This window comes from Phaethon aethereus (assembly GCF_964289735.1).
Source record: "Phaethon aethereus genome assembly, chromosome: Z".
Lineage (NCBI taxonomy): Eukaryota > Metazoa > Chordata > Aves > Phaethontiformes > Phaethontidae > Phaethon > Phaethon aethereus.
Window position 1 is genome coordinate 54,045,659 of NC_138577.1, and position 65,845 is coordinate 54,111,503.

Genomic DNA, 65,845 nt, shown 5'->3' on the forward strand with positions numbered 1-65,845 from the left:
GCGTACTTGGCGCGTCAGAGTCGTGCCAACTGCCAAGGTGGACTTGGACCCCACGCTTGGCACAACCACTTCCATTTATCTCATCTGCAGGAGCATTTTACTAACATCGGACAAAATCCTTTCTAGGAGGTGTCGGTATTTCTGCTGCAGCTACCTGTGGTCACCTATGTATGGAGCTGTGGAGTCTTTGGGCATTCTGGATATCGAACTGACCCCGAGGTCAAAGCACCCATGCGTTGCCCATATGTCAGCTAATTAGCTTACAGCTGTGTTGATGCTGTATGTTCGAATGATGGACAGGTTTTTGCAGCAGTATGGATGGAAATAGGCGTGACTGGCAAAGACCTCCTGGAATTTCCTGGAAGAATAAAGCACTCTTCACCTGGTCCGTTTTCCTTCCTTGCAAGGTTTGGAAATGAGTTAATGCTGATAATGTTTTTAGCTTTACTTCTAATGTCATCTGCCCATGTCGCCCCTTTTATCAAGAATTATCAGACTACTTTATTTCTTTATTTTTAAGATAGCCCACTACATAATGACACGTCAAAGTAAAAAGCACGTTATTGGACAAATCTCTGTCCACCATCTGATTTTGCAGCTTGATAGGTGTTTTAAACCTCCACTTTAAATCAATTCAATACCATGTCACTCAAGCTGTATTTTGACATCATAAATTCCTTTCATTTATAGCAGCAGTTGGAACAGGATAGTAAAATGTGACAATAGTAATCATATTGATAAAGTATATAAAGATAAAAGATAAAACAAAAAAAAATAAAGAGCTTACTCACTGAATAATCATATTATTGTTTTCACTGTGATATGTGAAAATAAAATATCTTAGATCTTTTTTCAGATGTGGTAGCCCTCACATTTCGACCAATATGAATAATCACACCCTTCTTCATTAGTGGCATTAAATGTGTTATGGTAATTCTGTTAAAGCACATTCTTAATGATCTGATTTTTACCTTTGGCTGAATCAAAAAGCACAGCAGACAAAGTTGTCAACACTTAGCAATTATTTCTTCAAGATCAAGTATTCCTGCCACATCTTTTCAGGATACACAATTACGTGGAATTATACCAGCTGTTGGTCCAAAATTTCAGTTAAGTTTCCTTTTGAGACAGGTTTATTGGCTTTTTTTTTTTTTTATATTAATGTAAATGTACAAACATATGCTTTGCCAGTCAGACACAATCTCACCAAATAGGAGAGGACTTTTTTCATCCCTTGGCTTCAAGCTGGCTAATGACAGTCGTAGAGATGTTAAGTCATACCTGATAGAATCCATTTTGTTGACTAAAGGTTGATGAACCTGAAAACTTACAGCATTTCCTTTATGATATAATTGACCTGTATCTCATTCTTCCATCATCTTTATGTGCATTAGGTTTTGCAGGTTATTGAAAGTTTCTACTTAATTTTTCCTTTGAATCAATAACGTTTGATCACATGGGATACCAGTTGCTATAGTGAAGATAGTTTTGAGTGTTTTTTGTACTGTGCCTTTTGCTTGACCCACAGTTTATTTTTACATCTTTGATGACTTGCACGTTTTCAGATCAAATAAGCTACTCTTGAAAGAATTCTCTATGTGAGTCTTTCTTTGGATTGTGTAGTTTCTCTCCGGTGTGGCAGAACGCTTCTAGTTCCTGTAATCCTGTTGTATATTCAGAAGTCACTTCATTTGTTTTTTTTTTTTAATTTTTGTTTGTAAGGCAGAAATGTTTTATACACAGTTGCTTTTGGGGGATCTGTAGCATTTCCATAATTTCAAAAAAACTTTTGCACTCTTACTTGGATGAGTTTGTACACTACCAAGCAGGCAATATCTTATAATGTAGTCACATGTCTAAAGTGGCACCCTTTTGTTTTCATTCATGCTGTTAGAAGTTATCAACCTTTCCAGTTTGTCTAACTGGTTGGACAAAGATCTAGGGAGCTATCAGATAAGTTTAGGTTCATCATGTAACCAGGTTTTTCAAAGTTTGAACATTTTTCCTTCATCAGATGAGCTGTTTATTCACAAATGAGTGGCTTCCAGTTCAGCTTGCTTCCCAGTTTTGTTGCCATCTCTACCGATATACTCTGCTTCGTTGACTTCATGTTTTGGCATCCAGTCTCTCTCCCAGCTATCGTGGCTTTTGCATTTTTGCACAACAGTTGTAATAAATATATACGTGTGTTCATGTTACTAATATATAATAGTACATACTTAATATAGTATTTTATATATATAGCCGCTGATTATAGCTGTAGTAGGATGGGCAAGATTTTTTGGGCAGTCGTTTGTGTACAATGTGTGAGCCACGAGTGTATGGAAGTTCACCCATAACTTGCAGGGGTGCTAAAGCATCACCCTGGAGGAAGGGCTTCCCCTGGCAGGAGGAAGGATTGCAGAGAAAGCAGGTCACACTTAGGGGTGGGTGAGAAGAGTTATGGTGAGATGCCTGGTTCCTTGCAGAAGGACTGGCCTTTCCCCATGAGTACCCCGGGGTAGCCTTTTGCACATGGGAAGATGTAGATTGTGCTCAAGGACTTTTAGTATGATGTGACACTTGTTCCACAAATGGGAGTAGTTCAGTTTTTTGAACTGTGCTTTCTGGTTGGTTCTTTGTAACTGATGTGCATGGAATCACAAATGCTATTAATTTTCTCAGACAATTACTATTTTATTATGTTAAGACCTACTTTGCTTCTAATTGTAAGCTGTATGACCTTTTTGTAATAGCTAAAGCAGTAGTTTACATTTACTGACAAAAAAGGGAAGCATTTGATGCATTTTAATAGTCAGGACAATGAAACATTTCTTCAGCTATCAGAGTTGAAATCATCCATGTTGTCACATTCTGAGAATGGAACAGAGCTTGCAATAACCTTTTGTTATCGGACACAATAATGTCCTTTTTCTCTCTGGTTTACATAGTTCTTAAATTCAACCAATGACAATATTTAAATTAAAAGAAGCCTGAAGGAAGAGTAACTAATGATGTTTTTCTTAATGCATCTGTCCTTATGGGCTGCAAAACCCCCTGAGCTGTCTGTTTCAGGATCCCAGAAATAACTGGATGCGTGCGAAGGCTTTGCTCTGTACAAGTGTCCTATGCCACCAGGGAAATACTGCCCGGGAGCTGGGGGTGGCACCAAGCCAGCCGGAGGCAACGCTTTCGCCGTCAAGGACACACGGTCCTGCAGCAGTCGGACGAGAAGAGCCGAGCAGTTCAGGAGCAGCCAAATCTCCAGGGACGAGGCAGACACCGCGGCCAAGCCCGGGGAACGTTAGGACAGCAAGGCGGGGTTAGGGTCAGCGCGGTGCCTGTCTGGGCTCGGTGGTAGCCGAAACGTAGCTCAAAGGCCTGAGGTTAGAAGCGGCTCTTCCCCCGCAGCCTGGCGCAAGCCGCGGTGGCTGCAGCGTGCCAGGCCCGGCCACCAGCGCCGGCGGCCAGACCCCGGCGGGGACAGCTTGCAGAGCCGGTTGGCGCACGCAGGGTTTTCAGCACGGGGTCTGCTGTTGCCTTGCACGAAGTATGAAGCCTGGCTTCGGCAGAGGTATTGTCGGGTGAACAAGTTAGCCTTCAACCTTTGGGAATACAAATATAGACTGTTCAGCGCTAAACTCTGTCCTGCTAATTTAACTACAGCCGGATTCTTGCCTCCTCTGCTCCTTTCCGCGTGTGAAGAGCTACCCGAATCAGCAAGGTGCTTTTATTGCATTTTCCCTTTGCGTTTTCTTGCGACATGCTTTCCTCTTTTTGTCAGGCGCTCTGGCCTAGGTTGGAAAGCGTAGTTCCACTCTTACCAGGTGTATCCGCAAACAGTAACGCAGAGGAAACTTGGAGATTTTTAAAGAGAAAAGAAGTATCTTCTGTCTGCTCTTTCCCTGTCAGCACTCATCTCCATTGTATCTATTGTTAAATCAATCACCCCAGTCCTCTGTTTCCCAGTTCTAAATATTTTATTTTGAGGATGTAATTTACTAACTCAAGAGCTCTTTCAAAAGCTTTCTACTTGATTACTGTCATTTGGAACATCTGCCTGACAAACTTCTGCATTAGCAGCTACTGAATGAAATGTGGTTTTCGTTCTCCAGGAGATTCGTAGCTTTAATTCCAGGAATCCTTAATCCATGAGTGATTTTGCATTAACTAAAGAATTATCCCTTGCCTCCCGTTTCCTTAAAATTAACAACTTTTTTTTTTTTTTTAATGGAATAACAGAACATGGGAGAAAGAACAGGTCCAGAGCACAGATATTTTTAGCTAGAATCTATTGTCAGTATCTTTGAGAGTCCAGAATGAATAGCCTCATCATCGCTCCAGGTCTGGCGACACCTACGCAATTAATAGATTATAACAACAGCAAAGCTGAGCGGCAATTGACCCACTTTGCAAACAAATACATAAGTGTGTCTGAGACATTTAGTAGTTACAAAATGGTTTCTTTAGTCAGGCTTTAGTGCTGTAACATCCAAAGAAAAGCAGAAGATGAAAAAAAGCTGAAGCAAACAAAAAAAAAAAGGTGCTTTTTCTTTTCTGTAAAGTTCTTTGTCTTTTGGGGGTTTTCTACTACTAGGAGGAGGGTTTGTGTGACTATTTTACAACGTGTTGTAAAATGAATAGTTGTTGAAAGCTAGGGCTAAAAAAAATCAGTAATTTGAATAAGGTTTTATTAGTAAAGAATGATGCAATGGAATATGCAGGGACAAAATTATTCCCTGTGTTTTTGCAGTGGGTTCAACCAAATGGCATTGGCGGTGTTACTAAGATTTTCAATAGGTGAAATCCTTTCTCTTTTTCCTAATAATCCTAGGGGGTTACTTCAAAGTGGAATGACCACATGCATTATTTGGGGTTTAGAAAAGGAAAAGGAAAGCAGAACTCCAGTGCCAACTGCAGGATTATGGCTTTGAGCCGTACGTGTTGCTACGTGCGACGCCCTATCCTCTGTAAGGATTTTCAGTGAGAGAACCTCCGCGATGACCTGCCAGATGTGTGACTTATCAGTTGTAATGAAAATTCTAATTTTCAGAAAAACTTGTAGTAAGATTAAAGAAATCTGAAGTTTTGGAAACTGGACATAGATTTTTCAAGTAACTGCCTCTGGCTGACTCCCAGTCTTAATATATATTATATTAATACGTAATTCTCTTGCAGCTCAAGAAACATCTTGTAGAACTATTTTTTTAACAGAATGACATCAAAATGGAGTCGTACATTTGTGTTTTAATATTTTATTAAATGCAGCAGGCCCTATGCTATCTAGAGTATTGCTTCAGTTGATTTCACTGTACGGTTTCAAGGTTCTGCTGGCTCCTGGACTGATAATGTGTAACAGCTTTATTTATTAAACAGAGACAGGGTGGTGGTGACAGAAGGCAAGACACTGTGATTTATGGGATGTGGAAAGAATGATTTCCATTTAAATTCTGCATATCCTTGAATATACAGGTTCTGAATGTAATTGTGGGATTCGCCAACACAACAGGTGCAGTGCAGCTAACACGAGGGTAATTGTCATCCACTGCCTGGCTGTGTAAATAAAGACGCACCTGAAAAAGCTACTGGTAATTCACTGATGGTCCTCATTCAGTCCTGGAAACTGTTTTTCTCTAGGAACAGTTATTAGAAACTCCTTTTCTAACACTGGTCTTTGTCTACCAAAGTAAGACAGAGATTATTTCAACTAGGGTCACGTAGAATAGTTTGGGTTGGAAGGGACCTTTAAAGGTCATCTAGTCCAACCTCCCTGCAGTGAGCAGGAACATCTTCAACTAGATCAGGTTGCTCAGAACCTTGTCCAACCCAACCTTGAATGTTTCCAGGGATGGGGCATCTACCACCTCTCTGGGCAACCTGTGCCAGTGTTTCACCAACCTCATTGTGAAAAATTTCTTCTTCATATCTAGTCTAAATCTGCCTTCTGTTAGTTTAAAACCATTACCCCTCATCCTATCGCAACAGGCCCTGCTAAAAAGTCTGTCCCCATCTTTCCTATAGGCCCCCTTTAAGTACTGGAAGGCTGCAATAAGGTCTCCCCAGAGCCTCCTCCTCTCCAGGCTGAACAACCCCAAGTCTCTCAGCCTGCCCTCACAGCAGAGCTGTTCCAGCCCTCTCAGAATTTTTGTGGCCCGCCTCTGGAACCACTCCAACCCACCCGCGGTCCATGTCTTTCCTGTGATTACATGTTGAGTAAGAAGAACAATACTTGTACTGAACATCAAATAGAGAGGTTTAAGGAAAGTACAGACTATAGGATCAACATTTTAGTTAGTGAGGGCTTTTTTTCATTTAACATTGTGAGCTAGCTGAACAAAGCGAGTGATCTGAATATGTTTGACAAAATTTTGCTTTCTTGTATGCCACATTTCTCTAAAGAAATTTAGTTTTAGTATGGTACAGAGGGAAGCCAAAAGGTCCTTAAAAATAACCTGTACATCTGGAGAAAACTTACTTCCTCAAGCTAGTTCAGAATATACCTGACAAGTGGCACAGGGACTCCTCACTGCAGCAAAGATACGCCAATATAGAAACGGAGAAAGGTGATGGTGAGTCATACTTATTGTTGCTTTGAACTACTAATTTCCCAACAAAACCAGTTTGTTAATGGCAGATTACAGGCATTTGGGTAGATGTAAGCTTCTTTCCACAAAAACTGTATTTTTGTGGCCAGCAAAATGTAAATGGAGTCATATTTCTTATGCTCCAAAAGAGGTTTTCCTGATTTTATGACAGAGCATAGCTTTGTTGCTGCAGTGATATACAGTGCTTTCACATGCCATCAGTAAATAATTTCCTCTCCTATCTTTAATTTATAATTCTAATTAAGTGCTTGTATAGAAACTGAGCTGAATGCATATGGGTATGTTTTTGCTGTCAATCTGCAGAATTACAAACATTTGCAAAAAATTTGGATTTGTGTAATTCCAGGAGAGAGCTCAAATATTTCTGTGCTCCCAGCAAATGAGAATTAGATTCCTATGTGCTGGCAGGAGATGGATTTAAGACATAATCCTCTTCGCACTGTTCCCCACCAGTCAATTTAGGCGGTTCTTGCTCTTTGAGCTGACTTTTGTGGATCCTACTCTCAGGCATACAACTCTCCCCTTCTTACTTTTTTTAAGGTGCTGTCATCCAATGTGAATATCTGTGAATTTCACAAAGCATTTGAGCTCTGGAGCTAGGCATGGAAACAATGCCTGTAGCAATTGTGTTTCCTTCAGCTATTCAGCTTCAAAGATGAGCGACATTTGCTCCTAAGCATGGTGGCTTCAAATGAAGCAGGAACTTAGATCTCTCATTTTATATGTAAATATTATATCTATATATAAAATGCATATATATACATATATACACATATATATTTAGAACATATATAATGGTAATATATATATAAATAAATAGATAGGTATATGTAAAGATATAGATATGCTTAAAACAATAAAAAAGGTGGTAAAGGTGGAAGGTTATAAGTGCAAGGGCTCCAAGAAGTAGGACTTCAAAATGTGCTGCACCCTTGGAATTTTATCCAGACTTTTCAAAAATTATAATCTCTTAGTCTCTTTGTAGCCAAGATATTGATCTGGATTATTACAGAAATAAGGGTTCACTTACAAATCTGGAGTACAGTCCAAATTTTCATAGCTAATGTTTTGTTTCTTGTTTTTTTTAAAAAGAGTTTTCACAGGCTAAGGAATGCATTGGACTTTCTTATGAAACCTTACGTACCCAGGAGTAAGTGCTAGTCTCTACTAGAAAATGGTAAGTGGTTTGAAACCTTCTCTTTCCTCCCTGTATCTCACGCTATCTGATTGGCTTAATCACCTCCAGTTCCCTAAATTGCCGTGGCTAATTTGGGATATACTGTGTTTACTGCCAATTTGCAGTTTCTTTAGCAACTTTATTTAAAAAAAATGCAGGAAAGGTATCAGAAGTTTGCACCATGAAATGCAGCTAATGGAGATAAATTAAAGAGGCGTCTTCTTCAGCTACACACTGTGTTCATTTAATTAGAACCACAATAGGATTACACTCTAGAAGTATTGAATTTTGTTGTAGTGTTACTGAAGTGGAAAGCAATCTACAGTTCCTGCATGCTGTTTTTTAGAAGCTGGCATACATAAATACTTTTTAATTTTAAAGCTCTACTTTGACATTTGAATGAATGTCATTAGTTTTTTATGCATCCACTAAAAATGATAGCTGATAGCTTTCCTTGATAAAAAAGTTAAATGTCAGAAGACAATTTTGATGTTCATGGCAGTTTTGCTGTCTATGGATATTCCTACTGAGAAGTCTTATCATTCAAATGTAACTGAAATATAGATCTGAGAGGGGTCTTATTTACTAATGCAAATGTGTATGCGTAGCATATAGTTCCTACATACCTTTAGGAAAAGAAGCTGGTAGGATGGCAGTATTTGTCTCCAGAGGTCTATGGTCAAGTTCATGCTTTTACCACACCAGTAAAAATGAATCTTCATACACGGAAAGTACACTTTTGCAGAAATTAATCCCTCATCACAGTTTACTCATGAGGTAGGACTGGTATAGCACAGGTGTTTCTGCCTGAGCTGGAAAAGCTGTGTAGAAAAGCATGTTCAATGCAAAAAACAAAACAAAACAAAAGCAGTATAGATCAATTCTTTTACTATTAAACTGCTGTCCACTCAGTAGAGAAAACGATTAGTATATAATAGAAGACAGGTGTGTTAGAACATTGTTAGAAAAGTGATGTAAGGTGCCTAGTAGCAATGACTTTGGGGAAAAAAGCATTTTGGAAATACCTGGATAGCTTGGCAAGTCTTTGATGATCTCATAGCTACCTGTATTTTATTTAATTATGTTGGTATTCAATGTAATTTTTTAAAATTAGCATGATTATGTCCTACCCTTGGAGAAAAATTTAAGTTACTGAGCAGATTTTCAAAGGCAGCTACCTGGTAAAGTCTGCGTGTTTAATTTCTCTGCTTTCAGTAAGGCCATGAACCTAATTAGTCCAACTTTTTTTTAAAAAATCCTGAGTACATTTTCACATATCTAGTATACAAATGTGTCCAGATTACTAAGTCGGTGCTCATTATTGGGTCCAACAGTATTCCCATGTAACGTGATCAGTTTCAGCATTAGTATGTTCTGTTCCTAACTTACTATTATGATTTTTTTTTTAAATTAAGAATGCAAGCATATTTTGTTACTAGCAAGGAGAAGTGAATGAATGAGAAAGGAAGAATAAAAAGAAAACTGAATGGAAATTGTGCTAATCAATACAACATGTTTTTCTTGAATCGCAAATAACACTCTTGTTGGCATTACTCACAAAGTCATCAGTTAGTTCGTTTCTCTGCCATCCATCATCCTGTACAGGCACCTTTTGTTCTTTACATTTGTATTGGTTTAGGTGGGGTAACTTCAGCCAGAAAATATTATCTTAATGCCCATGAACAATTTCATTTTTAAAACTGTAAAAATCGGCACCTGTATACAACCATCTAATTAATTATTGTTAACATAAATAGTGTCGATGTCAGAGTTTACCAATTACAGATACCTTTCATGTAAACTAGATTAAATGAGCCTGTCTGATTTGGAAACCAGTGAGTATGTTTTGGCCACATACAGTTAACAAAGATGAAAAAATACCTGTATTTTTTATATACAAATACCTGGCAAAACCAGATGAGTAATGAATTTTACCAGACAAATAACTGCATGCCAAAATAAGTTGTCTGGTTTTGGATCAAATCTGCTGCTTTAGACAGTATTTTAAAACAAGAGGTATGTCCTTCCATACAGTAAGCACTGTAAAAGACTGACTACTCTGTTTATCTGTACTCAGCAGGTTGCACTGCATGAGCAGGACTCTTTTCATCTTAGAATTCCCATCAAGGCACTCACTCCTTTCCTGTAAAATATGCTTCAGATAATTGAAGCACTCAGTACTCAATTTGTTATACCATTCCTCTTTTTTTTTAAATTAACATTAGTTTAAGTTTACTGAGCCATTGAGTTGGAACCCAGAACCACCACAAAGAGCAACGTACCAGCCTTGGCCAGTCCTGTACGGATAAAGCTGCCCATATGTACTTGCAAGAACTATTAGTTTTGTCAGCATAGCGGTATCATTTACTTGAAGGAAGGGAGATGACAACAACAACAAGTGGGTTTTTTTGCCTAAGTGCCCTTTTTTATATGTAAGAATTATTCCTCTGTATGGTACAGCTGACGTAATGCAAAGCCACCCACCTTGAATGCAGGACTACACAATAACGGGAACGATGACAGTGCCAGGAGCAGCTCCAGATGGAAATGGGTCAGTGTACCTCCGGCTGCAAGGCAGCAGTGAGGACTGCTTTGTTGTACTGCAAAAACAATTCCTGACTGTTTGATTTGAACCGTGCCTGATGCAGTCTTTGGAGAAGCTGAATGAAGACTGTTTTGGGAAAAGATTCTCAGACTGTGGAGAACCTGTGGATTTGTTAGTGGTACAGGCATTTCATTTCCCTCTGACCATGACCTATTTTATATAAAACTAGCATTGCCATCTACATCATACAGTCTATTTGTTTACGTAAGAGTATAATGTGTAAGGTATTACATTCTGAATACCAGGACACTGATGTTTTTCTGATGTTACACTTACAGTGAAATGAATTGTCAGACTATGCTGTCAGTTATTGACAGTACTGCTAATAATATACATCACACTAACCTTATTCCTAAAATGACTACTTTTCATGTGCAACTTTCTTTGACTGCTGAATCTTTGCATCTGATTTTACCGTGAACAGTGTTTTTTGAGATAGCACATTTTAAACAGAAGGACACTATTCGCTTGAAATTAGTTTTGACTTAATAAGTAAGTTTCATAAATACTGGTATGTGTCTTATAATTTCTGCTGTGTGTGACAATGCATATTAAATTGCTAGTTGCATTGTTAGCCAGGGACAGGCTACTGAAAATGAATCATTACTTTTTTTTTTTTAAAGTAGAAGATCTTTTTTGTCTTTCCTCCCATAGCCGTCCAGTATTCTTTAATTAAGAAAAATGCAAACCAGATTGCTCCTCTCTTTACCTCTTTTTTCCTCCATGAGAGAAAAGAAAAAAAAAGCAAAACCAACAGTAGAAAATGTTTTCTATATGTCATCTATAGGGAATCTATAGGTCAATTGAAATACATTCTTTAAGGTGGCTGTTCCAGCTATGGGAATGCTGGTGGGAGTGTGAGGGACAGTTTAGATGCTTCACCTCTTGAAAAGCTGTTATCTACCTGATTTGGGTGAAGAAGATAAAATTCAGGCCATGATCTGCTTAGGAACTTTGTATATTTTACCATTTCCTCGGGATCCTAAGAAAGATTTATGAAAACTAATCCAGACTGTAATTGTATTAACTGTACCAAATTCAATAGCGCAAGAAAGTGGATATGTGTTTACCCTCACAGAATTTTACCTTCTCTAAATGATAATTCCAATCTCATTTTTTTAAAATAAACATTTCTTTCACCATTGATCATCCCCAGTGCCAGAGCGAAACTTCAAGGTATATATGCTAAATCTCAACAATAACCACCCTTATTTATTTTAATCTCTTTCCTTTTTTTAATTTGTGAGTTTAGCGGTGCAGGTCTCCATCCACACCCCAGCCACCCTCAGCTGCTGCTCTACTCCTACCACACATAATGAAACTTCCCACCCAAATACTGGGGCATAGTCTTGCAGCGACACTCAAGCGTGCAGCTCTGCTGTTCCACAGGTTGATCTCAATATGAGGGTAGGAAATGAACAGGTTGGTCCAAATATTTTCTCATTCTCAAAGGAAGGCCCTTCCTGGTGTTTGACATGAACATCGTTATCATTCAGCCTAGCTTCCGTGCCAGTTCAACAATTTACATATCCATGGGAAATGTGACATTTTGCTGCAACATGCTTCAGTGCATCTGCTGGCACCTAACCTACTGGCTGAAAGAAAGAAAACTACTGGATTGAAAATAATGTACTGTTTTCCCCTTAGGAAATACAGAGCCTATGGTTCTGTAGATTTCCCCTTGATTATTTTCTTGATGTCATAAGCATCATCCTATCTCTTGAGATAGGGGACAGGACTCTTTTACTAGCCTTTGAAAAGGGCAGGTTGCCCAGGCTGTCTTGGTTACACTAAGGACTGCAGGGGAGTAGCTGGAATTCTGTATTTCTCCAGCGGTCACGGCTGGGGAACATACACCTGCTGCTTAAGCCAACTAAGTTAGAAGTGTCCTGCTGCTGCTGAAATATGCTGCAGAGCTCAGAAACACCAACTGGCTGCCCTACTAGTGGAAAGAGCATGAAAATTAGCACACATGTATTTTTTTCCCTCTAATGCTCTCTCCACACTAACCACTGCACACAGAAACAATCATCTCCTTCATCTTAGATACTTTACAACCTAAGCCACCAAATGGTGACACTCATGAACAGTTTTTTTTGGGGGGGGGAACAGTATTTACTTCCTTATCATTTTTATCTTTTTTTTCCCCTCTCATTTCTGTTGCATCTAAGTGGTACAACCTTTTCAGTACTCATAAATAGTGTCAAATAATGTAAAACAAAATAAATTTTAAAAAGAGGTAAATCTGATACCAAAGCTAAGCATTTCATTTCATTATCATAGAATCATAGAATAGTTTGGGTTGGAAGGGACCTTTAAAGGTCATCTAATCCAACCCCCCTGCAAGGAGCAGGGACATCTTCAACTAGATCAGGTTGCTTGGAGCCCCCTCCAACCTGACCTTGAATGCTTACAGTGATGGGGCATCTACCACCTCCCTGGGCAACCTGTTCCAGTGTTTCACTACCCTCATTATGAAAAATTTCTTTCTCATGCCCTCTTCTAGTTTAAAACCATTACCCCTTGTCCTATCGCAACAGGCCCTGCTAAAAAGTCTGTCCCCATCTTTCTTCTAAGCCCCCTTTAAGTACTGGAAGGCTGCAATAAGGTTTCCCCAGACCCTTCTCTTCTCCAGGCTCCCAATGTCAAACAACCCCAAGTCTCTCAGCCTGTCCTCACAGCAGAGCTGTTCCAGCCCTCTGATCTTTTCTGTGTGCCTCCTCTGGACCCACTCCAACAGGTCTGTGTGTTTTCTGTGCTGAGGGCTCCAGAGCTGGACGCAGTACTCCAGGTGGGGTCTCACCAGAGCAGAGTAGAGGGGCAGAACCACCTCCCTCAACCTGCTGGCCATGCTTCTTTTGATGCAGCCCAGGATACGCTTGGCCTTCTGTGCTGCAAGCACACACTGCCAGCTCCTGTCCAGCTTTTCATCCACCAGTACCCCCAAGTCCTTCTTGGCAGGGCTGCTCTCGATCCCTTCATCCCCCAGCCTGTACTGATACCAGGGGTTGCTGCGACCTAGGTGCAGGACCCTGCACCTGGCCTTGTTGAGCCTCATGAGGTTCACATGGGCCCACTCCTTGAGCTTGTGCAGGTCCCTCTGGATGGCATCCTGTCCCTCGGGTGTGTCAACCACACCACTCAGGTTGGTGTCGTCTACAGTATTCCTAAGGGTGCACTTAATCCCACTCTTTGTGCCATTGATGAAGGTATTAAACAGTACTGGTCCCAACATGGACCCCTGAGGGACACCGCTCATTGCCAGTCTCCATCTGGGTATTGAGCTGTTGACCACTACCCTCTGGGTGTGACCATCCAACCAATTCCTTATCCACCCAACAGTCCACCCATCAAATCCAACTCTCTCCAACTGAGAGAGAAGGATGTTGTGGGAGACCATGTCAAAGGCCTTACAGAAGTCCAGAAGGATGACATCCATAGCGCTTCCCTTGTCCACTGATGTGGTCACTCCATCCTAGAAGGCCACTAGGTTGGTCAGGCAGGACTTGCCCTTGGTGAAGACATGCTGGCTGTCTCAAATCATCTCTGTCCTCCATGTGCCTTAGCATAGCTTCTAGGAGGATCTGCTCCATGATCTTCCCAGGCACAGAGGTGAGGCTGGTGGATCGGTTGTTCTCAAGGTCCTCTTAGGTACACTTTTTTTAACAATGGGTGCAATGTTTCCCCTTTTCCAGTCTCCAGGGACTTCACCTGACTGTCAGGACTTTTCAGATATCATGGGAAGTGGCTTGGCAACTACATCAGCCAGTTCCCTCGGGACTCTGGGATGCATCTCATCATGTCCCGTATGTATGTTCAGGTTCCTCAGGTGGTCTTGAACTTGATCTTCTCTTACAGTGGGAGGCACTTTGCTCCTCCAGTCCCCATCTTGCAGTCCATCCCCTCGAGAGGTGTGGGAAGATAGACTGCCAGTGAAGACTGAGGAAAAAAAGTTGTTGAGTACCTCAGCCTTCTCCTCATCTGTTGTTACCAGTCTGACAGTCTTGCTCATTAAGGGAGGTACACTTTCTTTGACCTTCCTTTTCTGTCTGAGTTACCTGCGGAAGCCCTTATTATTTTTTGCATCCCTTGCCAAGTTCAGCTCCAGCTCCCTACACAACTGGGCAGCATCCCTGTACTCATCCCATGATACCTGTCCCTGCTTCCACTGCCTGTGCATTTCCTTCTTGTCCTTTAGTTTGACCAGCAGGTTTTGACTCAGCCATGCTGATCTCTTGCCTTCCTTTCCTGATTTCTTACACCTGGGGATCCAGAGCTCTTGCGCTCTATGGAAAGCACCCTTAAAGTTCTGCCAGCTCTGTTGTCCTCCCTTGTCCCTGAGGGTGGTTTTCCAGGGGGTCCTATTGACTGACTCCCTGAAGAGCTGGAAGTTTGCTTTCTTAAAATTTCGGCTCCTGATTTTACTTTTTGCCTGCTCCATATACCTCAGGACTGCGAGCTCCACCAGTGCATGATCACTGCAGCCCAGGCTGCCTCCAATCTTGTCATCACCAATTATATCACTTGTGTTGGTGACCAACAGGTCCAGTATGGCATCCCCTCTGGTAGGGCTGTCTATTACCTGGCATAGGAAGTTATCCTCCATGCATTCCAGGAGTCTTCTGGGTTGCCTACAGCTTGCTGTGCTGCTTTTCCATCAGATGTTGGGGTGGTTGAAGTCCCCCAGCAGGATGAGAGCTTGCAAGTGCAACGCCTCCTGTAGCTGGAGTGAGAAGGCTTCGTCAAAAGGCTGCCCTTTATTGCATGGCCTGTAGTAGACACCAACAACAAGGTTCCCTTTGTTGCCTCAGTCCCTGATTCTTACCCATAAGCTTTTGACCTGCTCATGGCTATTCCTCAGAGACAGCTCTTCACACTCTATCCATTTCTTGATGTAGAGGACAACGCCTACGCCCTTCCTGCCTTGCCTGTCCCTTCTGAACAGCCTGTAGCCATTGATAGTTGCACTCCAGTCATGGGATTCGTCCCACCAAGTTTCAGTAATGGCAACCATGTCATCGCTTTCAAGCAGCACGGTGGCTTCCAGCTCTTCCTGTTTGTTACCAATGCACACAGCTGGGCTGTCGGCTGTGTCACCTTCCTAGAGAACACCCTTTAATTCCTTTGAGGTCTTTTGCTGGTGTTTCCCTGTGAGCTCCCATTACCTCAGGAGTCCTTGGCTCATCTCTGTAAGACGTGAAGTGTGCTGCAGTGTTGCCAGCACGTCTCAGAGCCACAGGCTGAGGGCCCTCACTACCACCCACCCCTCTTACCATGGTGGGTCATCCCACAGATTGTCACGGGCAAGCCTGATATTATCCCCTTCCCCCTTCAAGTCTAGCTTAAAGCCCTGTCAATAAGCCCCGCTAGCCTGTGACCCAGGACCCTCTTCCCCCTTTGAGAAAGGTGAATCTCATCTGACACCAGCAAGTCAGGTGCTATGTAGGCCATCCCATTATCAAAAAACCTGGAATTGTGGTGGTGACAGCAGTCACATATAAATGATTATATTCATTCATATTCTATTACAAGATTAAACATGCTATTGTGGATCTCAGGGTATATTTTTTTTTAAATTAATAAAAAATGTATTATTTTCCATAGGAACTACGTAATTTTTACTGTTGTAATAAAAGAGAAGAGATCCTGAAGTATATTCAGCACACACAGTTATGGTAAGAGGGGCAAAAGAGATAAAATAGTTTTGATTTCAACAACCAATCCTTTGCTCAAAGTTATAGCCTTACTTGCAAATTGGGTTTAACTTTATGGTAAATACTTGATTCTTAAATTTGCAGTTCTTGACTAGGAAAGTGCAACTATCTGCAGAACAGAGCAATGGTACTTCCATCTGTCTGAATAACCACCACCCCCCGCTGCTTTCTGTCATAGACAGCCATTTTGGGAACTACAAAAAGAAACAGATATAGAAAGTGTAACTGCTCAGGAAGTGCTAGACCATAGTGATCCCTTCTGTCCTTAACCAGCAGTCCTCTCCTTTCCCCACTATGTACTTAACAATCACGTTAACATCTACCATAAAGCATGATGTGGTGTAAGTACTGTTTGGTCTTGCTGCTTTGTGAACTGCAGAATTGCAAACTTGGTAATTTATACTAGCAGTCCCATAAAAAATACGGTATTCAGAAATATAAGCAAGCTATGAATCTTTGTATATTTTTTACTGCAGCCTTGGTTGGGCTTTTAAGGAAAATCAGCGAAAGTGATGATCAAAGAACCAAAAGTTGACGCAAGTTCTCACATCTTATTAGAAGGACAAAGTAGAAAGAAACAAGAAAAGATAGTTCATTTTTACAGTATGCTTTCTTTTATGAGAGCCTGGTTTCATACCATAATGATGACAGAAGAGAGACTTATGATGCCCAGTGTTGGAGAGAGACACTCTTTCAGGACTCTATGATACTCCTTCTGGCTGATCAAAGCTGGCATCACGACCCATTAGGAGAAGACACTGTGCAAGCAGTGTATCAAAACAGGCTACAAAACAGACTTTACGCAGACTTACAGAATTTAGTTTAAATAATCTTATACTTTATTTTAAAACTTTTAAAAATCAATGCGTTAGAACATAGGATTTAGAACTTTAAAATTTCTGCTATATTTTACACTCATAAAATAATAATCTCTGGCAGTCGTTAATAAAAGTAAGGAAGCTATTTGTTAGTCAATACGCGTGACAAACTGCTGTAATAATTCTTTTTATGCTATATAAGAGATTATCCCCATTAAGTGTGCACAGTTTCTCCCGTATTGTTGATCTGCTGCTAAACATTTCACAAAAGTTTGCTCAGTCTTCAGAATTTGACACTCCAAACAGCCAGTTTTACAAATGAAAGCGCATGGAAGCACATGGATTATGACAAAAAAATCTCAGCAGTGATGTTAGTATGAACCTCTTAGTTTTGCGTTTGTTTGGAGGGCTTTCTTCTACCTCACTCTCTTTCATCTTATGTTCCATCAGAAGAGTCCTCTGCAGAAGAGCTGTTTTTTCTTCCAACCACACGGTCAAATCTTTATTTCTTAAAATAGATATTCAAAGTATATATGAAATGTAAACTACATAAAAAAAAAGATGTTACTGGCATATTTTCTCTCTCTAGAAACAATCACTTGTGTTACAATTCTTCTTATGTTGAATCTTTTTTTACTATGTTTCATACCACATATCATTCATGTTCATTTAGTACTAAGAAAAACTATCAGACTCAGTATTTATATTCCAAAATTAAGATAAAATAGATTTCTGTCATGTTTTACAGGTCATTTACTTACAAATTGGTCTCAAGAGGTAAAAAATTATTAATGAACAATAATGATCAAGTGAGGAAGGATACAAGACATATCTGAATGTAAATATCAAGTATATAAAATATTCTGGATAATACTGGGAATTAATGTTACTGTTTTCTCACACAGTAGCTTGTATAGACTGTACCTTAATAGCCTATTATTAGGCTAATTAAAGTTTCATTTTCCCAGATAAGATCATCTCATGTACTTCTCTTGTTAACAAGACATATGCTTTCTTAGAATTATCTAAAAAATAAAGAGGATCAGTAATTGTAGATGGATTAAAACCTTCATCCACCAGTCGAAATTTTTGTTGTTTGAATGTTCCAGTCATTTCCATTTTTTCCTACAGAAGAGAAAAAGATTTATTATTCAATAGAAGAGCTTCTTTTCTTTTACTCAAATTCATGTTTGTTTTTGAAAATCTTACTTGATATAAGATTAATACTGTTCATTCTCATTATGCTGGAAAACTAGAACTTCTGTGCTGCTGTGGACCAACATCCAGAGACATGGTGGAAAAAATTTACAGCCCATTGCTTTCTGCATCACTGTGCAGTGTCATCACAGTGTCTCATTTGGTGTAGCCTCAGCCTGCTCAAGACAATCTAGCTTCTTCATTTATGTGCATTATAAAACTACACATTGTAAAGAATCTCAGAGTAAAAACTGTCATTATCAAGAACTTCTTACTGATAAAACTCAGGAAATTCTTTATATCTCTGATTATTGTCACTTTAAATAAAGAGTTGAAAGAATCACATACTGAATCAGCCATACTCCTACTCAGCCAGGTCCAAATAAAGGTGGATCTTTACCATATATTTTATAATGTTTTCAAGCTTCTTTTCAGTGTCACTGTGTCCCTGGGAAAAACTAGTGGGAAGCATCCTAGTGAGAATCTTTTCTCTATCCTCCCTACTGCTTCTCAGTCACGCTTTATGACCTTTCTCCATTACCTTCTCTCCTGTCTTTACATTTTTAAATATATGCAAACAATCTCCGAAAACAAAAAAATAAGTATTATCTCCAACAACTCAGAGAGCTATTGTATCTACTCCAGGTCTATCTCCAGATTGTATCTACCTGCTTTGGTTGGTCTAAGAAACATTCTGACATCTTCTAAAGTATGATTACATCTCAGATCAAGCTCAATAGGTTGTTAATTTTTTCCCCTGAAGTTCCATCCTCTACCTTCTTTATTGGTTAACAACAGCAGAAGCAACAGCAATTAATCTGTAATACAGGCATTTAAATTCTAATCAAAGTTCCAGGTACTTGATATCCAGGCTATGTCCAAGATACATATTCCTTCTGCCCAGCATAAAATTTTTGTACATCTGTATAGCAATAAATCTACACTAGGTTCTCATCATTTTGTAAACTGACTACTGCAATATTCTCAAGTGTAACCTTGCTTGCTCAATATTGGAATGCTGCTACAAAAGGTATCTTCCTGGACTTATGAGATAGCTAGCCAGCTAGATAGATAGATATATACACACATATACATTCAAGGTCCTTCATAGCCTTTTCATTTTCTTCCCTTTATTCTGAATGACTATTCAGTCTCTGATTCTCCCAGGGAACCAATTTCCATAACTTATCCTCTCTTTTCAAACAGTGATTATTTTTTCATGTTCTCCTCAGACTTAGGAGACTTCCTTCATAAACACCTTCAAAAACATTTTTATGTTTGCGTTTGTCATGGTGTTTTCAAAATACTTAGCAGAAATGAAGATATTCATCAGACTTCACTTATCATTATGATCAGTATTGCATGTTTTCTATACTTTCCCATTTTTTTCTATATGTAGTCCATTGTATTATATTTACATTTTTAAGTCTTTGGGGGAGGGATTATTTTTTTCTCCAGACTGGACAGTGACTACAGCAAAGTTTTAGTACACAAATAAGGATGACTTTGATGACTGTGGTGCTGCCAATAATCATGTATATTTTTAACTCACCTTTTTAATTTATCTAGTACCTTTTCAAACGCTTTAACATTTGTCATTATATTACACAGCAAATAACATTTCATTTTTTGTGCACAGTCAGTGTCTCCTGCTTTAGCGCTATTTCTCTCTTCTCTCATTTCCACTGAATAAAATGTATTTTAGGTTATTTTCTCCAGATGCAATTGCTCACATTTTACTAATCTGAGTATTTTGGTTTTCCCATGGTCATCCTTCTAATCTCCCTAAATTCTTTTGTATGATCTCTATCCTTACTCATTTGTACACTTCCTCCTGTTTTAACATAATCTGCAAATTTCATAGACTTTTTATGTAATTCCTTTTCCAGAACTCCATTAACGAAGACAGCAAATAAGACCAGTTCTAAAACTAATCAAGTGATACAGGAACAACTAATTCCTGTTATTCATTTAGTCATCACTATGTTCAAATAATGTAGACGTTTGTATGCACCATGCAATAATGCAGCTTACCTGGACTCTTAAAAAAAGAGGACAAGCATAACTTGGTAGATAGGTCACTACTTGCTTATACATTTGCTCCAAGTCTAATGACGTATTCTGCTTTAAAATAAGAGAGGCCATTCCTGCTTTTCCTTCATGATCTGGGGGAAAGGAAGTGGGATGAGAATTTTGAAAAATTAATAAAGTTGACGTTTTCATGATGAAGTCTACATAAAAGAACTGTAGTGCATTAAGAAACTGACAGTCGTATATCATCTTCTGAGTTTCAATAAAGCTGGAAGATTACATTCATATTTTCTATGGTATTGCACATATTTGGAGATCACTCAAGTGATCAATTAAGCAATAATGCTGTAAATGAGTCTGGCAGGTAAAAAGTAAATGGAGTCCCATGATGAATATTAATCAATAAATGTGGATAAACATCAACACCATTCCTTTCTCAAAGACAAGAGTGCTGAGCCTCTTTCCCAGATTACCCAATTACACCCTCTCTTTAGTTTTAGACTTTCTCTCTTGCCAGTAACCTCTCTCAGAACTGTGGATCTGAATGTTGTTAAAAAAGAGAGATATTAAAAGTTCTTACTGGTTTGTCTGGAAAGAAAGAGCTTTCTCTGGGAAAGACCAAAATGGGTAAAATATAAAAGCAATGAATTTCAACAATCAAAAATAACTGCACACTTTAACCATCAGCTAGTAATAACAGCAGAGACATACTGCCAACCTTATCTTTTGTCTTCTTTATTTTTTTTGCTAATGCTGCAAAATCTGTGAGAAACTTATTTGTTTATGCTTGAGTGCAATTATCAAGACAGTCACATAAACTGGGTAGGAATCTGCAGGCAAATGTATAGGAAATGAGAAGCTCTTACATTTTTTGGTTTGATTTTCAGTCTTCTTTATTATGATCTTTCTTGTTGTGTGGCTTTAAAGTAGAGGTAAGTGACACCTTTTTCACATTTTAAACTCTTTTATAATTTTATGGTGGGTTCACCGTGGCCAACAACCAAACATCAGGCAGCTTCTCGCTCAGTCCCTTCTCCCATGGGATGGGAACAGAAGGAAAGCAAGACGACTCATGTATCAAAATAATGGCAGTTTAACAGAGAAAACAGAACTTGCATGCACAAGCAAAGCAAAACCAGGACTTCACTCACTACTTCCCATCGTCAGGTAGATGTCCAGCCACTTCCTGCAGGGCAGGGCCTCACTCAGCACATGCAATGGTTGCTTAGGAAAACAAATGCCATAACCACAAATGTCTCCCGCTCCTCCTTTCCCCAAGCTTTTATTACTGAGCATGGCATCATATGTTATGGAACATCCCTTTGGTCACTTTGCACCCGCTGTCCCATTTATGTCCGCCCCCAAACTTCTTGCCCACGCTCAGCATACTTGCTGCAGGGAGAAAGCCTTGATACCGTGCAAGCTTTCAGTGAGAGACAAGTGCTGGTAAGTTATAAACACAGTTTTAGCCACCGCTGCAAAGCACAGCGCCATACAGACTCCTGTAAAGAAACTTCTCTCTATTCCCAGCCAGACCTAGTTCATATTTTTAAAAAAGATTTAGCATGAATAGGAATCAAGCCCAGATGTTCTCATGAAAAGCAGCAACAAAAAATATTATTAAAAATAAATTACTGTATTATCTTTCTTAATTATTTATTTTTCTCTCTGTTTTCTTTCTCACGTAGTCCTTGGTTTTCTCATGTATCTGTTTACAGATGGTTTATGAGGCTAAGTGAAAAGTGAAATAAAGCAAAAGCATGACTTTATACACTTTCCTTTAGAGTTAATTCAATTCCTACCTTGTTGACATTTTATTTAGACACATAGATGTGTGGATTTTCCACAGATGTGAATTTAATACGTCTTTAAACTTTAATTTAGACTATGTAGCTATCGCAAATTCATGAAAGATAACTTTTAAAAAATACACATCACTGCATACACATAAAAATGCATGATTCACTGGCTCATTCACAATCTGGTGGTATTTTCATTATCTGCACCTACATTTTAGCTAGGCATTAAACAGATGACTCAATTAGAAGTGATTCATAGGTTTAAAACAGGAAATAATAGAGTTATGAGGGTTAACAAATAACCTAGGGAAGAAAAACATACAGCTAAAGCTTCTTTTACCTGGCACAGACACACCGTACACATTTGCTTCTTGTATAAAATCCAACATTACAATGACATCGGAAACTTCTGTAGTTGCAACATTCTCCCCTTTCCATCTAAAACATGTGAAAAAATAATTTAATCCCATGAAAACTTATGGACACGTCCTCTTTAAAAAACATTAACTTCAGTGGGAACTCCATTCGTTTCAGACTAACACCACCTCAAAATTTGTTCCCACTTGTCACGTTGGTATATTGATCTAATCACCAGTCGACAACGCTTGCAGTTTAAATGGTACTGGATATTAGCTATCATGACAAATCACAATGAAAGCTAATCATAGTCTGATATAATGGTTTTCAAAATTTTGACATGTATCTAAATGTATCAAATGTGACAGTCTTTACTATTTGATACATTTTTCTCCACTTCCGTATCCAACTTCCTTGCTTGCAGCACAACCATCACTAGTTACTATGCTTATCGGAAGGACTGTTCAAAGAGCTGTAATTCCTACAAAACATTCTGAAATGAGCTAACCAGCTCCATGGGAACACTTTTTACAAAATTAAGGCCCTATCATCCACTTCAAGATCATTATAAACCACATCACAATAGTAATAAACTGAACACTTCCAGTTGAAAACACGTATTATTCTGCATGTCCACGTTTTTTAATGAAGAAATGTGAAAAGAAACAATTATTATACCTGAAGGTATCTCCAATTCTGTCCCAAAAATAAAGAAAATTCTCATGGTCTTGAACCATTAGGTCTCCAGTATTAAAATAAAGATCGCCCTTCTTAAATACCTCGCAGAGCAATTTCTTTTGTGTGTGTCTCTTATTGCCAGCATAACCGAAGAAAGGGTTCTTCGCATTGACTTTGGAAATGAGAAGACCAGCCTCACCTATACAGAGAAGTTGAAAGAATGTAACTCTAAGGTATCATTGACCATTTCCTGTACTTTACATTAATATTAATTTGGTACATACAATTTTACAAGACCAGGAACCAAGTTTGGCAGGGTTTAGTACAGAAGACTTTACAGAACACTTTACTACTTTACAAATCCTGTGGTGACCTCTACATGCAAAGGGACCATAAAGACACAGTACAATATTGTCCCCTCAAATTCCCAGTCTTTTGTATTTCTTCCTGATGACTCATCAGTTTTCTCACAGAACTGTCATCTATCCTGAGTTCACTACTAGGTTTACTATCCTCTAAAAGTGTACGCTTCAAGTGAATATTATGTCCCATTTCCCACACCTTACTGAATTTCCAGTGATGAGTCTCAACTTCACCAGCTTCCTACTGAAAAACAAATGTTAATAAAAAGCAGGTGTTCAACCCAGGCATAAAATCCCTATTTAGTCTCCTTTCAGAAGTTCTGAGAACACTTCTTAAGAATTTTCATTAATGTGATATAGCCTCATTACTTTCTTTTTGGAGTAAAATATGAAAATTTTAATACCCTTTTTTTCCTCAAAAAATAGAGAGAGATGGGGATAGAATTATACTGTTATGCATGTAGAGTATCAGGGTGTTAGTTTGCTGAAGGTGGAATAGTTGTATGAACTCCTAACCTTTCTGGAAGCATATTCTGAACAATAAAGCTTAAGACTTATATTACTTTGTATCAGAGACAAGAATTATAAATACAAAATATGTAAAAAAAAAAGTGTCCAAAGGTATGCACAATTTTTAATTTAAGACTGTGCCTTTTTTTCATCAACTGGCAGCGTTTAAGGTGAAAGCACTTAGTTCACTGGTAGTGTCACTGCAGCAATGATGGTCTGAAGCTATAGAGCATGGGTAAGACGAAGTCTATAGATAGACATAATATTTCTTATTAGACTGACTGGTATAATTGGAAAAAAATTAGACCAGGTGTCTAATTAGAGCACGTGGTCCTTTCACAGGTCAGTCTCACATCCCTACAGATAATTTCCTATAAAATGTCGTGTTTGGGGGACTGTATTTCCCTGGAAGTGCCCATCTTTGATTAAGACCTGTTAGAGAAACTCTTAACTCCTTTGAAAAATCTGCTTCAGTTCCCTGTTCAAGGTGTCTACCTGACCTTTAATATGAGTTTTTCTCACTTCACCTTTAAGGCATTAATTACAGCTGTTATCTCCCTACAGTACAACAGAGATGCTTTAGTACCTTATAAACACTTTGAAAATAGGTAAAATCAAAAGATACCAGATATTGGATAAGTATTTTGAAGACAACTATAAGCAAGCAACCTCTTTAAAAAAAAAATATAATTAACCAGCTCACTTAGTTAGGAACACTTAATTTCTCACCAAAAATCATTTGCTCTAATCTACCAGTCTTTCCTGTAGATCTCTTAGGCAACCATCTCACTATGTTAACCTCCGTTAAAAAACACAGATGTCATCATCTAGATATTCAGAGGTATTATCACATCATCAACTTTTGAACATTGCTTTTCTGTGAATATACCCAAGGATCTCCTAAGTTCTTCTGGTGTCAGCCCCGGTAGGTTTAATAATGTTCTGTTTTAGATCAAAAATCATATTGCTTTTGTCAGACCAAAGAGTAATAGCTAATGTTGGCATAGTATAGTAACACAATAGCAAGGCTCCTTAAAAAACCTCTCTGGAGTATTTGTATTACGATCAAAAGCCCATTATATTGTATTAAAATACATACCTTTTTTAACTTTTTCACACCAGCCATGCTTATTTCTAATTGGTTCATCTTTTTGGAAATCATACTTGATCAAATCAAATGGGAAAAAAAGCTAAAAAAGGGAAAAAGGGTCATCAGTTATCAATTTACACAGTGACATCTGGTGGCAGCAAATACAAGCAAGGAAACTTTTACGCCAGTGTTGCTCATCTAAAAGTAGAACTGAAAATACTCTGTATGTAAACTTACAGTATTTCCTGGAGGTAAGGAACATCAAATTACTTTTATAATCTTGAAACTTTCAGAAATACTTGGTGAAGACATAGAACCGTAATTTTGTTAATTTTCTTACAAATAAGTTATGGGATCCACGTATCAGTGGAAGAGCCTCCATGAGTCAGATATCTGGAATTTAATTTAATGGTGGTGGCTGATATGAAAAATGTTCGTGGGGTCTTCTGGCACCTAAAACAACTGGCAAAGCAAAGGCCTAAATCTCCTTACAAAGGGAAACCTGCTTCCTGTTGGGGTTCACTCTTTCTTTACTATCCTCAGTCCTTCCCTCAAGCTTTCTCAGGCCAGTGCATGGTGGAAAGTCTTAGCAGAAGCACCAGCAAAATACATACTCCCATGTCATGTGACATGGTTATGTAGCTCTGCATGTTCCACAGTTATGTCAGGATTAGTTCTGCATTCTTCTGAAATACTGTCCTGACTCTGCTGACCTAACTGATCTCCTAGTTACGTTCCACAACTAACATTCTTCTTGTATATGGATCACAGAGAATGTAGCTCTGAGTAAGCTGAAGGAGAGGGCAAAATATTCTTACCAACACTAGAAATTGCAATACTTTTCTTCTGCAATATACAGGGTCTGACTCCTATTTTGCTTAATTTTTCCACTGTGATATAAATCCATGTTAGACCTTTGAGAGACATTGACAAATATCATATGCCTGATACTACACGGACCACTGTGTTTGCAGTTATTATCCTAAGTCTTCAGTTAGCTCAGTTTGAGATTCCGATTTCCCTTTTCATAAAGAAGTAAATCAGCAAACTATGTAACAATTAGTCAAACCAAGGATATACAGTTATGTTCTTCTGAAGACATCTTGACAAGCAGAGAAAAAAATTTTAAAAATGTGAATATACACCTGCATTCTTCACAATAAAGAAATGCAATATAATTTAAGGTTGGTGTTATGAAAGTGACTGAAGTAAAGAGTAGGATGCTAAAACATAAACCCCTTTGCTTTTCAGTAACTAATTTGGATGAAGGGTTGCATAATTATTTTATCCTAATTTGAAATGTTGCTGTAGCTATAACATATCATTTTGTTTTCAAGGAAGTCTGAATAAATAGCAACTTGAATCAAACATCAAGCACACAACTTCAGCCTCATATGGACAAACTTGTTTCACTTAGTCTTTTCAATGTTCCACACTTTGTTTTCCTTCTACCCTAAGTCTGAAACAAAAATATATTTTTAACAGTTGATCCGATCAACAAGGTCATAGCTTGCATAATCAAGTCCCAATCCAAGAACTGGACACTTCTTTAATAAAGTGAAGGATTTTTTTTTTATTAACTACAAACTATGGCATTTACCAAAGTCAAGAATTTGAAAGCAAAAAAGTTCACCTTAATTAGGAAATATCTGTATTATTCTTGATGAACTGAATGGGAGGTATTCATAATAAACACAAATCATCTTTCCTTAGAGTCTTTTCTTTTATTCTATTTCACTTTCTTTTTTACATTGATATTTACTACTTTAATAGGTTTCATATGACAAACCAAATGCAATGAATAATATAAATAATAAGAATGAAATGGTATAAAATGAAACATTATTCTGCTATTTTTGCGTTTGATTAGAACAGCAGTGTGCGCTGTTCAGTTCCATTTTTACCCGTCTATTCCTTCAGACCTCAATAGCTGTATCTCGTCAACATATTAGTCTGTATGATGCATTATTTTGTTATAAATACTCAGAAACTTTAATTTAGTATCTGAGATAATCTAAAAACTGTTGAGACTTTTACTATTTATGTTGCTGCATACATCTTTTAGTGCCCACAACTTGAGTATTAACTATACCTACTCCAGTTAGCTTTTTGAAATAATAGTCATGCAAATACACAAATAAAAGGAGAAAACACCATATACTGCATCAGATGCGCATAATGAAATTATGCCAATATACATTCTGAGCAAACAACTTTATTTTCATATTAAATACTAGAAAATGAAAGCTTCAAAGCAAAGCTTTTAGTCTGGGTACAGGCCTATAATTGTTTTATTTCATTATTTAAAATTTATTGGAAAAGAGAGCCTGACCTGTTAAAGCATTACCACAGAGTACTGCATGCAGCATTCATCATTTTAATCTACATTTTACTCCCTAAAGCACCACATAAACGTACCAAACAAAACCCATAATTTTTCCATCTGAAACTTAAAATGAATTAAACTGCAACATTATTGTCTGTTGCTAAGATGCCTAGATGTTACCTAATAACATCCTCACCCCCCCATTTTTTTTTAATTGACTGGAAATATGTGAGTTTAAATATTGTTTTGAAAATAATTTTGAAATTCCTAAAATTTCAACTGATAATGAATGCCTACAGAACCTTCACCAGAGAACAAAGATCACAAACTACCGCTTTTTATTTAGTTATTTGTTTTAGAGATGAAATATTGTTGAATTTTCTAGGAGAATATCTGTTTATAAGGCAAAGCATTACATTTACTAAATTTAGTTCCAAGCATCTTAAAAGAGTGAAATGTAAGAAAAAAAAAATCCTGAAGCATAGTATCATTGTATCTTATAAATGTTTTAAAAATATACTTGTGCCTTATTTATGCTGTAAAGAGTAACTGTATAGGTCCTCTACATAGTCCTGTTAGCCAAAGAACACAAAACCAAGAAATAAATCTTTTAAAGCTATTGCTTCATATTAACTCAATCATCATCTATTATAATAAAACACCTTGGAATACACTTGAAGTTCCTTAGATTATTTTAGCTCAAAACTAGTCAAAAGAGCAGAAACAATACTAATTTTCATTGGCCAATGAACTCAAATCAATGTGCTTGGATTAACACATGACAATGCTCTTCCTATTAATCCAGTTTTCCAGGGTCTTAAGATTTGCTTAAACCTAACTTTGTTTACTTTTAAACTAAAAAGTATCTCTTCTGCCACTTACGATCTTTGACTGTATGAAAAACATGCATAATACTAATTCTGCATTGCTGTGTGAAAGACAAGATATTTTATATGTTGAAATGATTAATGATTTGTTATAAGATTTAAATGTTTCTCAGCGCAAAGCTGATTTTGCTCCACACAGTTTTGAATAAGAGAGATTTAGATTCCTGTAATAGTTGAAATACTTACACTTTAAATAATGAAACAAATACATTTGTAAATAAAGTTTGGAATATTTTTTTTAACATGCTGTTTTTTCAGGTGTACTTGCCATGGGTTATTTTTAGCCCTTCTTACAAGCTTCGTTGGATCTCATTAGTCTCACTCTCCCATTGCATGTTCTCTGCCATCACTCAGAATTTATTTCAGTGTAAGAAAGGGATTTATATATATATTTGATAGCACGACTGAAAGTCTTACAGATTTTTCCCATATCACATTGATATAAGTTATGTATATCATACATAACAAAATTAGTCATTAACTATATACATATGTATGCCAGATATAAATATTAAACAGTAATTTATGATATTACTACGTTAATCTATACACTATCTTTTTTGTAAAATATTTGAAGTTTTACCAGCTAAAAAGCTATTCTACTCATTGACTTTATATGAACATCCTTACTGAAGAATTTATTCATATACCACAGTGATGCTTTCAAGCACATGAACCAATCTCTCCTATATAAAGTGGACAGTGTGAAAATAAGCAAGTGCAAACATAAGCACTGTTTTGAGTTAACATCTCACATACAGTGACTTCTTGGATGTCTGGCAACTGCTATAACATTCATATGTTTCTTCCTATTAACTTGTGTCCTCCAAATTATTTATGAATATAGATGTGTTATGTAGAACCTTAATATTTATCACAAGTACTTGTCCGCAACTCTTGGCATTTATTGACTGAAGAATTACTTTGCTCATTCTGAAAGCTCTATTAGTCTTTTAAAGCTGTAACTTTTGCCTGCATTTCACCTTTATAAACTGTACCATTGCCATTAAATACAACAGAAATGCTTCATATTTTCCTTTTTCCCTGCTAAAAATATTATTCTTTGAACCTACCTGCTATTATTCCCACTATATTCTCAATATCCATATGTATGGGTGTTTATACTGCATTTACTTCATTCCGACTGTGCAATTATGCCAGTAGAAATAGATTAAGTTTCTTCCTTCTCCTTTATCACATATATGAACACACAAGCCTCTCTCCCCCTTTCTCAGTTCTCTGTCTTTCTATTCTCAGTTTAGGAAATAGGGGTTTAGGAAATCCCTAGAGTATGTCTAAGGATATCTCCTTATATTGTCACATGTGTCAAGAGAATAATGTTTCAAAAGTTGTAGCATTACTTTGAAAAAAACAAAAATTAGGAATTGGATGGCTGGGCCTTGTCTGTGCCATTCACTGCTTTGCAGCAGGAGACAGTCTCCTTTTCCAACTTCAGATTGTTCATGGGTCAGCAAATCAAAAATAAAGCTGCTCTCCTTTACATATTGCTAGATGTCCAGCGTTTACATATTGTCTGATATCATTCAGATTGAAGTAAAACAAACACAATTACAGTTCAGAACACATTAATAATCTGTAAAATTAAAAAAAAAAAACCACAACAAATGTCTGAAATAGGTAAAAACAAACTTATCTATGGCATGAAAAAACATAGCTTGGGTCACAGTATTCACAGATTGCGGAGTAATCAAAAGGTCCCCAAACTCAGGTATTTGTTTAAATATGTACTTTTTAAAGAAAAAAAGAAACCCACTAAAAAGTACGTCTCGTGTTTTTCAACATTCCTTCTCTCTCTTAACCTCTTTTCTGAAACTGCACTATATCCTAAGCCCTTGCTCATGTCAACACTACTCTCTTTCAGCATACGAGGGAGCTAGCTGTTCCTGCAAACAAGTGTCATGAAGCAGACTGAAGGAACCGCCATCCAGAGGAACTGAAGAGCCCCACTAGTTAGCAGATTGCAGAACTGTTAATTTGAGACACGTAACTCTTGTAATATTATTAATATGCCACGTTGTTCAACTGACACGAATTCTTCCAGACAGAAAGTCTGTGTACATAGCACCATCATGAATGCTCTGGAGCAAAACATATTACTTAACGAAAAAGCTCCGGATGGAGCTTTGGAGTAGGTTCTGAAACCTCCTTGATTTGGAAGAGATTTGGGGCAGTTCTATTTCCACATAAAACGGGTCATATAATCCACCCACTGACCTAGCTAGGCATACCATGCCCATATAACCAAGGCAAGGTAGTTTGTCTCTGCATTGAATCTGGTTTTCAGCGACAACCTTCATTCTTCCCTCAAACGCTACTGTCACAGAATCCCAAACGTACATACGCTGGGGGAAGGGTTGAGAGCCAATACACCTCAGGCTCCTTGGAGAATGGTAGTAGCTAAATACTGAGCCTGGTCACAAATAATGTGCTTTAGCTACTTTTCTTATGACAGAAACTAGACAGAAACTTATGACAGAAGACTTACTGTAGATTTATTTCTAGGGAAAAGAGAGTATTGAAAAAGACAGAATAAAATTGATTTCAAGCCAAGCCAAATGGAATGAAGGGCTTTTTCCAGTTCATAAAATATCTTATGGTCTTTCCATATTCATAGTGAGTAAGCAAGGGGACAATCCATAATTATCTTAGCAGACTATACTGATGTGTCCATAGAATATTACAGTTCCAGCTTGGAATAGTATATAAATTATAGAAAAGATGTCTAGTGAGATCAAGTATTCAGTTACAACTGCATTTATTTTTTAATTGCAGTTGGCATGAGTTATTTTTCCTCCTAATCTGCAGGGACTAACTCAAATCAGAAGTCCAATAATTGGAGGAAAAAATAGCATGTTTCATGTGCAAACAGCCCCAAAATATTAACCTTCCTCTTGGAAACACAAACCGCATATGTTATTGACATATGAAGTGCCACTATTAATACATGCAAAACCTCCACACTACATGATTAAAAATACAGATAATTAAATAAATAAACAACTAAGTAATTTCAAGTCCATTCCTTTATCTGCTGTAACCTTTACATGGTATTTCCAAAAGGTTAATGACTTATGACAAAACTCTGTCAAAAGTTCTGAAAAACTGAAAAGAAGTTTACTCAGGTTTGGAACAAATGTAGAATTTCAGACAATTAAAAAAAAAAAAAGGTTTCAAATAATTAAAGCACGTGGCTTAGAAAAGTCTGAAACAAAAATTAACATCAGCTCTAAGGTTCCTGGTTCACCTACTACTCCCTATATTCCAGGTTCTTGATTTCCTGTACTGGATCTGTTTCTGGATTCTAGAGACATCCATCAGCACCAGATGTCCACCATGCATACTACAGAACATCAGTCATGTAGAACAGAGAATCAGCAGAGTCAATCTGCCTAAATTCCTGAGCTCAGAAACAGTTCTGAAAAACACGCTAGCTCTTGTGGTGTTTTTCTGAGCGTTTCCAGATTCCTCCCTGCAGTCCCGGTTCCTATCCCAGAAGTGAAGAATTCCTCTGGCCCCAAGTTGTAAAGAAGTCTGCGGTGATTGTAATGTGGTGATGCTGCACTGAAGTTGTGGACCCTGGAACATATGCTGCCTAGAAACCTATTTGCATGTAATCAGAAGATACCTCTGATATATTTCCAAATAATATTTTAACATCATTCTCTGAAAAAAGTTTTTTTCAGAATATTTTACTACCAGTTCTCCTCAGGAGCACAAATACCACTTAAGCCAGCAGGTTTTGTATATATAGATAGGTATCTCAGTATAGGTAAGTATCTCAGTTAAGTTGCAAATTTTGGGCAATGTGTGTAGTCCTATTTATTTCAAGAAGAGTAAAAAGTGGCTTTCTAGTCTTCTTGCTAGAAAGCCTTGCTAATCTTTCATATTATTAGCTAAAGCTCAGTACACATGCTACTTACGGACTTCTCAAACCATTTAAGAGATGGTATTAATAGAACCTAAGGGGAAAAATCTATCTGTGAATTTCAAGCTGAAATAAATTCTTCTTTATTTACTCAGATGGGTGAAGGAGAAACCACTATGTGTGATATAAGTAATATGCATTCCTCTTCCCTAGGACATACAACTTCAAAGCTGATGAAATATAAAACAGAGACTATTGAATAAGCAGTGAAAAAATGTACGTTTCTTCTAGTTTTAGTAACCTAGAACAAACCAAATAAATATAGCAGACTTGGTAGATAAAGAGGCATAGAATTTTTAAATTAATACCCTTGGCAAGTATTGTCTGTGTCAATTACTCAACAGTGATTATATTTGTCTTGTGTTATCTTTGAAATTTCTGAATAATGATACTGAGTAGATTAGTTTAGTTGAATTACTTGTGTTCAATTGCACCTAGGTATAAAATATCTCTTAAAGTTGTATCTGTCTATATGTTACTTTATTTTAACTACTATTCTCATTTATGACAAATATTTACATAGTAATATGCAATATAAATATACTCTTTGAAAACAGCTCTAATTGTAATCTGTAGAACACTAAGTCAGAACAGGACACTTGTATGTTTATTTCACAGATTATGAGTTCTTAGGTATTAAAACAAATCCAAGTTCCTCTTTTGTCCTTTAATATAGTAGAGCCTTGAAATGATACTCGGAACCTATTGAAAACTGTCAGAAGAGAGGCAAGGCCTTTTAGACTCTTGTGAACTTTAAGAAAAATTGAAGTGTTAGTGCTGCGAGTATGACTGGGTTGGGTGCTAAGCAGTATCTGCAATACTTTGGCAGCCAAGATTTTACAGAGGGTCAAATAAATGTGCAATAACTAAATTAGAAAATTTACCTTGGACTTATGATTGCAGCTCCATGTTCTGTGGTCAAATTGACAAAGATAATTACCTTCAGCATTCCCTTTTACAAAATACAATGTAAATAAATAGTCACCTTATAAAAGAAATTGGTGCGTCCAACAGATCCAATTTTTCCTGTGTGGTTCATGAAACAAATGTTTCCTTCAGTAGCACCATAAAATTCACAGATCTTAACAGCACCAAATCTGTCTAAAAATTCTCTCCATACATCATTTCTTACTCCATTTCCAACTGCTAGTCGAACTTTGTGATTTTTTTCTCCTTCCTTCTGTTAAAGAAAGAAAAAACAATTTGAAATAAAGTATACTGATAACTGGATTTGATTGTTGCATATATTGTGGGGAAAACGTACCTTCTTTGAATATTTCAAGTATTAACCACAACAAAAAAAGAAAAACAACAATTAGGAAGTTAAAGAAAGCTGGCATAGCTCGCCTACAACTACAATGTAGCAAACTGCAACCAAAAGCCTATTATCTTGTTGAACAAGCAAATTATTTCCTAAAGAATGGCTACATTAGTTTATATAAATGCTTCCATATTTTAAAAGCTGTATCACTTCAGTCTATTTCCACTCAGAGAAATTATAAAACTGGGAAGAACAGAAAAAGGCAGGAATTATTTCTGTCAAGAGATTAAAGTCAGCAGAAAGTAACAGTTACTTTCTTGTGTCGACTGATTATAAGAAACAATCACATTTCACACACTTGTAATATCTGTTCCTTCCCACACATTGCATATGAGTCATTGTCTGTATTTCTCTCAATATTATGACTTGCAAAGTTTTGTTCAATGTTATTTGGAATACATTATTTCTTGGTGATCTTGAGTCTTTACTGTTGTCAACTCCCATGTTTTATTACAAGAAACACAAAAGTATGTGTTCATACAGATTCAGTGAGACTCTATAGTTTTATAAATACATTCCCAAACCTTGCAATTGCATGAAGCACCTTTAAAATACAATCAGATTTAAGCTGAAGTATCAGAAGGCAAAAGATCTAAAATGTTGTTTCTTTTTTTTTTTTTAATTTCACCTACTTTAAAATAAGACTCCCTTTTTAATCATTGCAAGTGACCATACAGAACACCCTAGAAGTTAGACAGTACAAAATAAATATAGGTACAGTTTGCTACCACATACCTTTAGAACTGCACAGCACTCTGGTATTGCAACACTGTCTGTATATACCTATATATGTGTACACTTCTACAGATGTATACAAACACATATATGCACATATTCACACTTTATATATATGTTTGTGTGAGTATATATATACACATCCACAGATATATACTAAAGAGAGCAGATAGTCCCTATTTTCTGTTCTTCTATGCTGGTTTCCTTTTCCCTCCCAACTCTTATCCAGTATGAATTAGGTATGTCTTTATAGTGAAAACACATTTTATCACCTTTAATCTGGCATAAAAGCACAGCAAATTGTTTCTGTGAAGAGATTTGGTCAGCTGACTGAAACGGGAATCTTTAAATATTTTTGGATGTTAAAAACAGTGAAGCTTCTACTGAGTACACAGACAGGAATGTTCCTCAGAGGCTTATGTCTTGGCCAAATTCAATCTTTCATGAGGATCATGAATTCTCACTTCTGTAACAACAACTCCAAGCACAGTGAAATTTTAAGTTCCTCCTCTAAATCTCAAAGACTGACCAAGTTTTATTCTTTCCTCTTCAAAACCAGTTAACTCATTGAAAGATAAAAAAATTTATTTTTTGAGCTTCAGAGTCTTTCTTCTGGAAGTTAAGTCCTCTTCCTGGAATGATTCAGTAAGGAACTCACTTGTTTGACTAAATGCCTCTAGTTCTTGGCTGATTACAATCTGAGGCATTATCCTGCCATTTTACCTCAAAACTACATCACTCACCAGCCTCCCTCCCTCCCCATTCTGTTTTTAGAGCCACCCAAATCTTCCCTTTTCCCGTCTCCTCACCTACCTTATTTCAGACGCAAAAGATTTCAGATTCTAAACACACAAGCACATACTTCACTGACTTCATGCCAAATCATCTTTAACAAGTGCTGCATTATATAGTACAATTAAACTGACCATGGACATAGCCTGGAACAAAGTGTCTAAAAATTGCCCATGGACATAATTTTTGGAGTGGTTTGTTCTTTCAACTTCAGGTGCAATATCACAATGCAACAGTGTAGATTTACATAGATCTGAAATAATAAGGTCTGTTATATTACACATTTAAAATCATTATACTGTCAATGCACAACAGAAGTATTCCTTTTTTTAAGAGCAAGTGTTTAAGTGTTACTTTGAACTATTTTTCCCCCCAAAAATTGTCCACCATCTTTAGAATATTCCAGTCAGCTCAACTTGAAATTTTTCAGTGGGTTATTTTCCTTACAGTTTCATTGCTAAACTGAAATTAATGTGCTAGTAGCTGAACTGGAGTTACCCCTTGCTAAGGCCACTGAATTATTCAAATGTACTGTCTCTGCTAAGATATGAAAAATAGCACAAGAGATTCTTCCACAATGAACAGAACTGACAAATATGTGCGTATACATACAAACACTAATTAAGCGGGTCATTCATCAGGCTAGGAACATTCAAAATCTCTATAGAGATCAAGTTAAAATGCAGGTGAATTTGCTTCTATTACTTATACTTCAAGAAAAATAAAAGTATTGATGGATGTTTGCTGAAAAGACACGAACTTTGATGAACTAGAAAACAATAGCCTACATGGATTATGTTTTTTTTCCAAAAGGACCAATACAGCATCATTTATAAGCACAGTTACTTCAATACCTGGAATTCCTCATGTTATTTTGGCTGATTTATATAAGTACAGCACAAAGCTGTTTCTCTAGCATACAAGACGTGGAGTAAACTGTGCTTGCAATGTTAACACCTATCAACAATACAGTATTTGACTATCTCACTTGAGGAAGTATTCTTTTAAGGCATTCAGCCCTTTTGCAAAAATACAAAGGAGGTGTATGATGTCATCAAGAACTGATCGCAGAGAACAACTTTTCTTAAAAGACAGGACACATTCAGTGCTTCACAACTAAGGTAAATTTTCCATTAGACTGCATTGCTGCAACTGCCGTATTTGTGATTTAGCCAGCTCTGTCACAGCTGTACCCATCTGTGGATGAAAGATTCCCTGAAGAGTAATGCAGGGCTTTTTGGGGAAAAGGCATTAAAATTGTCACGCATTTAGCAGTCTTTCAACTCTGAGAATGGAAACTATATATAATTTAATCTCCCAGCAGGTTTAATAAGTGTGAAGAAAATTATTATAATGTGGGAAAGTTTAAACAGTGATAGGTCACATTAGTTCTACAGGTGAGTAAATTTATATAGCTGTTTTTTACATATTTTTACCTAAACTTGTATAACTAATATATGACATTAATTCATGTTAGCTTTACGTGTAACTAAGTTTCAGTGGAAAGTAAACCACAGTAAATAAAAAGAGTTAGCCATTTTAACATCTTTTTCATTACTAAATCTATATATTCATCCTATGTACTATTGTCATCACTGACAAAGTTCAACTTTAGGGAAGGCATGTTGGTATCCATGGGCACTGTGGCTGAAAACTTATGCAGTAGATAAAATGCAATAAATAAGGGAAGAAAAAGGGATGATAATTCCAACAAATTCTAGAAACATGGTTGAGTGATGCACACTTAGGGTGTCCTCAAGTTTGAAAACTGGAATAAATTAAATATGCAGGAACTTATGCTTTAAACAGACTATGGCACCAAACAGTCATACTCTGAATTTCTGCCATATTCAGATGACGCTTCATCAACTAGATTCTCTTCAGTACAGTAGATAGAATTACAGGATTAGGAGGAATTCCAAGGAGTCAACTAGCACACATCTCTTCTGGAAGTTAAGCTCTGCTATCCCTGTGCCATTCTTGACACCTGAACAAGCTGTAGCGCGTCAGCCAGTTGCAACAGTTGGTATACAGCAATTGCCTGCATGCGTATTCTTAGCTTGCTGCAACAGTTAACACTTCCTTCACTAAAAGATGTATTTCCTCACAACATCTCATTTATTGAGGACTCAGTGCCTTGCCCTGGTCAACTACCACCAATAAGTTCAAATAATGTACATCCTGTGATAATTTGTTCATGCTTTGTGTTTCTGAAAGTGATTAATAGTTAATTATCTACAGATAATTAGGAAGACAGATTTTAGAACACCAGAATGTTAGAACATCTTTCCAAGATTTTTAAAAAGGAATATTTATTTTCCTGCACTGTGATTTTCTTTTCTTACAGAGTGATTCTGAAATAAAATGGGGATTCAGTCTATATCCACTTATTTCCAACAGTAAAGGTGAAACATTTTTTTCAATGCATTTCTCAAGTATTAATAAGCAAGAACTGTTCTTACCTTACACTTGGGACTTTTCTTCAGTTCATTCTGCTAAAATCTTTGAACTGTATACCAAATACCTGCATACATCATAAATCAGCTTCTGACACACTATTTCTCCACTTTGAGTGCTTGTTTCATTTGTAAAGTAATTAATTGACAAGTCAAGATTTGTCTTATTACACTAAATACCACATACCTGGGATTTTTCATCTGCCAGTCCTTCCTCCTTAAGTGTTCTTTGTAAACTATGTGGACTATCTACATGATTAAGCTGTTGATAAAAGAAATGCCTTTGAAAGTGCCATCAACAGTATATTAATTGGTGCAGGAAGGATTCATGACTGCAGCTATGTAAAAACATACTGTGCAGTTGCTTTAAAAGAATACAAGAAAACAGGTTCATTGTCCTACTTTTACCATTTCTATAGCAGAAAAAGCTAAATGGAGAGAAGCAAAGGCAACTTCAAGCAAAGGAGGTATGAAATGTTTCCTGCCTTGATGAAGCTAAAAGTGATCTCAGAGCCTGAGAAATGCAAACATCTGTTAAATATAAAATATGATGGACAGACCACACAGGATTTACATTCATGTAGTTACAACAAATGCATTTAATAACACATTCACCAGTTCTCTACTGACACATCAACCCTGAAAAAAGGGGCATCAGGTAGTTGGTAAAGAGACTGTAAGATGAGAGAGACTGTACTGCCATTATCCTTCAAGATGCATGCTTACATTCACTTTTCAGCAATGCCTAATTATAAATTGCAACTAGATTTTTTGAGCAAAATACATACCCAAATTTAAAAATACAAGTAAAAGAAAACAGGAAGGGTACTGAAAAGATGTACCCTAAGAAGAAACAGGAATTCTAGGAACAGGAAACATCCTTCCAGTTCAGGAATTGGTTGTTTGCTATTTAGTATAGCTCACTCTCACCACGCTTTTATTAATCTCCAGATAATCTAACAGGATTAGATTCTAACAGGAGTTTTCTTCCTTTAGCTCTTCTAATAGGAAAGGTTTTCTTTAGCTGTATTTCTATTTCTTCAGAAAATATCAACCACAAAAAAAAAAAAGTCACTTTTGTCTCTGTTCCACTGAGTAATATGAAGTAGACCATTGTATTTTTGGTGATTGCCCCAGGAGCCCACAAGTCAAAACAAATTACACAACACTTTCCAAAGATCAATTCAGAGAATTAAAGCAAGCACAGATTATTTCTTGCAGTCCATACTGCACACAATATTCTGTAAGCAAGATGAAGCTTCCCTTTGTAAAAGTATGATTGTAATTTCTAGGCTTCACTGCATAACTCCACTAGCTTGACCTAAAAGATGAGTATCTAGGAAAACAAGATGGAAGGAGGGAAATTAGTCAAGCTGTATGACTTCTTAAAGACTCAGAAAAGTCTTGAGCCACCATGCTAGAACAAGTAGCCTTCAGTGCTGTTTTGGGTATGGAAAACCAATGCTAAGGCCAAAGGAACTCTACAAACTTTACAGAACACTTTTTCAGGTAGAAAACCTGAAGATCTTTACCATTATTAGTGGGAAGAATGAGAAAATAGACACAGACTCATGGTGTGGATGGAGTCCAACAAAGGTATGCCAGTAAATTTACATATCAGAAGGCAGTGGCCAAAATGGATAGGATTGGAATCTGTTTTTAAACCCACTTTTTAAAAATAATATTGTTGTAGTCATGGCAGTTCAAAGCACAGACTAAGTTTGTTGTGATATAGAGTATATTTTTTGTTAGATGAACCGATACAGTCTGGAAAAAATAAAAGCTTCAAAATCCCAGGTCTATTTCTAAGCTTCATTTCAGATGTGCTGAATATGTTCTTCGTCTAAAAATTCTATTTTCTCTAATAGCATGTACAAACAGTGTTCAATTCTCCTTTTAGGCAGCTAATACTGTAGTAAATCAGTATCAATTAAGAATGATGTCTGCTTATGACATATGCAAATAGTTGCAGACTTTTTTTAAAAAAACATAGGTTACTAGAAGAATAAATAAATTACAAAATTCCCCCTAGGAAGTAAAATTGTAATGACATATGGAGATTATTCAGAGACTTCAAATTGAAGGTACAGATGTGGGTGTCTCTAACTGTGACACATTACTGGTTTGGGGTATTTAATAATGCTGAAAACCTGCAATGGGCTTGACAAATTTCCGCTCCGCATTTTAATGATAAGAGATAGAACAATTGCCAGTGCTGAACAAAAACTGAGCTAAACTTTAACAGGGAATGAAATGTGATGTCAAGTTAAACCTGCATTGTAGAGAAGTGCCTGCTGACTAATTTTTCCTTATTTACCTGACTATCAAATTCTCTTCCTTCAAAGAAACCTGTTTCTAGGTGCAAGACAGTGCTATCCAACATACATAAACCCCATTCTTACACCTCTTCCCATAACATATGAGTCAACAGCAGGGAAATGAGCGTTTATTCCGTTTGCTTATCCCAGCAGCACTGACTTCCTTGTTTTCTCCTGCTAAATTACTGCTCTTCTAACACAGAAGAGTTTTAATAAAATAAATCCTTAAGCATCTTTTCTAAAGTCACTTCAGAGAGCTTAATCCCATCCAAAGACACCTTGGCCAAACTGGATCTAGTAGAGAGATTGGCTTGCTTCAGCTTAACAAAATTAAGTCTGAAAGCCGATATACATGGTCTTATACACTTGAGGTAACCCCAAGGAAATAGGAAATGTTACTGATGCCAAAGGATAACATTGGCTCAATACCAAATGGACATATAACAGGACAGATATTGAAAGAAAATTTCTAAGCAATGATATAATTAATTGTGAAATAGACTTCGAATGCAAGTCGAAGTGAACTCTGGTTTTAAAGAGAGCTTCCCAAGTTCATGCAATGTATCAAAAATCATACAATTAATGGCATAACATATGACAGCTTATGAGAGTAGAAGACAGGATATAATGATTAAGAGTACTGATTTCTGGCCTCTGTTTGTAAACCACTTCAGGATTCAGGTGCCCTTTACAGAAAAGCAGGACAGAGACGCTGCATTACCATTCATATCTTTCCAAAAGCTTGAGGATGCAATGTATTATTTAAATAATAGCTCATTACTTCAAATTTGAAATAAATCTGCAAGTGTATTAAGAAGATTTTTTAATACACTTTAAATGTTAAATTTTAAATGTATTGCAACCCTCCAAGGAAAACATATTCACAGATTAGTAGGGAACTATTTCCAAGGCCTTTGTTCAGAAAGGAAATAGGGAGCTATGCTATTTCATACTTCTGAAATGTTGTAGATCACTGTTAATAGAGGCTTTGAGCAATGTCAGCCAGCAAGATCAAGTTATTAATTTGCTGAATATTCTCTTTCACTGAAGTGCTCGTGCTAATATCTTAGATCAGGATCCATTTTGTAGCTACTGATGGCTACTAGCCATCAATGCTGGCTCTTGTACTTTCACTATGATCAAAAGAATGCAGAAAAAGAGCTTGGAAGAGGGCAGGCTTGAGGGTTACTCACTTATTTAGGAGCCCAGAAAAATCTATGAATGTCACATAGTGCAAGGTCTTTGACTCGTACTTAAGGAAAAAGACAACTTCCTTTTCTAATAAATGTTCTTTCCAGACAACAGATTACTAAACTGAACTGGATGCAGAACAGGTTTCAGAAAAATTCTACTGCAAAAGAGTCTTCAAAAGCTGTTGCAGATGTGAGTGGGAGGCAGAAAGATCAAACGAGACTAAACTAATAAGAAAAGCTAAGCCAAGAATCTATATGCTACCACAAGGATTTGCCAAAAGTTTCTGTTCAAAATCTACGAAACAAGACGCCACACTGTGGCCTCCAACTATTAGAAATATACGATTTATTTCAAGTTCAGTGTTAAAGGAACAAAGGAACCATTTAAGATAATCGCTATGGTTTTAATCTATGTTCATTAGAAGGGCTTTATAGTACTCTAACCTTGAGAACACTGCCCACATAATATCTTCACAGAGCTTTAAAACTTGTATTAACCATATCTTTCTCAAGCTGCCAGTGTGTATAGCACTTCTAAGTTAATGAAAGTTAAAGAGAGATAACATCTTGGCAAATTATTTGACCTACTTGAAAAATAATAATGGATTGCATAACACATTTAAAATCTTTCCACTTATTCGTGTGAACATGTTTCTCTTCCAGTTTTAACATGACAGATTCTTACTATTTCTTCAAGTATCCAGTTGTCAAACTGATTTATTTTATAATTTTAACTATTGTTGATAAGGTACATTAGGTTTCTCTTTAGCCAGCCAGCAAAAAACCCCAAAACCCCCTGTAGCCTCACAGAGCAAAGAGTTTAGACATGCCAGCTCCTAGAAAGTATACATGTAAATTAATAAATAGAATAGTTATATAGTTCATGAATAGTTAATGATGGTATAAATAACTTTATTTGCAAAATTTAAAACTCTTTTAACTTCACGATGGCTTGGTAAGGATTTAAAAATGAGACAGTTTGGTTTAGAATATGAAGTACATTAATCTATCATTCTTGCTTTAAGATACTGAACAGGATAAAATGGGTAAAAAAAAATGCCATGCTCTAACTGTACAGTTAAAGGACAGAAAAAGGGAACAACTAATATCTGAGGCTGCAAACACAGCAAAAGTTGGGAAGAAGGGAGATGACTTTGGGGAAATCATGTCGGCCTACAATGAAGAAAATTCACAATTTATGAAAGATAGGCCCTTCCTATGTTTTGATTTTCCTTATGGTCTTTAACTTGATTTTTCATTGTCCAGTAACCTTTTGTTTATTTGATTATAAAGTTAAAAAATAAACAAGTAAAAATTAAAAAAAAAACAACAAACCCCACAACAAAAAGAAGAAGAAACTGAAAGAGAAAGGAATCACTATTCTGGTTTCACATCACAGTCAGTGGTGGTCATTGGGACATCAGCCGTACCCTCTTTAATTGAAGAACATTCTCTTTGCTGAGGCATGCATAGATAGTGCTGTAGGATCTATGACCCACCACTATATTACTTAAAACATACTTCTGAAAATTTTCAGGAGAAAAAAATCCAATGTCTTATGGACACTGATCTTTTCCATTCTTTGGTCAGCAACTTAAGAAATAAATGCAAATTGCTATTCCGCTGGAAAACAAGACTGATTTGCATTCTCTTCAAATTATTAGAACACTGCTTAAGGATGAAATTATTCTGGAAAATCATAAAATGAGGACTTGGATTAGAAAAGAATTTTCAGATTAATTATTTTGAATTATTGGCACCATTTCCTAATGGAAAATGGAAAGAGATGAGTCATTTCAATAAAATCCACTGAAAAGGAAATAAACCATTGATTATTTTTTTGAAACCACTAAATGAAATTATGATAGCGGCAAAGGGAGAATGTTTAAAGAGATAACAATTGCGCTGCATCCAATTTCTGTACATTTTCACAAACATCTTTGTGTTCTAAACATTTTGCTAAGTTTAAAGAGGATACAGTTCATTTTGCTTAATGTTATATAGGTACTTGGAAGCTATTATTTAATTTTATTTAGTATTCAAAATAAAAGCTGTTTATGATCATAAGTAACTGTGTAAAGTCATTTAGTAAAATGCTTAACCAGGTAACATAATGTATAATATAACATTTAGGATTTATTACTGAAATACAATAGGACAACCTGCAGCCCATAAACAGATGGAATTTGCCAGCATTAGCAAGATGAATTTTAGTTTATACTGGACTATGAATGTTTGTTTCATATTCATTTTAACACATTTAGCACAAGCATTTGAGGATGGAATTGGGTTTGCTATGCAATAGGTTATATCCATTCCATCTATATTATTCTATACATCTTGAATTAATTCCAATGAATTTTAGGCATTTAACTTAGCCTAAACATCTTGGGCTCTCTCTGTTGTCAACGGGTAGATACAGAAACATACCAGAAAATAGCCAGATCAAGAGTTCAGTTAACCTGAGTCAGCTATACTTGGTAATTCCAACAGGTTCAGCATACTTTGTACTTGATACCATGTACATAGACCACCACACCACTGACTGCCAAGGGAAAAGAAGTATTTTCAAGTTAGCACTAACAGAGTTTCAGACAGGAATGTCACTTCAACAAAAACAGCTTTGTTGTCTGGAATAGCTTTCTAACTGGAACAAAAGGCATTCTTCCCTTGAGCTGGTAACCTAAAACAAACCACTTCCAAATTTTAAAACATGGTTTAGATGGTCTCAAAACAAGCACACTCCACAAGCCAAAACAGTGCTAAAATACGATCTACAAAACTTGAGACTTCTGATAGACTTATGTGCCAAGAAACAAAGTTTTGAAAATTCTGAAAAGACATTGAACATTAATCCTGGTTTTCTGAACTTGCATTGTGAAATTCTGTGAAACAATATTTTTCACCAAATGATACTGAATCAGTTTTTAGTCTTGCAATCTTTTCTTTTAAAGAAAAAGATTTAAAGAAAAGATTTTTATAGAATAAACTTTAACATCTTCTTGATTCAAGCCATTTGTTTTTGTTTGGTTTTTTTTTTTTTTACAAGGTACAGATCACCAATTTTACATAAAAACAAGGGCAGAGGGACAGGTTCAGTACAGTTTTACTTCCCTTTTAAACATAACTGCATTAAGAACAATAAATGTACATATCACTTACAGACGAACAGCCGTCATTTTGGTTCCACTTACCACTGGCTGGCTGCAAAGGTAACGGCAAAGTTCTCCAATGTACTGGATGACAGTCACATTGTACTTTTTGCAGTCATTCCAAAACTGACTAGCTGAGAACTTCTTTTTTAACACACAGGTTGCACCTTTATGGAAACAGTAGATAAGGAAATGAAGCATTTTCTCTATATGACAGCTTAGCTAGCTGTGTTCACTGTTTCTACAAAATAGAATATAAGAGGAACTAAGAGCAGCCTCATTCAGAGAACTATATGGTTTTTAAGCTGTTTTATTAGGAGACGTATGTTCAAACCGGATAAACAAAGAAGGGAGATGAACAGAGTCTCCTCCTTGGCTTGTCTTTGTTGCTGTTGTAACATTATTCAAAAGAATTTAACTGAAAATATCCAGAAAAGTCAGCCTGAAAGAGCAAATCATTTGAGTTATCACTGAAAACACATTTTTCAGCAAAGAAAGTATTAATCGATGCAGATTCAGACAGAACTGATCCATAACCCAGTGATCTTTCCTATGCCCTGACTGGTTCTTGATGCTTCAGGAAACAGGAAATATTTGCCATGAAGTTCCAAATAAATATTTTATAAGACAGTCATTGAGGACACCTACATTGTCTCAGTAAAACATGTATTTTATTGTCTGTGCCAAAACAGTACACAAATTAAATGGAAAAAAAATTTATATATCATCTGATATGATATATATTAGATCATCTAATATGACAAAACTGAATGCTTAGTATAAATGTATTCATCAGTCTTTTTAAGTTCACCAAAATACATTTTTGTTCTATTCCACGATACAATGCTTAGTCTGTACATACACTAATGCACTATACACGCTGCCCAACTATTATGTATGTCCTTAAATTCCTTTTTACTTAAAATAAAAAAGGAAGTAAAAACATTTGTGACACAAATGACAGTAACTAATTCTCCTCTAGTATGACAAAGATAGCTTGTAAGAGATCTTTCGCTATTACAGCACACCCCGCCCCCAAAATACAGAAATGTAAAGGTATTCTGAAAAGACTATTCATTTGATTTCAGGAAAGCACTAGTTTCCCTAATGGCAGTGAACCTAAGTGTGTTTTATACATTTTTATCATAATTAATTCTCTATTAACAACACAATTAAATTAAACAAGCCCTACCCAATTCAATGCATCCACCGATGCCAAGAAGAGATGCTGCACTGTGATAAAGAGGCAGAGTAATATAAATGATGTCTTCTGCAGTAGCACCAAAAGCCCACAGTCCAGCAGCTCCTTTAAGAACCTGCATGTGACTGATGACTGCGGCTTTTGGAAGACCTGTAATGAAAACACAAAACCATGCATAAATCTTCTCTTAAAAAGAACTCTTTTTTTTTTTTTTTCCTCTGTAAGGTCTCTAAAATCGTAAAAGAATCAATTATTTTCTTCCATAACCAAATTTTCAGCCATCTCTTTAGATGGCCATTAATAGCCAGTTAGCTGTTTAATGAAGTACTGCGTGTTTGTTCTGTACACACGAAGATACATAAGCCAGTTTGTAACCTCATCTGTTAGTTATTTAATCTGATGTCAAGTCAATCTAAATAGGTGGAAACATGAAGAAACTCCATGGTTAGCACACAGTCAAATTATATAGAGCCAACAAATGGCCAAAACCATCTACTGCACATCTAGACTTCCTTAACACTAGACCTCTTTCAGGCAATAGTCATAGTCACTGCAATGTAAATAAGAATTAAGAAACGTATGGGATCTACACAAAGTAGATCATGTAATGGGAGCTTACCTAAGATGTGTATATCTAAGTCTACCTATTTGTTTTAGAATGCTATGAAGACTATGTAGAATTAAAAAAAAAAGAAAAAAATCCAGCAAAAGTCCACTCTAGTTAGGTTCTTCTTAATGAGTTTCTTAGATTCAGCACAGAATTTCTGTTCAGCAGACTCACATGCAAGAGCTTCTTGGGCTACTACTCTGGTACCCATTATTTTGAGTAGGGGATGTGCTCTTGCTTCTTATATGTTCTCACATACACACAGAAATTTCAGGCTGAGTCCTGATGATGAACAGTGAGAACTTAAAAATTTCCAAAAATTTAATGTTTCAGAAAGTTTTCTCACCTATTCTAGCAAAGCTACCGTTCATTTGAAGACTTAACTAGAGTTGTTAAGTGGCGGTGTAATCTATGGAGATTCTAGCTACACTTCAAAGTTATTCCAAAACCTATCACACTAAAGAGAAAAGGCAATAAGCCCATGTTGCCAATGAACCAACTATAGCAAAAGGAGCTCTACAGAGTCTTGAGTTCTTTCCTGCTGCCTTTACAGACACCTGACTACAGACCATACAAGCTACTTCTTTCTTTTAAATAAGTTTACCAGTCATTGATTTTAGGAGCAACATTACGCTCTTGCTTTATCAAAATGTGTGAGAATGCTCAGTTACTTTAAGATTAGAATCAGACTAAACAAATTCAGACTAAACAAACCTTACACTTTTAGTTACGTGGTACCTAAAAGAAATCCAATGTCAATTAATGTAATACATAAAAGCATTCAAAAATAGTTTGAATTCTACGTAACTAGAATTTGAGACTTCACACAGATATTCCGAATACAGTTATAAGAACAAAATCCTCCTATCTGGAGAATTCTATAGTATGTTTTAGCTAAAACTCCTTACTTTTAACCAGCAATATCAACCATATTTATATTAGCAGTATTACAAACACACCTGACCTCTTGACAATATTTATACCTTCCTAATTTTTTTATTCTAGACTGACATTTTTATTTCTTAATTTTTGCCCAGAACCCAAAGCAAAGAAGTTAAATAATTTTTTGTATGAGGGAACAAAGCCATAAAACACACCGTCATTTTTAATCTTGTGACTAAAACTGTTGTGTTCAGCTGAATGAGAATGTCAATCTGCTTATCTTAACAACATCATGCTGTTTTTCATGTCAGTGATCAGGTTTTTTTAAAGTCTTAGCTTCTTAGTTGCTGGAGCACTAGTAATAAATTCAGCCATCTGTTTCTAAACTAAAAGGCTAGTAACTTAATCCTATTTTCTGTCTCTACAGTGACCTGCATAGAACATGACTTAATGAAGAAAAACCAAATGTCTGTTTGTTTGAAGACTGTTTTTTAAAGTCCTAGATACAATGTTAGCTATATTAGCTAGGCAGTGGTATGTGATCACAAAATAATATTTATTACCATTGTAAATCCACCAAAAAAGCAAAATGTTTTATAAACACCTTAGCTGTAACATAGCAAAAAGTAAAGCTTCTCATTGTATTTGCACAATGTGGAAGGAAAAAAAGGAAGACAAGCTCATAAACTTCTGGATATAAACAGTGAAACAAGAAACATGCTTATTTTCTACCATTTTCTAGCATTTTCTAATGCTTCTAGATAAGAAATATGATATTCTACTAAGAAAAGATGAACCAAAAGATTAGAGTTTCGGAAAATTAAGTTTCTAGATGAAAGCTGAAGGAAAATATAGACTCTTTAGCAGACTCATACCTGTTGTTCCTGAAGTAAATATATATAAAACAGATGACTTGAGGTTGTTGGCAGAGCGTCGATTAACTGGAACAGGGTCTTCAGATGCAGCCTCTATTTTGTCTAAAAGGGTATGCACACTTGGAAAAGTAGAATCTTTGGTCATTATCCAAACACTAATGTTCTTTTGCAGGCTAGGAAGAATTTCTTCCAGTGTCCCAAGCAAATCTTAAAAATTAACATAAAATAATGTTACCTACATTATGTCTTCACAGAACTAGCGAATAAAATATTTTCCTCTGTAAGTTTTACTTTTTATAATAGAAAGATGAATGAAAGTCACCCCCGAAATAAATTCAATAAAATAATGATGAACTAGAATGAAAATTCACTGAAAACAGGATATTATGTGGTAAAAATACTGCTGACCCAGAAGGTCTAATTGTCAGGTAGCCCTTAGACCAAAATAGTGAGCCTTGATTATTAGCTCCTGCTTCCCACCAAATTTTGGATAACCCTTAGTCATTGCTAAGACCAGAATGAAGTGTAGTTAAGCTTCAAGTTCAAATAAATCATATCTGTTGAAGATGCAAGGCAAATGTTTACATAGTTGGTAATTACAGTGCAGGTTTCCCTGGATGCCCTCAACAGCAATCTCTCATCAAGCAGCATTTTTTTCAAAAGCACAGAACTCACTAATTTAAAAACAAATACACAAACAAAAAACTGTATCATATATGTAGATACCTGAATTTCACAGAATAGAAACATAGAAAACATGCCCGTAGCTTATTCAGATACTGCCAAAGAACCATGTGGCTATTTATGCAGTGCTCTGAGTGTTTTAGATACCTTAATCAATCTGATTTTAGGTACATCAAACAATTTTATTTTCTTATAATCACATGTTCATCCACTGAAAACCATTCCTTATATTGGCTTTTACCTGTATATAAATACAAACTCACTTTTATAAAATAAAAATAGCAGCCTAACTGAGATCTATTTTGTTGGCTTATCAGGAAAGAAACCCCCAAACTAAACAGAAAGAAAAATTATAAATAGAGACCAATCCTTACGTAATACATTTGGTATTCATATCTCTAATCATTTTTGTAATCTGTCACTTTCTCAGAACACTGCACAGGCATTAATACACTCTAATCCAGGAAAATTCTCAAGAATAGGAATCATATTGCTTTCATTATAACTATTCATATACTTAAAGGCTCATTTACATTTAAGTGCTTTGCTGGATCTCAGCCTATGTAATTAATCTTGCAAATATCCCTGTGGGTATAAATTTATGTTATTATCTCAGATTTTATAGATGAATAAACAAACAAAGTTGGCATGACTCACCCACAATCTCATAATGAGGCACTGCCAGAGCTAGCATTTGAAATCCTGATGTCAACTCTAAGCTTATTTTGCAAATCTTAAATATGGATACCATTAATAGAACCTTCTTGCATAAATTTTACATCAAAGTAAGAGAAGATTTTTAATCTTTCAGAAAACTACTTTCCTAATGACAGACTGCTGTATATATTTTAATGAATGACATACTAATCTCTACTGCTATAGTAGAGATAGAGCCTCCTGTTGCCCATTAAACATTATCTTACAAACCCAAAGCGTACAAGTGCTATATATTTTATGAATGTTTAGGAAATAGATCTGATTGAGTGTGACATTAACATTTTTCTGTTCTAACTTCCTTGCACTACAGAACTATTTCAGGAAGGAACCACCCAAATAATTATGAAAATCTAAAAGATAGATAGCCTCCTGTTTGAATCATTGGAGTACCGTCCTCTTCCACTATACATAGCAATAGAATGAAAAAATGCGAACAAAAAATAATGTTAAGGACAATAGTGTTAACGGCGGGCAACCTGATGCACTGAATATCAAGCTTTGTTTCCATATTAATTCTGTTTTGCTGCCATATTATAAAATTAGGGTATATTTTTCAAGTAATGAATATGCAAATACAATAGTATTATTTCTAGTGAAAAACAGCTATTAATAAACCAAGTGTGACAGAATAACTATATATTTATTAACTTCTAATACTGATTTTTGTCTTCCTATTATGCATATTTATACATATATATCTCCTAAATATACTAATAGTTTGTGCTGGTACAAGTTAGGCTGAGAACCTAGCAAAAGAAACACGGGCATTAGAAGAGACTAGAGCTCCATTTCTGTACTCAAAAATAGTAAATTAATATAGTATTCCATGTCATCCTTTATTGGTGTACTGGCTCCAACTACTGTGCCAGCAAAGATGTTAAGGATCGTAAATTGTTAAGGGTTGTTGAGAAATTCTTGGCTCTTCCAGCTTCAAGTCACCATTTGAAGCAGACTCAGCTGTCCATCCTGCGTAGTGTCCTTACCAGGTAACAAACATGATGCACAAATATTGAGAAAAACTGCCCTATGAAAGTCATCAGGCAAAATTATCCTGGGTAACTAAAGTGTAATTGTGAATGAAATTTCACCTATTGTTTAATTAAAAACTATCTTCTTGCAAAAGGCCTCACAAAAAAAACTCAGTTAGTATCACTCTTTTAAGTACTGCAGGTACCAAGGGGATCATTGTGGCATTTCCTTGTTTTCCATAGATGACTTCATTCCTTCCATTTCCTTAAATTGTTTTGCTTTTTACATTTTTGAAAGTGATGAAGATGAAACTGTATTACCTACCAACTCTTAACTTATATACAGATGACATTTTTGTTTAGGACTGCATGACATGAAGAAATTCACAAATACTTCTAATTTTTTAGTATTCAAAAGCTCTAGGTAAGATGTGCATCAAGTTCTTTGTGTATTTGAGTAACATGAAGTGCAAGTCTGTCGAAAAGAAAAGGATGTACCTCTTTTTCATTTCCCCTCTTTTCTTACCTTCCTTCAAAGGAAGAACGATGGCAACTATTAATTTCAACTCTACAGACACAATCATTTAAGATGCAAGAATGACAGGAAGGTATAGCTCCCTTTTAGTAGACTGAAACATATTTACTCTAACTAATTCAAATTAAACATAGACACTGTTTATTGTTTCTCTAAACAGTCACTCATAAAACCTATGGTTTTTGTTGCTACACAGAGGCTTGCTTGGTTTTCTAACTACTATTGAACTATGAATTGATTATGCAATAGAATTTTTCTTCTGTGCTCAGGAATCTAGTACTTGGAACAATATGTGAACAGCTTGTAATTATACACTATCTTGAAAGAAATGTCTAGTTAGATAGCAGAGAACAGCAGAAACAATAATTGACTTCCTGAGTAAGAAAGGGTAATTTAAAACAGCTGTGTTCCAAGTGCCAGGAACTGAAAATTATTTCTGGAACACACAGGAGCATAGGGTGTTTGAAGAGAACTCTCAGTTGTACTAACGTATTTCCAATGAATAAGTCTGATGATAGCCAATTAATGTTTTGTTCCATGAACAAAGAACTTCTGTGCCAGATGTTGTGTAGGCCTCATTGGTCTTTACATATCATCTTGTCTAGCTGTCAGGAAAAAACAGCCCTCTTGGAGGAACTACAGTTTGATTATTTCTAGAGGTAACCGGTATGTGCACTTTACCATGTAGGAAAGCAACTATAGTAAAGCAATTTAGCTATTTAAGCTTGTGGTTTCTCTCAAGTACTTGTTTGCTTTTTATACTATGAAACTATATTCAGGTTTTGGTTTATTTGTTTTGGAAGAAATGACTGCTTATCTAACTTTTGGCAATGTAGTTAGCACTTCTCTGTGTGTTGTTTACATAGTTTGTATATGAATATTCACCATTTGCTAGCTATTTATCTTCTACTAGGGAAAAAAAAAAATCTGTAATTGGTCAAGATTAATATGCTTCTCCACTTTTTTGGGTTCCCCCCCCACCTAGCTTTTAAAGCATTTCAGTATTCAACAAAAAGTTTGTGAAACTGTTACATTAAAATCACATGAATACATAACTCAGTTACATCTTTGAGAAAACAAGGAAAATATGTTTTTGTTTTGAACTACTGTCCTAGGCTTCAAGTTGCACAAAAGGTTTTTTATGTTATTTTCTAGCAAAGAAACAATGCAGCCTGTTGGCAAGGACACAGTCCTACACTGATGAAAGGAATACATCAGATTATGAGATCAACTTGTACTGAACAGAAAGTTACTCGGAAGGCAAACCATATAAAACGGTTCTTACATAACTTTGATGTGTACTCTGGTTGATGTGCTCAGTAAGCTATGGCAAGTCCAAACTCTTCCCCACACTCTGGCCTCAGAAAATAATTGTTACTTGTACCTGAGCCCCCAGGTGACTCCTTACGCTCAGCACTTTTTCTCACTAAGTAATAATAACAGAAGTTACAAGTCAGTTGTGGCTCAGGATCAGCGTTGGTTTCTTGAAATGCCACTGAAGGCAGTAAAAGTAGTAAAACATAAACTGGCTTGGGAATCACAGTGACACCGTTTTCCTCTCAAAGGCTGTCTGGGACAGAGACGCTGACTAAGTAAAAGCAAGTGATCAAAGAGATACGGTGTCTAACAGAGCAGAAAAGGGTGTCTTCTGCAGGTCTTCTATGCTTTCCTTGTTCTAAACATTGAGGTCTAAATAGCTTTTTATTCCAAATAGTTAAGAAAAGATGGTTTTGATAAAATCAATCTTTTTTTTCACTCAGTGACTAACGTATGAGAGATGATACTGCTGCTTGTATATAATACCATATCACCTTAATTCACAACTACCAAAAAATACTTCGTTTACTGTCCTTTTCCAGGATTTAGACACACTTCTGTCTGAACTTTACTCCTGCCAACATAAATGCTGGTTCTGAGCTCAGATGGGGAGAAGTTCAGAATACAATTCCGTAGCAGCAGAAAGCACTGCTGGTGCCTCAAGAGTAAGGAGCACTGGTCAGGAAAATGTTATACGTGCACAGTCAGGAGATGTAATTCTGTACAGAATCGCAGAATCACAGAAACACTGTGATTGGAAGGGTCCTCTGGAGGTCATCGTGGTCCAACACCCCTGCTCAAGCAGGCCCATGTAGAGCAGGCTGCCAACATAAGTCCATGCAGCATGTATACTCCCTCCATAGCTTTTTCTATCAGGACTGATGTAAATGAATCTCACGGAGTTTAGTAATGCAATCCTTTCACAGTTGATTCCTTGCATCAGATGTCATGATGGCAATCTGGGATGTCCTACCAAGAGCTGAACTCTTCCAAGTACAAACACACTATAAATGCAGTGGCAAATTTATACCATTTATTCCATTTGTACCTTTCTGGTGGGTTGCTAGATTGTAAGTGTTGTTTAATAGTATTGCTGTTACACAGGTACTGTCCAAAAGGCATCATGTAATCCCTTGTTCAAACCTTCATTTTAAGCAGTACCTCATTCTTCTGTTTAACCAGTAGTTTTTAAACGAGTAACAGTGACATAAGCTGATAACAAATGTAGTAGGGATGAAACCTTTTAAACAGGTCAGACTGCTGTTAGAGTAAGCTTAATGCTGGCAGTCTGACAGACAGAAGGGCATACAGCTTTTTTTTCCTTTTTGTTCCTTGTTTACGTAGATGTTAGTTAACTGCTGTTTTATTAAAAATGAAGTTTTAAACTCCAACTTTTGAATCTTTTTCAACAAACATTCCCCAGAATGGGAGTGGTGGTAGACAGTGTTTCTGGGAATAGAAGTGTGAGAATGTTACATAACAAACTAAAGCAAGAGCTAAATGCTCTGGGAACATAGCAGACAAATACAAGTAACTAAAGCAAAAACTCTCTCTCTGCCACAAAGGCAAGTGGAGACACTGGAAAGGAACACAAAGTCCAAATATTGGCAAATCAGAGAATCTCTATTTGTCTTACAGCCTGCAGTTGGATGAGAAGGAAAAAACCCCACGTTATTAGATTGTGCTAAATTAATTAAAAGAACATTCCTATAGAAAAAATTCAACCTTTTAGCGATAGCTATTTCATATAAAAAACTGACAAGAGGGAGAAATTTTGCAATTTTTATAACATATCTGAGGCTTAAGAATAAAACATTCAATTGTAGAGACTTTGTAGAACATGTAAGTCAAAAACAAACCCCCAAAACCTAAGTACTATTGGAAGACTCCCATCTAAAGTTAGAAAAAGCAATCAAAACACCACAGCATTGTCAGACCAGGAAAAAGTCTGACTGCAAGTGCTGAAGGAAAGACAAGATGATAGCAATAGGACCAGGTTACCAAACTACAACCTCTGAAAACTATGCAGGCACAAAATTAAACTGAAGAGTACAAATTCCACAAATGAGAGTGACCTTGCAAGAGGTAGCATGAAAGACTGAACAAGGCATGGAAGAAAATGCAACCATAAATAGTTCCCAGTCTATTTGGATAGAGGCGTCACATTTGTAAAAAATAAAAGCATTTTGGAAAAATGACAAGGTGTACCAAAAGGAGCTGCAAGATGCAATCGTCTCACACAGAGGAAGGCTACACCACCGCTCTGTGCCAAGAATATTTAGCAATAAGCAATTACCTGCAGGAACTGTTTCAGATACCAGCAGAAGATGGAAGGTTCCCTCCAGCACAAATGAAACCTTAATATTAAAGTGGATTTGAACACAGCTTCCTGATTTAATGTGCCATTACAGACAAGAATTTCAAGACCAAATTTGGTCTTGCTGAGCACAGACAGTTAATGGTCAATTTGTTAGGGAATGATTTCTGCTGTGCTGCAGTATATGAACAACGTTAAAGGTCATCCAAAATATTGAGAAGGTAGTTTTGTAATGGTACAAGAAACAGAATTGCTAAGTCAGGCCTGTATTTGTTTGTGGAGGGTAACAAACCTACACATTTTTGAAAATTAGAATTTCCACTATCCAGAAATAATACCATTATATACTAATCTCTGATTAAAAAAAACAATCTTAGTTGCCAAGCATGATGCCTGACAATGACAATGATAGATATTGAACCACAGGCTGATTGTTGAGTAAATATTTTGAAAAAAGAAAAACCAAAAAACCAAACTATGTTCAAGCTATGTACAACCCTGTAGAAAATTGTGCCACAAGAGCAAAACACGCAAGAAAGTTCAAGTCTTGCTTACTGATAAGGAAGAATCCCTTGAAACAGACATTAGCACTGGATGAAAAGGTGTGTAACGGACCTCTGCAAATTATCTGACTGTGTAACCTCAGCATTAAATATGGCCCTGCAATTTTAAAAAGCATTAGGGGCAAATTATTATGTAATTATGTATAACATGTTTTTGTTTCAAGAGTGGTATGGGTTGGTCCTCACAGTCACTGAACAGTGTACGAACCTTCAGTTGCGAAACCCAGCCTCCTTTGGAGAGGCTCTTTTTCCATATGATGTGGTCAATAAATAAGGACACAACAGAACTTCAACTTCTCTCACAGACACAGATAAAAAAGTCTAAGTCCCAAAGAAGAATACAGTGAAGCCTTTCAGGGTAAGGGACTGACAAACTTAATGCAGAGACTAAAACCCATGGATAAAGAAGACCAACACATAAAAGACCAGCTCAGAGACTAATTTGTTGGCATCTCTGCTACATTACCTGTCTGCATATAGCTCTTCTTTTGTGAGCCATAGGCAGACTCCTAGTACAAGCTGGTTCAACATAGTTGCTCTTACTATCATCTGCTAGTAACAAATTAAGAGTGGAGAAACACGGACCCCATTCCTGCTTTGCAAATGCTTTTTTCATTCATTAATTAACCTCTCATTTTAATAAACAATACACTTCGATATGAGTTTTGATCCAAAGTTCTCCTTCACCACAATGAGCAAGAATTTCCTGAACATTAATTCCATTCCTCAAGCTATATGCTCAAAAGCACATATTCATGAAATGAGATTTTTTTAATTAAGTAAGAAGGCAAAATTAAAAACTGTCAGTTCAGAAGCACTGTCATCATGTGTTTTGGGATTATATTTAAATTGGCTTTTATTTCATTAGCTTTATCTAACTACCAAGCATTCTTAAACCAGCATACCATACACAATCAAAATGACAAAATTTATAATTGAAAAATATGCAAGGGAAAAATCTTAAATATATTTTTGAAAGCACAAATTTGCAGCAGTAGAGAACAGATGGAAAGAAATTCCACCATTTAGGATTCAAAACCCCGCAACCTGGGTAATAGGAATAACGCAAGAACTTGTGAAATAAAACTAAGGCAGAGTAAACAATTTTAGAGACAGGACAAATTTAATATTTAATATTTTGAAATATCCTCCTCCAACAAGAATTCAAGGTTCTGTGTGATCTTCTAGCACTGCAAGTTCACTTCACTTGATCATAAATGCTGAGGCAAGTTTAGGTTTTGGACCTGCCTACAGTTTATACATCTATAATTGAAGCCAAATTTCAATATAGCAATGCACAGTATGCCTACATCAAGATCTTAAATTCTTTTGAAGCACTTAATAAAAATGTAATACTTTGGATACTTACACAACACACACTATTATCTCCTATTCAAACACAGCAATTTCTTCTACAACCAACGTCAGCAGTATGTTAGCTATTACAAATCAACCTCCTATGTGCTACACCTGTAAAAACAACCTCTCAGTTTTAGCCCGTGGAATAAATAGTTGTACAGCAGAGGTTGCACAGTCTGAGCTTAGACCTGCTAGTTTGCAGTTGTTGATCACTAGAAAGATGAGGAGATAACACAGGAAAAGAAAGTACATGACTTAAGCAAGATTAAAATTGACTATTTAAAAAGCAATGGGAAATTATTCTTAATAGATAGTTTTAACTTTTTCCGAGACACATTAAGCAACTACTGAAGCGATTAAATTCTTGCAACAGGCTGTACTTTGATGTTGCAAGCTTTCCTGCAATGCACATTTTCTAAGAAAAGGTTAAATGGATGTCCCCAAAAGATGGATATACTTGATTCTACCTGAGAGGCTTAAGCTCTCTTCAAGCTCGTGATCTCTTGAAGCCCCTTCTAGCCCTAAGTTTCTTTCATTCTATGAACATCTGAAAATCAGGTTTTCAGTAAAGCAGCTGGAGGGACATACACCAGGGAGATATGACACTAAAAGCTTTGGGTGTACAAGTCACACGTATACTCTACCTGCTCCCACAACCAGTATCTTGGGCTCACAGCTACTGACACAGTGCAGGAGAGATCTGGAGCGGATATTGAAGTTGAGGAAAGCCACCACGCAGCCCAGCTTGGCCAGTCCGAACCAGACGTGGATGAAGTCTGGCTCGTTGCCCATCAGCAAGGCCACCGTGTCGCCCTTCTTCAGAGCTCCGTGGTGTAGGAAGACCTGCGCTATCCTGTTACTCCTCCTGTCCACATCCCGGTAGGTGTGCACCTTCCCTTCATAGATGAGGAACGGCTTGTGGGGCTGCTTCTCAGCCAGCTTCACAAACTTGTCCAGGACGGTGACAATCCTCCCTTGCAGCCGGTACATCTCCACTCTCAGCCCATACATCACTACTTTCAGCAGGTATCTCAGGTCAGACCAGAAGTAGGGGAAGAGGAGTTTCTGCATGAGGTGCAAGGAGACAATCCCAGCAGCAGCACCCGGTACCCAGGAGGGCAGCATTGGGAGTGGATATAAGTCGTCCCAGCCACTCATTTCCCTGCAGCCAGGCAGCTTGACAGACGGAGTCGGGACGCGGGGAGCAGTCGGGCAGGGTGCGGAGTCTGAGGAAAAAGCCGGTAAGGGCTGAGGCTCTTCCCGCCCTCTCCTCCTCCAGAGAGGTGGGACCGCCGCCCTGGGAAGCCCGCACCGACTCCCGGTCAGGCAGCAGAGGGGCAAGGGGAGCCGAGCAGCCGACGGCGACCGCCAGCCGCACAACCCCGCCCCGCCGCCCAGAGCCGCCCGCCCTCTCGCCTCAGCCTCCCCCCGCTGCGGCGGGGTCCGCACCTGCGGGACGGCACGCCCCGGCGGGAGAGGCGAGGGAGGCAGGGCGGGAGCTCCTGTCCTCACCACGCATGGCTGAGGCGAGATCTCCCACTCCCCCCACCCTCCGGCCCCAGGACTCACAGACAGCACCGAGCTGCTGGGGGGGCGGTGGCGGCTGCTCCCTGAGCCGGTTGCATAAGGCGTGATCTGCTGCCTTACCCCACCCCCGGCGGCGGGAGCCCGGGAGGTTGGCTCCTGGGTAAGGCGGTGGCCGCGCGCAGGAAGCCTCGCCCCGGCATGGCCTTCGCCGCGGCGGCGGAGGGAGGGAGGGCGGTGGGACGCGCCGGGGCGGGCAGGTGCCTCCCGCCGGGCAGTTCCTGCGTTGCTTGTAGCGGTTCGGCCTGGGGAAGTCAGTTACCTCTGCTGGTGCCTGGGGCTCGGCTCCGCACTGGGGCGTCGAGCAGGGCTCGGCGTCCAGGCCCTGTCACAGGGGACCGGGCCGGCCCGCTGCCCGCGCTGACGTCCCACGGGGCCTCGGGAGCACTTCTAGACGGAGGAGACCAGCGCTGCAACTAGCCCGGGTCTGGGAAGTACCTTCAGGACCGGTTCAACCCACCTGGAAACTGGGGGCTGCGCCAAGGCCGTGGGTCAGCGTAGCATGCAAATGCCACCTTCGTGCTGAAGGGATGCCTCTGGCAAGAAGCAGTCACACCTGGGCACCATGCTGCTGAGGTCCGTTACCCCAAGCGCTTCAGCACACTGATGGCTCCCCGTCATCCAAAGGCATCCACTGCCATTGCCCGTGGTGAGATGCATAACATGGTCTTCATGTGTTTTAGTGCAGGTGAGCCTGGACTTAAGTGAGCTGTGAGAAGCTCAGGCTGTTTTACAAGTGACACGTTTTCTGCCCTTGTGTTGGCCATAAACAATTTGAATTCATGGCTCTAGCGCATCGTGACAAAAAAAGTCAGAAGGTCCTTATTTTAAAACTGTAGCCGATAGTAAATGCATTTTTTTTACAGCATATGAATGTGCTTTTGAATAATTGTGAATTTTGTAAAGTTGTAAGACTGTAAGTACTGATAGTTTACAGTGTGAACTCCATCTGCCTGTTGCCAATACTGCACCAGAATAATCTAGCCTCTTGTCATGTTCTACACCGCATCCTATTGTTTGCTTCATGTACTGGGCTAGTGTTCCAAAGTGTTACCTTGACAGTCCTTCCTAGAATACACCCTTACTACATCCAGACAACATCTCAGAATTTCTGCCCTGCAGGTCTTCTGGCCACTGCTCCTGGTTCCATGCTTAGTGTCACAGCGCTGACAGACCTTTGCTTCTCTAAAACAGCTGATATCCCATTCAGCCAACCTGCATCTAGGCCATTGGCCATCTCCTGATCTGCTAAACACCTAGCCATTCTCCTTTGCTACCAGTCAAATGTCCTAAATTTATCCAGAGTCCTCCACACAAAACTTATAACTTACTCTGAACCATGGCATTTTTTCCTGCAAAGCTTGCATTGTCTTAACTGTGGTGGGTTTCCTAACAAACCCAAGATCACCTCAGCAAGAAATTCCTGACAGCTGCTTACCCTCTTCTGCCCAAGTATTCCTCATTATGTCTAAGGATCTCTTTAGTCTGTTTTACAGCCTTATGACAAAAGCAAGAAAATTGGTATCAATGAAGTGTGAATGGAAATGTTTGTGGGTGAGGAAGCAAAAGCTGCAAAAGAGCTGAAAGGATGGTCTGTACTGATAATGAAGAATGCAGTTTCCAGGCAAATCAAGGAATGTATTGTTTCTGGCAAGCTCAGGAGGCCTGCCTGCACTCTGATTAAACAACAGCACAAGTTACTCATTAAGGGATAAACCTTCCCCCTCACCAGAGGGAGTTGACAATGAGGTTGCAGCATATCACATATGCTGTTGCTCTCCTGTTGCCCAATAGGTGGTAGGACAACAAGGAACTAATAACTCAAGAGATGTAATTCAAATGCTGCAAATAGATTCCTCAAATAATCGTGTTATTACAAGAAAACTTCTCCCTCCACAGTAACTGTGATACAGATTCCTGTTCTACAAACTCAAAAACTTGTAATCACTCTAAATCACAGTGTACACTGCCTTCCTCAATATTTGAAAAAATTACTACAGAAGGATTATAATGGAAACAATAGATCATCGATTTTTCAGGCTTTTTGGCATGTGTTCCACATCATGCAGTCGGGGAATTGGTACTTTATTGCCGTAAGAAAAGACTTGATGCAATCAGAGCTTTTGCAGGTAGATTTTGTACCAATCCCCCACTAATCTTAACAGGAAAAGTTCAGTTTATTCTGTTTTTTTCTGCCCTTGAAACTGAGGAACACAAGGAATAATGGAAATTTAATTCTGTCTATTTGACTCGAGCTGAAGCTCAGCTTCATGCACATTTCTTCATGGCATTTGAAAAAACTTTTTAGCTCCTGCCTTAAAACCCTGGGAATCATATAAACTGTCTTTCCTGTGGACCAGTATGCACTGAGAATTGAATGAGAGGATCAGGAGAAAAGGTGGGCTGAGGCAGCAACAAACCTGTTGAGAAGTGGCAGGCAACCGCTTCTAACACCATTTTTCCATACTAAATGCTCCTTACTACTGGGACATCTCTCCTTTAGGTCGTTGCATAGTCAGTGTGTTAAATAATGAGTGGTCTTTTGTCAGCTTCAACTATAGAGACAACCAGTTTAGCTCAAAACTATGGTGTGACTAATTTTTATCATAAAGTTTTTCATGTAGGCTCATGTGCCTCATTTAGCTTTGCCCCAAAGGAGTGGAGGAGGACAGATACTTGGAGAGTTGAGTTGTGTTCTGTGCTGGCTCTACTACTGTTGTTTTCTGTTTTACTAAGACTGAGGCCTGATTAGACTAAAAACTATAGAGACACGGCTTTATTGTATGAGTGCTGTCTGGATATCCATTGCAAACCAATTCAAGCAAATTAAATAGTGCAAAACTAAATTACAAATACATGTTATAACTCATTAAAGGCGATACTGGCAGTAACCTGATAGTTTTTTTTATTGATACAGTAGTGTTCCTTACTTGTAACGTGCAATGGAGGTATCTATATATGTTGTATCATATGTAAGTGTACATTTACAGGAAGACAGAAGTATTAGATTTTCCGCTGGTGAGCATCACTTTTTCCAGAAAGACATTTTGTGAGGAGCTAGAATTTTATCTGGTTTGTCGTAGGAGAAGGTAACTTAATGGGATAGTGTTTATTTTTTTTTTAAATAAATGATGAGTAAATTAAATGCTACAGTAACCTATGCTTAAAGTAATGCGAAAAACCCACTGTACAGTTACTTGGTTGACTAGAGTTTGGCATTGTTAACTACTATGTAAATGTGCATAAGTAATGAATAAAGGGAAAGACTGTGAGCTTTAAGGAAGATGTATACTTGCATGTTGATTTGAAAGAAGAGGGGTGTTGAAAGATATTCTTGTTTGCAAGGATTACTCTGAAGAAGGCAGAAAGAAAGCAGAAGGGGAGGCATTTTGCCATGTAGTGCATACGTGACAAGAAATGAGAACAAAAATACTCAAGTCAGGTCTATGAAAAGCTCTGGGTATGCTGATGAAAGTGAAAGGAAAAGCAACAGGTGATAGGTAATTGATAGAGAACAAAAGGAAGATAAATACAGAATGGCCTGTGGATGGGAGATGTATTTTAAATATGCAGTGCTGTGAGCTGAAAATCAGACAGGCAAGTGAGCAGGAGATTGCATTTACTAAGGTGCCTAATGACTAGCATATCACCATAGATATTAGTCATGAGAATAGAGAGGAAGAATATGTGCTTTAAATGTTATCAGTGCTGCTAATCCCAAAGAACAGAAATGATGAGCAAGATCCTAACGTGAAGACTCTGATACTCTGAAATACTTAGTTTCAAAGGAAAATTGTGGTTTTGTGATCTCTGAATTGTCCATCTTCTTCTCCGCTCTGCACAGAATGTCAATCCGCTGTACTCATTACCCAAGTTTCTTTGTCAAGTTAACATTCATTTACTTCTTGTCATCTTTGCCAAGAGAGGAAGGAAACTTCAGTAGTGGGTAAGTTGTTTTTCAGTAATTTTCTCATTTCTTATAAAAATGGATAAGCTGAGGCAAGAAATTTCAGTATACAATGAAGGAGTCGCAGAATTCAGGTGAAACAATACTGGAATTGGATTTAAGCCCTGCCTATGCCAGAATTCCTGTGTGATACTGGATTAACCACTTACGCCCTCCCCAAACTGGGTGATTTAGCCAAGCTGTATGCCTAGCCTTAGACGTTAAGACCCTCTTAGACTCTTGATTGTGAAGTTACTCAAACAACTGTAGATAAAGACATGGGGGCAATGCCTTGTATGCTGTGATAAGCGGAATGGTGAAAAATTGAACCCCTTAAAATTATCAGACACATCTGACTAATTTTTCTGAGTCAGATTCAGCTCATAGGTATCTGTGAAGTAGATGGATGTCTACATGTGAGCATTGGTTATAATGGGAGCTTGCACCAGAGAAGACTGAATATAACTAAAGGAATTTAGAGTCGCTTGTCTGACCAAATTCTGATGCCTACTTTGGGATGAGTTGAATTGCTCGCTTGACTATCCTGACAAGGTCTGAACTTAACTGTAACAGCAGTGTAAGTACGTGGCTTATACTCAGGCATTGTCTATAGCTTGAGCTTGAATCAATTGCCCATGGTTAGGAGTCTAGTGCTATTCTAGATTCCTTGGCAGTAAATGCCTGACCTTTAGGTGCCTATGCAGAAGGTGCTGAGCTTTTGAGTCATAGTTGCCAGTTCCATGCATCCTGGGTGGCACTTACATGCCCTGGTTTACAAAGCTGGTCTAGACTCTAAAGTTAGGAGAGATAAATTCACCTTCAGTATTTTTGCTCTCTACAGTTTCGTCCAATGGAGATGCATGCACATTTATTAATGTTTTTTAAAGTAAATAGCTTAGGATTTGAAAGACTCACAAAGAAATTAATAATTTTATTCTGTGTTAACTAGTTAATATCAGCAGTGAAGATAAAATTTTCTGCATGCATGGGTCAACAAGTGTAACACAAACTACTGAACTGTTGCTAAGTAAATACAAGCTGCTGTGTGCATTAATTAAAGCAATAGTTATCTAGGAAAAATTGTATGTTGTTATGAGATTAAGATTACTAACATAACACATACTTGCAAGTGGTAAATTCAGATTGTGAAGAAACCTTAATTAAGGCCATTCCAAAGGGTAGCTCCGAAAAAACTCTAAAAAGTCTTATATTTTAAATGTAGTGATATTTATTTTAAATATAAATTTTTAAATGTAGTGATATTTATTTTTAAGTAAATAAAACCCCAAAAGTATAGCAAGAAATTTAGCTGTTAATCAGCTTCCTGTTACATGTCATGAGCAGGAATCTAATTTAATATTTGAATTCTACATATAGAATTCAAACTCATACCACAGACAAACTACTGAACCCTGAATTATTTAGTATGCTGTAATTATTCTGCTCAATTTCCCTTCAACAGAAAACATTTTGATGCCCGAGAGTATGACATGACCTAATAATGAAATATAAAAGAGTTTAATTTTCTTCTGGTGGAACTCAGAGGGAAGAAAAATTTATTTTTGAAAAATGGGGTGACACTAAAATATTTCCCTGTAACATCTCAATGTGGCAAGAAAATATATACAAATTACTGAAATGCTTCTGTAGTGTAAAAAACATGTAGATTTGATATTATCATTTTGACACATTATGTCTTTTGATATCCAGATAATAAAATATAGTGCTGTGTGTGTGTTAGCATTAACTCTGAACCTGGGTAATGTGCCTAAGGAAATAAGCTTGTGCTATTTTAGTAGCATAAGCATCAACAAAGTGAAATACTTCAATTTTGGGGGGAAAAAAAGTTGTTTTAAAGAATGTATTTTATATGTATGAAGTTTTTTCCCAGGGAAAATAATAGCATAAATATTGAAGTGTCAGCTATTGATTTCTGTTTTCTATTATTTTAAAGTTGTGACTTTCTTCTGGAATGGGAGTTTTGAATTTTACAGAAAAAAAAGGTGAAATAGAAATTCCTAGAAGAAAAGAGGGTCTATGACTTAAAGATAGACAGCTAGCTTTTCAGATTGTCAAAGAATGCTGTAATACGGAAAAGGAAGAAAACAGCTTCACAGTCTGGAGATTATCTTGCAGATTGTCCCCCAGTATTGAATTCTTCCTTAGTATCTGTTGAATCCTTTTCTATATTTTAAAAATTAGAAACATACAATCAAGAAAATCTATATAAAAATAAACATACCTTGAAAATGTAGTTCCCAGCTCTTCACATCTCACTATTCAACTACATCCCAGTTAAAGTAAAATAATTATATCTAAATAATTGCGTCTGTTAAATTCCACAATTTATCTGTGAAACTTAAACCTAGCAAAGTCTAAAATCCTAAATCTAAAACTAGACAAGGAATAAGCAAACCAGGAATGGATGGCTGAGTGACCTGTCAGGAAGTCATAGCGCTGAAACAGCCACACAGAACTAACCCTTGACTAATAATGTCACATGGGCATTTGAGGAATGAGTGGTGTAGTCAGAGTTATTGCAGGGACTTGAGGAGGTAAAGACTAAAGTTGTTGTGGTGGCAGGGATAGGACATTGTGGAAGTTTTTGATCACTGGAAAACATTTAGGACTCAAATCCGTAGGAAATGAAAAATAATTTTTATATTTTGGAATGCTTCTTTATTCTGTAGTTCTGTGAGAACATTAATTTAAAATATTTACATTATATGAAGTGTCTTGTCTCAAGTCATTCATTACAGCATGTCAATGCTACAGACTTGTGTCAGCCTTTCAAGGGTGTAGAGAAATATAATCTCTGGTAGATGTAATTTTATTAGCAGAAAGCTTTACTATTACTGTAGTAGACCATAAGAAAAAAAATAGCACTTTATTGTTGTTTGTGACTTTGCTTTGAATAAGTTCTACAGGTATATCTGTAGTTTTACCTGAATTCATGAAACTGTGTTTGTACTAGGAGTCATTTGTCTATATATTATGCCAATGTATTAGTACTCCAGTAAAATTTAGCCATGAACTCCCAGAGAAGCAAATTGAAATATTCAGATTTTCTCAATCCTCAAACAACTTTGTTGACCACTGATGGAATAAGCTCACAACAGTGAGTTTTTTGGATCCTGGAAAGATAGAGTTGGGGTTCAGTCTTACTGTCATCCAGAAGTGATCTCAATTAAGTACTGATGGCAGTCTGCAAATATCAGCCCCACATTTTTTTTTTTTTTAATTTATTTAGTTGCCAGTTTATACATTTGAGATGAAATATAATAATGATATGGAAGACTTTTGCATTTTACTCTGATAAACTCAGTCTGGTGTTTTTTATTTTACTCTTTACATAGCTTCTGCCTTGCTAATCGAGTATAGGAAATGGCACTGACCTGTCAAAGGGCCGTTTACCTTGCTTGACTCTTGAGGATAGCTAATCATTTGTAGAGAAAGATCAAAAGAACCTCTTATTTAAGAGTCAGGTGAAGATCTGGATCAGAATATAAATCTTTCAGAAAGGATATTCTCATGCAGTCTGAGGTGTAACGTATGCAAGAAGACTAAGTCTTTAAAGCATGGGGAAAACGCAGACAGGGCATGAACTGAATGGAGAAGGAAACAGACTTCTTTTTAGTATGAAGTGCCATTGTTTTCACATCCTTTAAATAGGTATTTTCTTGACTGCTGGTTTAACTTGACTTAGGTTATGGGTGATTTGAAAGTACCTAACATACAGGCATTCCATGCCTTTTTGTTTATTCTGTAATTGTTGTTCTAGACTAATGCGGAGCATAGGTTCCCAATTTGTTTTTTAAGAGGTGTTAAATAATAAAAACATACTTCTGTGTAATCTTGTCTTGGCATGGAACAGGATAACATGGGAATCTAGCAGAAAGTCTTCCAAGTGATTGCCACGGAAATTTTCTGGCATGTTGGCCTGTGTCAAAACAGCATGGAACACATCTGAGGCATGAAGATCTTGAGCAAACTGTAGTAATGAGTTAGTATGATGAACCGTCTCTAAGAAGTCAGTGTTGGTGGATAAGGGGAGAGTGACTGACATCATCTACCTGGACTTGTGCAAAGCTTTTGACACTGTGTTGCACAACATCCTCATCTCTAAATTGGAGAGACATGGATTTGATGGATGGATCACTCGATAGATAAGGAATTGGCTGGATGGCTGCACTCAAAGAGTTGCAGTCAGTGCGTCAATGTCCAAGTGGAGACCAGTGATAA

At 37.2% G+C, this 65,845-nt stretch overlaps 1 protein-coding gene across 1 annotated transcript; it reads right to left on the reverse strand.

The window, feature by feature from the left end:
* Positions 1 to 17,846: 17,846 nt before the first annotated feature.
* LOC309415333 (long-chain fatty acid transport protein 6-like) lies at positions 17,847 to 57,231 on the reverse strand (the record flags this gene model as incomplete). The annotated part of the gene is made up of 10 exons (XM_082012825.1): positions 17,847 to 18,023; positions 20,130 to 20,260; positions 22,266 to 22,363; positions 22,961 to 23,159; positions 24,932 to 25,022; positions 33,067 to 33,261; positions 44,091 to 44,215; positions 45,241 to 45,399; positions 47,614 to 47,820; positions 56,718 to 57,231. 10 exons carry the CDS (start codon positions 57,229 to 57,231, stop codon positions 17,847 to 17,849), a joined length of 1,896 nt encoding a protein of 631 aa, XP_081868951.1.
* Between the last annotated feature and the right edge of the window lie 8,614 nt (positions 57,232 to 65,845).